Source organism: Aphelocoma coerulescens, chromosome 5 (genome assembly GCF_041296385.1).
Source record: "Aphelocoma coerulescens isolate FSJ_1873_10779 chromosome 5, UR_Acoe_1.0, whole genome shotgun sequence".
NCBI classification, from domain to species: domain Eukaryota; kingdom Metazoa; phylum Chordata; class Aves; order Passeriformes; family Corvidae; genus Aphelocoma; species Aphelocoma coerulescens.
This window is the reverse complement of record NC_091019.1, coordinates 63823164-63894258: the sequence shown is the minus strand read 5'-3', so window position 1 is coordinate 63894258 and position 71095 is coordinate 63823164. Positions and strand designations below refer to the sequence as shown.

Below are 71095 nucleotides of genomic sequence, written 5' to 3'. Positions count from 1 at the left end.
TTTTTTTGCACTTTAATAGTTTTTGCAGGTCCCAGATACTGGGTGATACTGGGTGCTCACTCCCAGGAAAAATCTGATGTTTTTCTAATTTGTGCAAATTATTTGCTACACTTCCTTGAAAAAATACAAAATGCTATTTGCATTTAAGCTGGAATCAGGATCATATCATGTTATATTTTATACAGTGCCAGAGAGGAACCTTAATTCATTGCAGTCCTTCAGTACTCAGAGAGGGCTTATAAAAGAAGAGGGAGAGTGACTTTAACATGGGCAGACAGAGACAGGACAATTGGGGACCGCTTTAAACTAAAAGAGGAGAGATTCAGATTACATGTGGGGAAGAAATTCTTTGTGGTAAAGGCAGGGAGGTCCTGGCACAAGCTGCCCACAGAAGCTGTGGCTGCCTCATCCCAGGCCAGGTTGGATGGGGCTTGGAACAACCTGGGATAGTGGAAGGCGTCTCTGCCCATGGCAGGGGTGGAACTGGATGATCTTTAAGGTCCCTTCCATCCCAAACCATTCTGGGATTCTATCTCAAAGTTACAACGTAAAGGATAAGCAGAAGATGGGAGAAACTATAGGATTATAAAAATAAGTTAGTTACAGAGCCAGCATTAGATTTCAGAGATTTATTTCATCTGCCCTGTGAGCATGGCTACATCTAAGCTGATCATTCTGGGTTCTCTCTCAAGCCACTGAACATCCAGCCAGGAAAACCAGTGGAGCATAGGGTGAAATTCACTTTTCCTTACAGTAGCTATCAAAACCTGGTCGACCAAGTGGTGCCTCAAAAGCATCTTTGCTCCCCACCACAACACAGGTGACTGGCCCAGGTGTAAGACTGACACACAGACAGCTGGGCTCACTTGCTACCTGTGTGCAGCTGGGGTCAATCTGCCCCACACCTCTCTGACACAGGGAGAACCACAGAGTCATTAAGGCTGGAAAAGCCCTCTGAGATCATCGAGTCCAGCCATTCCCCCAGCACTGCCAAGCCACCACTAAATCATTGCCCCCAAGTGCCCCATCCACACATTTTTTGAACACTCTGAGGGATGGTGACTCCAACACTGCCCTGGGCAGCAGGTGTCAGGGCTGGACATTCCTTTCAGTGAAGGAATCTCCAATCTAAACCTGTCCTGGTGCAACTTGAAGCAGTTCCCTCTCATCTTGTCCCTTGTCCCCTGGGAGCAGAGCCCAATACCCACCCGGCTGCCCCCTCCTGTCAGGGAGTTGTGCAGAGCCAGAAGGTCCCTCCTGAGCCTCCTTTTCTCCAGGCTGAGCCCCTTTCCCAGCTCCCTCAGCCACTCCTGGTGCTCCAGCCCCTTCCCCAGCTCCGTTCCTTTCTCTGGACACACTCCAGCCCCTCAATGTCCTTCTTGTTGTGAGAAGAATCTCATTCTTCCACTCCACATTTTCCCACTTTGGTGCAAAACAAAGACCTTTCCCTGCCCAATCACCTTCAAAGTGAGAACAGGGGATGTATGTGAAAACCCTGAGTACAAATCTGTAGGACCCTAAAGAGATGTGTTGTGCTTATTCTCAGGGTAAGAAATCTACATTTTGCTTTGGTTGGATTTTTACAGCTCATGTGTACACACACTCAGCACTGTGGGGGAAAAACCATGAAGAAAAGAACAGCTATCTTCAGTAGAGTGATAACTTATCTTTCCAGTGATATTTTTTACCCCCTATCTGCATTTAAAATGAGTCAGATTTGGATGGAGGAACAGCACTTGCTGCTTCATGTGCTTCAGAAGCACTGCATGTGCTTCTACACAGGTTTTGTATATGTGTGCACACCATGGATATGCTAAGGACTTTGTTGTTGTTTATGAGGTGTGAGTAGATGAAAAGGATAAATGTAGCGGGCTCATACACAAAAGTACATTAGGATTAAAAAATATATATATATGGCTGAGAACTTCTTTAATTAACTCATCTCAAGAAGAGCCATTCCTTCAAACACCACACAGAATTAAGACATATTCTGGTTTCTCAGAGACCAAACTTGCAGACAGATGCCAGGGGGAACCAACAAATATTTCTAGCAGGTTACCAACCTCACCTAATCTGTTTAATTGTGTTTGTAAATTCATGAGGCACCCAGCTGCTTACCCAAATACCTCACTTCTGTAGAGCAGATCCTAAATTACAACGTGTGGGGTACATTACCTCAAGTGCCAGACTTTGTTAAAGATCAGTCCCTTTCCTTATTAACATCCACTCCTGCAGAGATGGAACCTTCTGTTCAGAGGCATCTCATCCTCACAGATCCCAGTGGTAAACTCTGTGTTTGCTAAAATCACCCTTTGTAGTAATTATATTTTCTAAGCAAAAGAAACCAAACCATGGGTGTTTTCATTATCCTGTAGCAAGCAGCCTTGTTCTGTAAGATACAGCCAAAGGAAGAAATGGCTCTCCAGAATTACACAGAAATATTGGTTTAAAGAAAGGAGAGAGGCAAGGAAAAGGATGTTTACACTTGGGAGTCTTGTTCCATTTATTCTCTACCGAGGACCTAGTAGCACACACTCCTGGATGTGTCTTTGTAGCGTGGAAAAGGGTTTGTTTGAAATTCCAGACAAGGATGATTTATTTGATGGTACATATCCATCACAGGCTTCCTTGCAGGTAAGGCTCAGAGAGGAATATGATTCCTCAAACCTCATCTTGCTTCCAAGCTCTTCTGCTCTCACAAGACACAAACTCCAAAATAAGAGAGCCCCAAACAAAATCAACCTGTGAATTCGTGTTTCACCACAAAATACACTCTCACTTTGGAAAATAACATCGTCCTGTACAGAAGAGCCAAGAGAAATTGAACTGATATGGAAACAATTGGTTTTCCCTTGTTTTTTTTTTCCACTGAGCAAAACCACAATATGGCTGGCAGGCACAGAAATAGCTGTTACTCATACAGGGATGTTCTGGGTTTTTTTCTGCAATAAAATTTCATTCTATGCCACATCCAGCAAGTTTTCCCAGGCAGCTGGCAAATGCTAATGAAATATTCTCAGCAGTACTTTACAGCTAATTAATCATTCTCCTAAGACAGACCTAATGGAAGAACACAACCTGGAGTGTGATATCTCACACCATCAATATCACCCCGATGAAATTGCGCTATTTAATTCCTTTTTTGGGTTATAAACACAATTATTTGGGCACTATCAAAGCACCACACGGGAAAGGCAATCCCAACTGGGTATTTACAGTCCAGCATAATAAACCAGAAATATTCTTTGAGCACTTTGGTCACTTTGGAGGGACTTGAGAGAGATTATACACTTTACTGCTTGAGCCCCACAGGAAGTTCTTGATATGATGCAGGCTTTAGAACGGGGCTGGTGTCTTGGTGTGCAGGACTGGATATCTGTTTTTTCCATCTGATTGATGTAAGGAATCCACACCCATCCCATCCATCTACAGAGTCTCTCCCTCCAGTTCAGTCAGTGATAACCACAGAAATGCTAAACAGAACAAACAAGGATTTACCCTAAAGTAATCTGCAGGTGCCACATCAGCCAATCTTCCCTTCAGATACACATACAGAAAAGATAACACACAACATTTAGCAATCCATTTTTCTGTTCTGTTTCATTACCACCTCAATGGAATATAAATATATGTGTATATAAGTACACATACACACACACACACATATCTATATATATATGTATACATGGAATGGAGTGAGAGCAGGAATACTGAGGACACAGGAAAACATAACATTTAAGTCCCTATAGTCAAGCTTATTTCTGCATAATCAAAGAGACGAGTAAAGCCAAGAATGTGCAGAAATTCCAAGCTCAAGTCGAACGTGGATCTTGTTTTCCTTCCCCAAAACATCATTTGACTTCAGGGCATTGTAGTCTCCCACCTTCTGTGTGTCCTCAAAAAAATAAAATTGAACTGTGTAATGGGAACAGGTGCCAGCAATAAAGCCTGGAAACTCTTTTTGTCCTCCCAAGAAATTGTCTTCTCACTACATAAGTACAGCCTGGTGCTGTTGATAAATGCAAACGGCATTTTGATAAAGATAAATTATAAAGCAGCTCTTTGGTCTTCTAAAGAGATGGGGTGTTGTGGACAGCTGTTTGGCTGCTGGAGCTACATTTAATGAGATTTGTGCACAAAATTGTTTGCACGTTGGAGTGATGCATTTCACAATGGCACCGAAAACAATTGAGTGTTGTGGGATAAGTACCTTTTACAGTATATCAAGGTCAAACCTTTTACTTGATGTACTTAACTAACCATGTAAAATATTACATCAGCAAGCCTATGAGGCACTTAGAGATATATTCATATTTGCATAATGTCCTCTGTAAGTTAGTCTGCGGTCCTTAAGGGTGTTTAGAATAACTGCATGCAAGAATATACTTAATCCAATCTCATTTTAGCTTTTGCTCTTTTAAGATTTCAAAATTAATAAATCCTCCTGATACTCCAAATTACCATGAGCTTTTATAAGCATAACTTTGTAACTTTAACCCATTTATGAACATACCCTACAGGCATATGTACTAATGAATAAGAAATAACATTAGAAGTTTAAAGATGGTCTCTTTATGAAGTAATGTAAGAAAATCCTGTTAGCTGGATCAAGTACAAAAGTGTGATTTCTTAAAAATAGAAAATCCTTCACAAAATTACTTGTAATTACAATAACCAAAGGATAAAAAGTAAGAATAGTTGAAGCATTGTGCATTATTTAACTTGGTACATGAAATATGTTTTATGTATATGTATGAAGCATGCAAATAGAAATCTGATCTAAAGTGTGCTTCCATGGCTACGGGATTTCTGTTTATTTATTTATTTTCTATTATGCTTGATTGCTGTCAAGAACACTGACAGATAAAGGGTTTCAAATTACCTTTAACACTTGGTGCTTCCTTGAGTGAACCAAGCTCTTCTCTTGTTTGCCTCTCAGACATCTGGAGGAGGTGGGGAACACCTTCCTGGTCAAAGGTTCTCCCAGGATCCCCAAAGTTCTCCAGAATCCACAAGCTCAATACCTACTTTGGAGAATTAAAATGATGATGATGATGATAAAAACTCATCATAATTAATGGGTCAATAATTGAAATTTCTCCTTCTGCTTACCATGGGATTGAAGCAGCACCTGCTGCCTGCTCACCATAAGGAGTCATTTACATCCCACTGGATGAAGTGTCCTGGTGATCAAACCCTGCAAATAGGGCAAGAGAAAGGAGTGAATCCCAGGCATTGTTGCTGATGGCTCATGGGCAGAAAAGAAGGCCATGTGGGAACCCCATGGAAGTGGGAAAGAAAGGTTCATTTTGCCCACCACATATTTAATGTGACCAGGGAAAGTCCCAAAGCATCTCTTGCTTGCCCCCGCCCCTTCCCATTTGAAGTTAAACATTAAGTGGCCAAACTATAGGGGCCTCTCCTTTCCCAGTTACAACTTATTATAGTAATCCATTTTGTTCTGTTCCCAAATCATCCAGAATCACTGCTCTCTTTGCAGAGAATAACCAAAAAAAGAGGGTTTTAATGGTAAGAGGAGTCAGTGTGGATCATCAGAGCTGCTTTCAGTCAGTGGAGATGACACTTAGAACTGAACAGCTGGCCCTGAGACCCCAGTGTTCCCAACAGATCAACTCTTGATTCCCTGAGAGTGGCATTTCAGGATCTCAGGAATGTATTGCTTTCAGAAGGAGGGCAGGTGCAAGTCCCAGGCATCACAGGCGTCACCCTGTTATTGTAAGGAAGCTGAAGAGTATTGACAGGCCTCACAACAAAACCCATTTCACTCATCACATGTTGACCTTGGCAAGTTTTTGCCCTGCTCAGTGGAGCAAGGAGAAAAGGAATTTAAAGCAATGACAGTGAGATGTTGCCAGGTGGGTGTGTTATGGAGATGCTCCACTGCTCTTCCACTGGATGTCACTCTGACATTGAGCCCAGCTCCAGACTCTCCACAGACCCAAGTGGCTTTGTTCAGGGAAAAATGCATAAGCTGGTGGAGAGCAAAGCTAAGTGACTCCTTATTAAAGCAGCCTCAGATATCCAACAGCTCTTTGAGAAGTGGGATCGTGCTTTGTCACAGGGATGGATGGGGCAGGACGGCACATAAACAATAATTCTCCAGCCTTAACAAAATCAGGATGGGAGGGGACAGATCTGCAGTAAGTAAATCTGGAGATTTAATGCCTACAGGAAGAAATTACTGATGCCAAAGGACAGTAATGCACATGAGCATAAGAGAACCTTGATCTTATTTAGACTGGGAATTAGAGGAAGGTTTCAATGTGTAAGATCAGAGAGGGCATGGAGTTGCCTGGATAAGTGGACCAGCGGGACAGCTCTCCCTCTCCACCCAAGAAAACAAACCCCAGCCAGGATTAAAATGGACCTTGATCTGTTTAAGAATGGCACTTCATCACTGTGTGGGTCAGGAGGTGACCTAAAGCTCTGACCCAGGATGTCTCTTCAATTCTTCAGTTATCAGCAGCACCTTCGCTACTACCCAGCTCTGCTACACACTAAGAAAAAGGATTTTGTTGGGAGTACAATCCCCAGCTGAGAATGACTGGAGATATTTCTGCCTCCTGGTGTTCTCCTGCCTCCCTCATGCCTGCTGTGTCACAGTCACAACACAAGGGAACAGCCAAACAGGACTAAGAGCTGTGCTGGGCTGGGCAGATTTCACAGCACCATAAAAATCAATAATTAGGTTTAGTCACCTAGACCATCTCTCTGTTCTTGTAGTCTAAATTATCATCACCAGAAGTCTTCTCCTGCCCTTCACAACCAGCGTGCACCAGAACAAGATGATGCCAGAAGAAATGACATGAGACAGGTCAGAGTTTGGCTAAGCCTGTGTAGCTCACACTAACCAAAGGCAATAACTCAGGTAGCTCAGACCCCCATGCCAGTGACCCTTGTGCAAGGGAACAATTCAAAAAGAACACTTTTAGTCTCCTAACAACCAATAAATCAATGAATACTCTTCCTCCTGTATGTGACCATGGGTTCCTATGGATCATTAAATGAAGATCAGGCATCTTCAGACTGCCATCACTGACATTAGAAAAGCACCAAACTGGAACATGGCAGGGATCTTGTTCCTGTGTGGATGGTTGTATCTGGATGCATAGAGTTAAAAAAGCCCATCCTTTCAAAACTGACAGGAATCCCAATCCCAAGTTCAGACCATGATGGTCTAATAGGAAGGTATGGAAAATATAAGAACAGCCAGACAAAGTGAGAATAATGAAATCCAAATTGTAGCAATAGAATGCAAATGCTGAGTGGGACAAAAGGCCAGTAAGGCATTTCTGGGATGGCCACACTACAGGCTTTTGTCCTAATGAACAACCAGAAGATAAAGTAATAAAATCAAACATAAAAATTTAGAGTTCCATGAGAACTGAGAACTACCAACATGTCCTTGACAAAGAGAAGAAGGGGCAACTTTTAACAGCAAACAGAAGTTTCTAGGGGCTGAAAATCCAGGAATAAAACTATTTTGCAATAGAAAGATTATTTATTATTATTATGGGTTGTTAGGCACTGGAATGGGCTGCCCAGGGTGGTGGTGGAGTCACCACCCCAGAGGTGTCCAAGGAGGGACTGGATGTGGCACTCAGCGCTCTGGACTGGTTGACAAGGTGGTGACCAGGGCCAAAGGTTGGGCTTGATGACCTTGGAGGTCTTTCCCAACCCAAATGTTTCTGTGATCCTGCAATTATTCTCTCAATCCAACAATATGAAGTGCTAGCCACAGGATATAACTATTTGTGAGTGCATGATAATAATTTTATGTAAACAGTCCAATGTACAGAGAAAACCTGTCACTGAACCTCAGCCATGTCACACGGCTGAAGTTACTTTACCACCATATTACTGAAATTATCAAGGAAGGAAGAGTCTGACATTCCTAAATTTCTTAAAGGATGAATAATTTAATTTAATTCCCACGCTGAATAACAGATTTACTTGTAAATGCTCAGACTTTCAATTCTGCACTCAGGGTAAGCACCCTGGCTTTGGGGAAGAAACACTGTATTTGCTTTTATATGCCACAGTAAGTTTGAGACAACCCTTCAGCTGTAAATCTCAATTCCCCTCATTTATTGGGCCATCACTGATGCCTCCACAACAGCAGAAGTCAGAGATTTGAGAGTTTTGAAAGGGTTTAGAAACACAAGTCCCATTAGATTCATGGGAACCGTTCCTGTAAATCTTTCAGGCAGCTCTAAAAAATTTTACTCTAAATTCCTTCCCCCTCCTTTTGCACATTTTAAAGAAACAAGACACAGCCCTGGAGAACAGCAGCAAGTAGAGAGGAGACTCTGTTTTCATCAGTGTCAGCGAGGTAAAACAAGAGAATTGGCTTTGTATAGTGAAAAAGCTCAATAAAAGTTTAATAAAAGGCACTGAGAAGTGCCAATATGTTTGTCCTGAACTTGTGGATGTCACACAAAGTATCAAGTGAGTGAGGCTGCAATGCCATGTAGGACAAGGCCAGAGAGGAAAATGCTTCTGAAAGATTGCAAGTTCCTCCCGATCATAACGAGAAAAAGAAGTTTAAAAAACTGAAGAAAGAAAAAGAATTTTATCCCATTTCAATTAACGAAGGCCGAATGGAAATGTTTACTCCCAAAGAGCACTATCAGCTTCAAGTCTGATTCTCCTTTAGGGGACAGAAAGTTTGATAAAAATGCAGCACCCTGGTGCTGATTGTGATAAACGTCCACAGAAGATGTGTTTTGGTGGTGATAAGGAGCTGTGTGACCTTGTAGAGCCCCGGAGCTCCGAGGCAGAGTGGCCACACCTTGAACCAGAGCCGCCCCTTCTGCAGCGAAAGCAGAGAAAGAAACGAGCTCAGCTCTGACACAAAACATCTTTTAACTCAATTACTGTTTACAAACACAGCCCTGCTCCTGTCTGGGGAAGCAGAGCCCAGTTACTGTCAAAATGGATAACAAAATGGAAAAGGAAAAGGTGGAAAAAAACCAAACACACCAGAAACCGTTGCCCAGCATCCCTCCTTCTCCGAGCTCTGGTCATCCAACCCCACCCGGAGATACAGCGGGAATTGGCCTCCCAGGAGGAGCAGGCAACATGAAAGTCTGGAATGTGCTCTCTCCTACACCCATCACAGCAAGGCATTTGAATATTGGATTTAGTGCTGTGCTTCCACAGATACAAAATTAGGCCGACAGAAGTCTGGATTCCGGCCCTTGCTCCATCCTGGTGACTTGTGGAGAGCTGGTAGCCAAAAGCATTTGGAACGGTTGTCTCTCTCCAGATGCTGCCATTCATTTCTGTGGGAACAAGACCACTTACATCTAATTACAGTTTCTGCTCAAATTAACAGGACAGAAATGACAGAAAAAAAAAAAAAAACCCAACAAAAAAAACCCCAAATAAACCCACCCCAAAAAATTCTCTGGACTAACTGGGAAGCTTTTCATCATCATGGCTTGGGCAGCAGTTGACTTTCAAACACAACAGCTTTTAAGTGATTTTAAGTTCATGTGTTCTGACTGCTCAGTTTGTCCCATTGTTAAAGCAACAGCAAAAGGGAGAGAAAAGGGAGAGTTTTATTAAACAGACCCCTGCTCGTGAAAGGTTTGTTAAATGGCCGTGCAGTCAGCTGTGGAATTGGGACCATCATGGCATAAAACATTGTTTTCATTATCAAACCAAATGCCAATTGCACATTACACTTTATTCTGTGGACTAGAAGTTACACAAAGACACGTTTTCCCTGGTGATGCACGAGGACTGGAACATATGTGTGGAGTTTTACACATGAACACCTCTGTCGCTCCCTTCCTTGTGGAAATCAGGACTAATTCCACCCAAGGGTGAGAAAATCTGCAGTTTTCAGATGACAGTCAAACCACCCATGTACAGCCCCTTTCTTTGCATTCTATTTACTGTTAGGACCATATCAGTTGGCCACTGGATGCAGAATATTTCTGCCCTTCAAAGTCCACAGGAATTTTGTTATTGCCAGCAGCCGGACTATGTTGCCATCACAGAATCATAGAATATCCTGGGTTGGAAGGTACTCACAAGGATCATGGAGTCCATCTCCTGGCCCTGCAGAGGACACTCCAAGAAACCTCCCCAGAATGTGCTGACTCACATCACAGAGGTTGAGTAACTTTGCTCTGACTGGTCCAGTCACAAAAAGGCTGGAAATAGAGGGAAGGGTTGGGCTGTGAGATTCCTTCCCTCTGTTCCATCAGGCAGCACTAACACAGTGGCTCCAGTCCCATGAGGGGTCTCCATGTCCTGCTGGTGAATCAACATCCAGTTCAGGTTCCCTCCCTGCCAAACAGCTCATGAAAATCATTCTGTGCTATTAATCATTATTGATTTATTTCCCTGGTCCAACCTTGGATAGTTGCTGTTTCTCTTTGATCTCCATCAATGTGTGGCAGATGAAGCACTTCACTCCATTCCAAAAGAAGGGGTTAAATCAACATAGCTACAGATGATACAGTCAATGGAAAATTCTGTTCCTTTTTTAAAAACTTCCTCTTCCATAGCTGGCTTTCAACACAGCAGCTCCTAAATTTTCAAAGTTATTTCTCCCTCCAATTTCACGATTGGACACAATTTTAAAGGATTGATAGCCAGGCCCAGCTCCTGACTTGACCCAAGTGGCAAAGTAAAATCACAGAAACCATCAGACATTTGGTTTGTATGTGCCAGCTCTGAGGGCAGCTGACGATGGAGCAAGAATTTATAGATTGTAATGCACAAAAATGTGACTTTTCCTTCTGTTTCAGCAGCAGAGCCCTTAAGACACACCAGTCAAAGTAAAAATCCTTCTCTAGAAATATGGACTTCACCTCCCACTGGACAGACTTTAAAAAACATTTCAAGCCTGAGGTGAATAAAAGAACAGGAGGAAAGATTATACAGTGTGGATCTAGACCAATTTCATGGGAAAAAGAGGAATTACCCTTAACTGCAGCTTTTCTCTCCTGTCCTGCCTTTCCTTAGGAGAAAAGCTCTCCATTTGCTCCATCTTTAATTTTATGTGCTTTTAAAAACAACTTAGCATAGTTCTTGCTCCCTGGAATTAAACTCACACTGGTAGTTCTAGGAAGAAACCAATATCTATGAACCATGTTTAGGGGAAAAGAAATTTTTATCTTCAGGCTGCTAAAGATTCAAGGTTATTTTGTAAGGGACTAGCTAAATGTTGATTTTTTTTTTTTTTTCTGGTATTAAAATCACAGAGGATATGTATATGTATTTGTATAACATGGGAACAGGCAACAATCAATTTGAAATCAGCTTGCACCATCTTAGTCTTTTCCAGAAAAGATATTTTTCTGGCCAAATATTAGAGATTCTATCAGTTGGTTCCAAGGAGAAATTCCTGGAATAACAGCCACTAAGTTCACAGATTTAAAGCTTTATCTAGAGGGAACATGATAGAGAACATGCAGCAGCACTCGAGACTCATTCCAAGAGCTGCAAAGTGACAACAGTTTCCAAAATGTAGGACAGAATTCCTCAGGTTATTGCCTTACACACATGTCCACACAGCCAGTGATTAAAAATTCACAAGAACATCTTGTCAGATGCCTCAGCATTGGGTTTGCTTCCCAGTCTGAGCCTAATCTTACCTTGAGCATTCCTTATATCGGGAGGGAGTGAGACTTGCAGTTAAGATGGGACTGGGCAGCAAAGTCACAAGAGTTCAAGTCCTGATCCTGTTTCTGAGTTTTGAAGAACTTGTTTAACCCCTCCAAGGAGCAGCTTTCCCTGTGTAGAATGGGGATAATACCACTTGGTTTTGGTTGTCTGTTCAGTCTATCCAAATCCCAAGTTATTTAGGAAATAGTTTCTCAGCATATATTTACCTTTTGCCTTGTGGAGTGGGACTTCCAATGCCCTTGGAGCCCTTAAGCAGTAACACTGGAAGCTGGTGAAATAGTGCCAGAGGAGATCATGGTGTGTCCAGCTTTTCAAGCCAGGTAAGTCAAAAAACTCTCCAGAATGTTTCAAACAAAAATGTTCCTGTCTTGAAGAACACAGTTCAGCTACATCTTTTCTTCCCAACAAGATTCATCAGTTAAGAGCTGCTTCTTCTCTCACCCTGGCACAAGGCTCCCAGGTCTCAAGGGATTTAACCTCTGATATAAATCTTGAGCACCAGGAAGGCATCACTGAGGAGGGGAGACAGTTTTGTGACTCCTACCATGACAAAAGCTGAACTGTGTTGCAACCTAACATTGATGGGCCTGATGGAGAGACTTCAGGATCGCGTTCTCTGGCTAAAATCAGCCAGGTGTCAGGACAGGTGATCACAGTAGATCCTGTTGTCTTACAAAAATTTGGCCAATCCACTGTGGAAAACTCTCAGCTCAGACTCATGGGCAAGGAGTGATTTCTTATTGTAAAAACACGGAGAATTCCAGAATGGTTTGGCATGGAAGGAACCTTAAAGACCAGCCAGTTCCAAACCCCTGCCATGAGCAGGGACACCTTCCCCTATCCCAGGTTGCTCCAAGCCCCGTTCAGCCTGGCCTGGAACACTGCCAGGGATGGGGCAGCCACAGCTTCTCTGGGCAATGTGTGCAAGGGCCTCACCAGCCCCACAGGTCATGCCAAGAGTAGCCCTTAGGAATCCTTTGCAAAATTTTGAGGAGCAAATACCACCCCAAATATTGCAGGCCACTTGGGGAAATTTTTTTGCACATGAGAAAAAGGGATGTGTTTAGAAGAATACAGCCTGCAAATTGTTCACCCCGTTCCACTAAGCCTCCTAAATCATCTGGAGGTGTCCCAGTTAAGCAGAACGACAATCCCTATTAAGTGGCACTCATTGCCACTAAGCATCGTTGGACTTACATGATTTCCCTTGTAGATGTGTGGATTAAGGGGTTTTGCCAACTAAGCACCTCCTTTTTCTGATTCAGCAGAGCGTATGGCATCGTACCTCTTTTACCGCTTTACGTATCTCAAATGGCATGAAAATGGGCTGCTTTTGTGAAAATTAAAATACAGTTTATCTGTTGCACAAGTTTTCAATACACGTGAGCTCCCGGGGCATGTGGAATCCATTTCATCCCCTCCACCCATACAGCCCTGCATTGTGTATATAGAGCAGCCTCGCCGTGCCCTTAACCTGGTCTGATAACATTCATCTGAGCCAGGAATCGTGTGCTGAACCTCAGAATAATGTCAGGGCACAAAGGAAAAGGGGAAAGAAATAAATAAGTCAACCCCAAATCCAGGCACCTTGAAGCAGAGCTCTGAGAAAACCGTCTGTCTCAATGGAAAATCCTAAGGCTGCTACATTTTGGCGGCTTTCAGAGTGAGCAATGCCCCTTTCATTGGACACTCAAAGCTCTAGAGTCACATCTGTTTGTGCTGGCGTGAGATTGGCACGCTGCTCCCGTGGATGAAAGCCGGAGCAGTGGTGCCAACCTGCTGGGAAAAGCATGGCTTTCAGGATTTTTCCCTTTCTTTCCTTTTGCTGCAAGGATTCTCATGCAGTGCCAAGGCGGCGCAAGAGGCGAGCGCGCACAAGTTTTGTTTGGAGGATGAGGGGAATGGATGGAAAGGAGGAGGGGGGGGGTGAGGAGTGTGAGGGGGAAGAAAGGCATCTTGTCTGAAAGCTGAACCTGTCACAGAGTTCTTTCTTTTTTGGTGATGACAAAACAGGTCTGAAAATACCTGGACCACGGAAGGCCACAGAAGGTTTGCCATTAACTTCAGCAGAGGCAGCCCCTGTGCCTGTGTGCCCCCCAGGCTTGGGTGGGAATGGGCCTGATTTTCAAAATATGAGCTTTACAAATTGCTTCCTTTTCAGGTGAAGCAGATCAAGATTCTCTTCTCCAGGTTGCCTGGAGAAGAGAAGGCTCAGGGGTGACCTTATTGCAGCCTTGCCATACTTGAAGGGGGCCTACAAGAGAGGGGGAGAGGGACTTTGGACAAGGACATGGAGTGACTGGACAAGGGGGAATGGCTTCCCACTGACAGAGGGCAGGGTTAGATGGGATATTGGGACGAAATTCCTGACTGTGAAGGTGATGAGACTGGCACAGGTTGCCCAGAGGAGCTGGGGTTGCCCCATCCCTGGAAGTGTTCCAGGCCAGGGCTCTGAGCAACCTGGGATGGTGGAGGATGTCCCTGCCCTGGGCAGAGGGTGGAACAAGATGGTCTTTAGGTCCCTTCTAACACACCTGTTTGACCCAATTTAGGCACTGACGAATCAGGGGTTGCAAAGCCAAGCTTGCAGGCCCTTGGTCCCAGGAGACCCCTCAGTTCATGGTGAGTGCCTTGGTGCCTTTATCAGCAGGCAGGGAGAGCTGGAGGCCTCTCGGTGTGGCTGATGAGTCTTTTGCAGCTCACGCTTAAAACAGTGACACTGTTAGCAGTGGGAGGTAACAGAAGCATAAAATCATTTTGGTTGGAAAAGCCCCTTAAGATCATTGAACCCAACTGTTCCCCCAGCACTGCCAAGCCACCACTAACTTTTGTCCCCAGGTCCCACATCTACAAAGCTTTTGAGTCCCTCCAGGGATGGGGATCCACCACTGCCCTGGGCAGCCTGTGCCAGTGCTTGACAACCCTTTCTGTGAAGAAATTTTCCTACTATCCAATCTAAACCTCCTCTGGTGCAACTTGAAGCTATTTCCTCTCTTCCTGTCCCCATTCCCTGGGAGCAGAGCCCAATATCCACCCCTGGGTGCCCCCTCCTGTCAGGGAGTTGTGCAGAGCCAGAAGTTCCCCCTGAGCCTCCTTTTCTCCAGGCTGAGCCCCTTTCCCAGCTCCCTCAGCTGCTCCTGGTGCTCCAAACCCTTCCCCAGCTCTGCTGTCCTATTTGCACTTCATTTTCAGGTCACTTTGGATTAATGGGAATTCATGGTATGGCCCACAATTTGAATTCTACAAGAGGGTTCATCCAGGAATACGTGTGAGATACAGGTCTAAAATAAGATTACCTGAACATCAAGTGGAAAAGGGGCCAGGAAAACATTACTACACCTTGGAACAGCATCACCAGCAGGAAAACAGCACATGACTCATGAGGCCAGAACCCAGGGAGGCTTTCAGTGCCTTCATAAGGGAAGATTAGAAAAAAGCAGAAGAAAAAGAATTTGGAGTTGCAGCAGGACTGAGATTATAGCTAACCTCATCCTTGTGCCTTGTAAAATATCTGAGAATAATTAAATCTGTTCCTTTTCTTTAATTAGCCTTGTGTCTCATTAGAGCAGTTCACTGCCATGTCTTTATTTACTTGATTTATATCTCCTCCACACCTTTGCCTTCCCTCCTTCACCTATCTTAACATCTCTTTTCCTTCCCTTAAAGCTCTTTATTTTAGTGCTTTGATAGTATATTGGCTTTCCCTTGACATGTTTTGCTTAAAAGAAAAGCAAAGACAGAAAATCTATACACAAAACAGAAGTCAACTACATCTTGACAAATCAAGCTTTTAAAAAGTCAGAAAAAACAGATTTGGAGATGAAAGCTCATTCTTAACCCAGCTTCCTTCTTCAGAGACCTTAATATGATCTCTTTATGTAACTGTTTGCCAATTAATTCCAAATATAATGCAAGCTGCAATTTCGCTTAGAGACACGCATTCATTAGGGTTGGGGAAAGTATATATAGTTTTTAGGCTTTGATTGATTTTTTAAATCTCATTGAGACGTACAGAACAAGACATCTTTTAAAGACATCAATTGTCCAAACAGCCACGGTTTATATCTACAAATTTACAAGAAACAGATGGTTTGCACATGGGTGGAAAACAGAGTTGTCTTAGAAGAGTGGTAGCAGCATTTAATCTGAGAGTGACGACAAGCCCTGCTCAAGTTATGACCTACATATGGAGAAAACAGCAGTTCACCATCCCAGAGTTTGCCCTTCCCAACGCAGAGAGATCAGATTCCTGAATGTGGAAGATCATAACCTGTAAAAGTTGCTCTGGACACTTGTAGTTATCACTTCCACCCTCTGGAGATGCATTGCACCTATGGCATGAGGACATGTGGCTTTACAGGCAGAAAAATCCCTAAAACCAGCCCAAATTCAAATAGGAAAGTTTTTTTTTCCTTCCCACCAATTCAGCTCGAGAAACACACATCTTGAGGAGACAGTGATTGCAGGGACAGAGGTTTCACAGGCAGCTTTTCTGATTTCACACCTAAATAGTGCTGAGACCCCAACATTGTCCATCTGATCCTTGGTACAGCAGCTTGCTGGCATTCTCTGGGATACAAGGGAAGGTAATAAACCATTAGCTGTGGAATATGTTATTGAGGTTCACTGGCATGTCTTCCAGGTACCCAGAGTACTCATGAAACAGGAAAGGGTTTAACTGAGTTCAACAGATTCAATTTTCAAGGATTCCTGAGTGGAATCAGAAGTCCAAACCTAGATGCCGTTCAGATGTCTCCACTCCTGACTTATTGAGAGTGATTTGCAGTCCCTGCCCTGCTTTGCCTCCAGCTGCAGCACTGTTACAGAACAGTGATGCTGCAGCATTCAGCTGCAGATGCAGCCCAAGATCTCATCAAAAATGGAGTCCCTGCCTAGAAAAAAAATTGCAGACATCTAAGTCCTGTTATCAACCAAAGTATTCCCTGCATTTTTCACGTGTAAGTGGACTGAAACATCAAAACTCCTATGCAGACTTTTTGGGCACATCAATGAAGTACATTAGTGTACAGAATATGAAAGGTAAAATAAATGCCTCTTTGAGCTTTGTCACCCATAGAGTTTGTTTGGAGACCATACCAGCTCAGCAGGCATAAAAACAACCTTCTGACTCTGCCATGGTTTTCAAATACATGACAAATTATGTTAGAAAGGTTCAATGATACCTCTGCAGACAGAGCTCCTGGAGTGTGGCAGGATTCAAACTCCTTGTGCCACCAGATCTTATGGAGCCACGTGGAAAAAGAAAATCTGAGAAGGACAGGGTGAAGGAAGCGGGTTGACCATGAGAGAGGGGTACATTGGAAACAAAAAGAAGAAAAAGGAAAGCACGTGGCTGTTGTGTGAAGGGGTCAACAGCTGGCTCAGGAGGTAGGAGAGCAGCACAGGGCATCAGCACAGCACTGCCAGAGTATGAGACACCAGCTGATAATTTCAGGGTGCAGGAGCCTGGTCTGAACTTCCCACTCAATGCAGGAAAGTATCAGGGAGGTGATCGTAGCATGAGAATGAATGGATGCCAGAAAAAAACCTGTTTCAGAGAGTGCCCAGCGCTGTCCCAAAATCTGATGCCATTAGAAACTCTGTGAAAATAAAAGAAAAAATTTTTAAAAATCAGCAAACCCAGTAACAAAATGACAATGTAGATGGGTTCCTCAAGGGTCCCAGATAATCAGGATCCCAGCCCTGTCCTCTTTGCTCCGACAAAACTACTGAAGGGAGGAATTTCCTCTGTGACAGAGCATGCTGGAAGCATGCCCAGGCCCACCATGGCTCCATCCCAGTAGTTCAGCGTGGAGCCCCCGGTGCTATTCACGATCAAGAGAGTGAATTCTATAGCCCCCTGCTTCCCCCTGCCCTGCTGGCAGCCAAATTCCTACACTGGCCTTATGCAAATCCAGCCCAGCCCCCCATCTCCCCACTCCTTAGCTCTGTGCAATATTTTATTGAGCTATTGTTTCTCCAGGACAGTACAGAAAACATCACGTATTTTTCTCTGCTGACAGTCTCAGGCCACAAAGGAAAATACCCCTGCTCTCACAGAGGAGGTCTGCAAGCACACAGCACGTGCTTAGGCCCCATTCCTGGTGCCACACTCCCACGAGTTCTGGCACACCAGGTTACCATCCAGGCCAGCCTGTTTCCCCAGCTGGTGCCACCCCAGGCACTGTCCCAACAGTGGGATCTCATTCCCAGCTGGCAGTCGGCTTCTCCAGCATCCAAGGGGCAAAACTTGGCACCCAACCCCATCCAGCCGTGGGCCCGCCATGGTTTACAGGCAGCTGTGCTCCCTGCAGAGGGGACTCTGTAACTGGGGTTCAGACACTGTGCATGGGAAGGCTCTGCAGAGGGATCTGCACAGGCTGGATCCATGGGCTGGAGCCAGTGGTGTGAGACTCAACAAGGCCAAGGGCTGGGTCCTGCCCATGGGTCACAACAACCTCCTGCAGCTCCAATCTGGGGCAGAGTGGCTGGATACTGCCCAGAGGGAAAGACCCTGGGGGTGCTGGTGACAGCAGCTGAGCATGAGCCCAGGTGTGCCCAGGTGGCCAAGAGGCCAATGGCACCTGGCCTGGACCAGGAACAGTGTGGCCAGCAGGACCAGGGCAGTGACCATTCCCTGTGCTGGCACTGGCAAGGCCACACCTCCAATCCTGGGGTCAATTTTATCTTCTCACAACAAGAAAGATGCTGAGGGGCTGGAGCGTGTCCAGAGAAGGGAATGGAGCTGGGGAAGGGGCTGGAGCACCAGGAGTGGCTGAGGGAGCTGGGAAAGGGGCTCAGCCTGGAGCAAAGGAGGCTCAGGGGGGACTTTGTGGCTCTGCACAACTCCCTGACAGGAGGGAGAAGCCAGGGGTGGATACTGGGCTCTGCTCCCAGGGAACAGGGACAGGACAAGAGGAAACAGCCTCAAGTTGCACCAGAGGAGGTTTAGATTTGATGGTAGGAAAAATTTCTTCACCAGGAGAGTTGTCCAACCCTGGCACAGGCTGCCCAGGGCAGTGTTGGTGTCCCCATCCCTGGAGGGACTTAAAAGCTTTGTAGATGTGGGACCTGGGGACAAGGGTTAGTGGTGGCCTTGGCAGTGCTGGATTGACAGTTGTATTCAATGATCTTAAAGGTCTTTTCCAATCGAAATGAATAAATGATTCCCATGGCATCAAGCTCTTCTGGGATCCTCTGTCAACTCCAGGAGCTGGCAAGTGTGGCCAAAGCAATTGCAGAGCTGTGCCTGCCGAGGCAGTTCACTGGTCTAGCAACATTTTCTTTTCTCCCACATGACAAAATAAAAAGCAGGAGAGAATTATTTGTCAGCTCAATCCCTGTGTTAATCTAGTTGCAAGTATAATGTGATTTCCCTCCTGCCCCAGTAGTAGGTATTGCAACACCTTACATATGGATCATTTTAATCTAATATAATCTGGCTGGCTAGAAAGAAGGTTTCCCTCCACCACAGCTGCTTGTGATTAATGCTAAATATACATGCCAAGCTTCAATCAGGAAGAGTGTGCATCTTAGCTGCTCTGCATTTGGTAAATCAACAGTAAACCCTGGAAAATGCAGAAGATGCTGCAAAGCTTTACATGCTTAAGTTACATCCAGCTTTTTTTTCCCCCCAGATGCTTCCTCTCTTTGCCATTTCCAATGTATCATGATCTATTACTACTTTTCTTTAAGCAAAATTGATTTAAAAGCTGCTGATCGCAGGAGATAAGAAGTGTCAGCTCACCTTTACAAAAAACAAACCCTGGGCAAATACTCATTAACTGTTTTGTCCTCTTCATTTTACATTCTCTTGCTGCAAACTTCAGCAAGAGGAGAAGCGTTTCTGCTGGAGCTAAGATCAAGCACATATGTTATAATAAAAACACAAAGCCAATAAACGATAGCTTTTCTATCACTATTAAATACAAACATGTATTCTTATTTTACTATAGTTATCAAACTAGGATTAATATAATCTTGTATATTTCTTCCCTTCACAGTGAATTAAATGATGTAAAAAGTCTCCCACTAGTATTCTTACCCAGCAAGAAACATTTTAATTGTAAATTTGTCTTTTGGAGTCTTTAAATGACACACACACATGCATTCAAAAAGGCCACTACCATGGAAGCTGTGTATCCACTAATCTGTAAATAGACTCCCAGTCCAGGACTCATCTCTGAAATGTGGCATCAATTGCACAGGCTACCATTTAGTTTTAGTTGAATAAAGCCATACTAGATACGCAAATAACATCAAACTTGCCGGATTAGAAAGGGGCACCTCATACTCTAAATCATGATTGTCAATCATCACCCAGGATTAAGGGATATAGTTTAAAAACCTAAAAGCAAGCACTTCCTTTTAACTTCTGCCTACTGTGCATTTTGGATTATCGCCCAAAAGCAGCATTACTTGAAGCAAGGCTGCCTCCCTTCTACCGCATCCTGGAAGTGCATCTTTGCCATCTCCTCACCTCTGCTTGGGGAAAAAAACCTCTCAGCAAAGCATGCAATTTAGATTTGAGATCTACTGCTGACTGTGATTATATTTATAACTTGCTTTTCACAGAAAAATGGGGGGTTATTTTTGGCTTAATAAGTGCTTTCTGAACACAGTCCCCATTCTTACCACAAAGATGTAAGGCAGTTAAAAACCAGAGCAGCTACTCTGTTCTTCCACAGACCTGGCAGCCTCCCTGAACCACCGACGTCCTCGTGAAGGGTTTTGAGGGAATTTCCTGGAATGCATTTCATTGTGCTCCGAAAAGCAGAGCAGCATCCCTTGGATAACTCACCTGTTCTCCTGCACACTGGACAGTCAACATTCAGCCTTCTAGCTCTGTCCCCCACCTCTCCCTCTGTCACTTTTCCCACCTTCCCCTGGTTGAGCTACAAGTTGGGCAAAGTAAGAGTTGCCACTTGGAAAGTCTCTCCTCTGCTGTCAGAGGAGACCATGGGATAGGGAGATCTGGCCAACAAACATTAACATTGAATGTGTATGTCAGCTCAGTGAGCTGAGCTCAGGATTAGGACATAAGACAGGAATAATTTATGGGAATAGTTAAGAGAAGTGGCTGCTGTTTGGGCCCCAACTCATAATTAAGCACCTGATTTTCCATGTTTGTGGTTTTCCTTCTCTGATGTAAAATTCAGGTCATTCTTGGGCTTTTGGTTGTTTCTGTCCAGCTGTGGTGCCAGCTGATGTACCTGGACATGCAGGTTCTGTGGAGAGCTGGACATGGATGAGAGCTGTGGGACTGGGCCCAGATAGAAGAGAAAGCACACAAGGAATGGGGCAGAGAGGGGACCTGTCCACACAAACAAGGACCTGTTTGCTCCATTTGAAGGCATTTCCAGCTGGTGTTCTGTGTTTCCATTCCTTTGGCTGCTACCACAGACAACACACATCCCATCCTGTTCCATGAAGATGGGATTAAGTCATCTTCTACAGCTAATCAAAGCCTTTTCCAAAATCAGTATTTTTGGAACACTTTTATAACTGAGATGGTCACCAGAAGCTGGGGACAAGGGTCATACCCTCACTGATGTAAATTCACAGCTGCACTGACTCCAGCTTCACTTCCCAAATCTAAAGGAGACAAAGATCTTGCCCCTAAGGGACAGTTTATGGCTGCAAACTGATTAAAGAAAATATACACTGGTTCTTTAAGCAAGAAGGGGAAAAAACTCAGCTAAGGCTAATCTTATCAACATATAACCTTTTAATCAGATTATTGAAACAACATGTTAATTTATGAAAAGTTCAGCATTCCATTAAATTGCAAACAACGTAGTGAATTGCAACCCAACCGGCTGCCTCATTGAATTCATGCAGCCACTCCTGGCAAAGGCATTCCAAATTTGAACTTAATTAATATTCCTACTCCTGGTTTCCATAGTTTCTTTTTAAACATGAGTACCAGCAGAAACTGGCAGTAACTTTACCCATATTCTCAATAATAACCCCCCTCTGGCTGTCAATATGTATGAAAGGAAAAATTTTTTGCATACCCCAAACAGCCTGTCATTTTCCTGTCTTTTGTCAAAAATACGTTGGCAACTTTTTCCCCCTCTGTTTTTTTGCTTACACAGCTTAAGATGCTTAACTGTTTCTCTGCTTGGGTTGTAAATGAGGCACCTTCCCTCCTTTGAGTATTGACCTCAAATGACAGCCACATTGCAAAAAAAAAAATCCAAATTTCACAGAGGTATGGGGAGGAAAAGCGCTTTCCTTGGAGAATCAAGAACATAAGTGCTTAAAATGCTTGGGGAAGAATTTAATATTTTCCATCCTTGCTTAGAACTTCAAAAATTACTTGTGTCCATCTTGGACCAAGGACTCATTGTTCTAAATGTGATTTAAAGCTGTTTTTCTATTCCTATATGAACTGGATGTCAGAAACACAGAACAAGAAAGCCTCACTCGCCATGTGGACAGAAAGCAGGAGAGAAGCACAGCACTGAACCCCACTTGGGCATGGAAAAGGAGGAAAGAGACGTTCCCACCATTGCCCTTCTTCTACAGGAATCTTTCCAGAGGGCACAGCTTCTCTGCAGCTCCACAGCACCTCCCTTTCTGCATGATGTGGTCCTCCAAACCGTTTTTCACTGTTCACCAAATGAACCCCTCATTCATGGTATCCTCTGACTTTTAGGGAGTATTTGTCTTTTGTGCTGGTACAAGAGGAACATAAAGATCATTTGGGAGGGTACCCAGAGAGCAGAGGGCTCCCAGGAAGAATTTCAGGCAAAAATCTGCATAGCAAATCCACCCTGAGCCCTGTGCTGCTACAGGACACTGTAATAAAGATTAATCCCTCAAGCCTGGGGACCAGTGACTTCAGATTTATGCCTTTGGATTTCTGCACAGGAATAACCCTGGATTATTTTCCATGGGGAGCTCAGTGTCTCTGTCTCATCTGGCCAAAAAAATCCCAAATATCTCAGACAGTGTCTGAGTGAACCTCTCTTAGAAGCAGAGTTGACCAGCTGAGCCTTAAACCAGGTTAGATGTCAGTGATGACAGGTAGAAAGTGACTTCACAATTCCCTAAACTAGGGACTAAACAGCTTTTTCCTAAACTGAAACCAGCAGGTAAGCTCAGGGTCTTTCCATGGATATATCCAAAAAGATTTTTCTCTCTGAATTTACTGGGAGGGTGGTGTGACACTGGAATAGGTTGCTCAGGGAGGTTGTGGCTGCCCCAAACCTGGAAGAGTTCCAGGCCAGGTTGGATGGGGCTTGGAGCAACCTGGGATAGTGGAAGGTATCCCTGCCCATGGCAGGGGGTGGAATGAGATGGTCTTGAAGGTCCCTTCCAACCCAAACTGTTTTAGGTTTCTAGTAATTTCTCGGGACAGCACATAAGTTTAATTTCAATCAAAAGCAACCAAGGCATAGATTAAAAAAAAAAAAAAATCCTATCATTTTTATGCCAAAAGTTCAATGCTAAGATCAGAAATACAAATCAGTGCATCACCAAACTACAGAGTGAGTTCAGCAGCAGTTTGTTGTTTATCCCATCTGTTGACCAGTTGAAATGTGTGAACTGGTGTCCAGTTAGAACATATGTTAATATACAGGAGATGTGCCAGATGCCACGTGTCTCACAAGGATCCACAGCACACCCAGCCACTCATCCACCTGTGGGACAAGACACAGCACAAAGGGTGCTCCAGATGGATTTAAAGGAGTTCAGAATCACAGAATCATTTAGGGTGGCAAAGACCTCTCAGATCACTGAGCAGAGGGAGGAACCTGTTGGGCATCGTTCCCCAGGAAACCAGGCACGGTTTATTTCAGTGTTCAACACAAAAAAATTAACACCCTCCCTGACAAAACGGGGTTTACATACACACAGTCAGTAAATCAGCTTCTGCACCTCTTTTAGGGCTGTTAAGTGCAGTTCTTTATGACCTGAATTTACTGCTGAACCTGCTTTAAAAGTGGGGAGGGGTGGGAGGATCAGGTGCCTTCCTGAGGTGCCTTTGTATCTGAATTATCCCATGTCTATCCCACATCTGGGAACACAAGCACTAAAGTACAGCCACAGGTGAATTTTCCACCTGCAAAGGCTGTACTAAAGAAAAATCTAAGTGAGTAAAGATTAAACTCACAGATTATAAACTGGCACAGTGAGTCTACATCACACCCTCAACAGGTACAGGAGCAGACAGTGATGCCCAAACCCAACTAATCAAACACTAAACACAACAAGGCAACCTTGGGCTTGACATGACACCTATTTCATCCCATCAGGGCTGATGTCAACCACAATTTCCAGGATTTCGCAGGATGAGAAGCCTGCCTTCAGGGAACCACAGTGCAAAAAGGTGATGTCTCATCCTGTCATTCCAAATTCTGCTGTTACATTGAGTTCAATCATCGAGGCTCTGTTAGCTGTTGACTCCTGTGTTGCCAGACAGGGAAGCTCAAAGCCACCTGCGAATCAGGAGGGGACAAGATGACAAGCAACTGTTTGACTGGTGAAGATCCTATTCTTGGAATAGTTCCTGCCTATCCTGCCAAAAATGCCTTGGCTGAGGAGTGTGTGGTGGCTTGGGAAGAGGGATGAAGAGAGGGGAGGGAGTGTTGAGGATCAGAACTGCCTCCAGGTAAGGTAGACCCAAGGCAGAGTTGAAAGAGAATGGCAGGTCAGATGGAAGCATCCTGGGAGAGATGGGCATCCAGGAGGATGTCCAGCCAAACACAGGATTTTCTTCAGAAGGAGATAAATAATTTCTCCTTGATGTTGGTGCTGGCCTTCAGCTTTAGAGATTCTCAAACTCAGGGAACTGGTTTAAAAAAAATAAACTGATCGGGAAGCCCAAGTGACCCTTTGATGGGGCAAAAAGATGTTTTGTGGTTCACAGTTCATAACACAGAGAAGGGCAAATAGGATGGCTGGAAATAACCTTCATTGCTGCACAGGGGAAAAAAAAAATCTCTTAATTCTTCAGCTGCTCTGGGAAGGGCAACAGACATTATTTCTGTTATGGCCTGATAAGCCTTAGCTAGAAATGGATCCTGGAAAACAAGAGGGTGAAAGCAGGGAGGGCATATGAGGGCAGGTCATAACCAGAGCCCTGCAGGAAGCAGGCAGACATGAGGTGCACCCCAACACAGTGCCTGAGTAGCTCTGAAATACCAAAAAGCCTGAGAAGCCACTCAGACCAGGCCCAGCACCGCAAAACGAAGGGAAGTTCACTGTGGAAAAAGAATCAGGATAGAGACTTCCAAAGAGAAGAGAAGAAAGCCCATTCCTCCCAGAAGCTGGTGATGGAACAGATGGAGGGCATCTGTAGATTGTCTAACTTGCAGCACAGCTCTTTGTGCAGCGTGAGACGAGTGCCCAGGCACGGGCAGAGCGAACGGTCAGACAGCAGCTGCCACTCAGGCAGGCAGAGCTGGGATCCAGGGCGAGCAGAGGGAGAGGGGGCCTGTTCTGCTCTGCCAAGGACCAGCAGGTGTGCAAGGAGAGAGATGCCAAGCAGAAGGGAACCAAGCTAGAAGAAAACTCATTTCGTTTGAAGTTAGCCAGTGTCAGATTAAAGAAATCAAAGACTTGTTTAGAGTAAAGCAAAGAGAAATAAAGGAAGTGTTTTTCAGATTTCAGTCCAAGCCTTTTGTCCAGTTTAACCTCTTTTCTCTTGCTCCTCCATTTGCTTGTTTTCTTCATCAGTCACAACAGAATGGCTCCTCCAGAAGAGGCTCATCCCTAGGCTTTCTGATCACCAAAGAGACCAAGATCAAAGCAATTCAGGAAGCAGTTTCATGCCTGCATCACCCTAATGTGTTCCTTCACACAGCACTGCCACGGGAGATAAACCCCTGAGCAGTGCTGTGCCACGGCAGCCAGAGGGGCTGTGCAGCCGTCATAAAGACAATTCCTGCACACAGAAAGGAAGCATTTGCCTGCTATCAAATTCTCTGCTCTCCAGTCTACCACCAGACATAGCAGGGAAGCAAAATCATCTCCAGGTTCTTCCTATTGACGGGGAAGATGAAGCCCAATGAGCCATGCGAGCTGAATTCATTACAGTTTTCAGGGGTCAGAATAACAAGTAGCCATGGCTTTCTCGGCCTCTACAAGTAGATGAGGTTATCTAACTCATTAGGCATCTCATTTTAGCTGGTATAAACAAGTGTCTTCCATCACTTGAGAAGTGATGAAGCAACTGAGACTCTTCTAGGATGCAAATAATCTGTCCTACTTTAGTTCCACACCAGGATGAATCAGACTTTGGAATAGATCCCTTCTCTCTTATTCCATGATACAGAGAGCCTGCACAATGAGCACAGTGCCCATTTAAACTCACAGAATGGGAATTGGGTGATCAGTCCCCCACGATGTTACCATGCCTGGGGAACTGCTCCACTTTTGCTTCTTTTGGCTCCAATTCTGTCTTGTGTGGCAGTGCAGAGTAGCTGTGTTGTCTTCTGCAATCTTGTTCCACCACAGAGCTGGCTCCGTTCCATTTCCCCTTGGAATCCACATAGTTCGACATCCAAAAAATAACTACCCACTGAATTAAAACAAAAACTTTCAAAATGTTATGTCTCTCTCCCATAGCTTCCTCAGCACATCTAGTTCTTTCTGGATCTATTTTATACAGGGAATGCTCAAGAAGGAGAGCTGTTCCTTGTCTTTTTTGGCATGAAGCAATTTTCTGGCACTGACAATTAAAAGCAAGTACACTCCAACTCAAAGCTGGAGACAAGTGTAAGAGTGTGTCTGACAGCACAATTGACACTCATACCATTTTTTTTTTAAACCAAGTTGACAGACTCTTAAGAGTTTCTAAGAGCAGACATTTCCTGAGCCTGATTAGGACCTTACTGAGTCCTAGAAATAAAGCCCCAGGATGAAGTCTCTTTTTTAGCTGACACTGCTGTTGATTTCTGCCCTTGCCACCTGACTGAACAGTCGGGCACTCAGCGCTACCATTGAATCATAATTTCCTGCCTTCTCTTTTTCAGTTCAGCCTCTCACGTTGCTAAATGCACCATTTTTCCATGAAACAAAACAGCAAACTGCCCACCTTCCTGTTCCTTACCTCACACGGTGGGTCTGAATGGAAAACACCAACCCAGAGGGAATTACACGTTGCACAAAGAACGGCTCCGGCTTTCTCGACAGAAACAAACCACATTTTGGATCATATCAGTGCTGCACAAGGCATTGTCCCTCCAGTGGCCTGATCTGAGGGTACCTTCTGCAGTAATGTCCTAGAGGGAAGCTGACAGCTCTTTCTTACCCTCCCCCTCCTCCCTTCACACAACCAGCAGCATTATTCTTACAGGACTGTTGTTTGTAAAGACCAAATAAAGCCATTTCCTTTAAAGCAAAGCGCCTTCGTAGCGCAAAGGCTTCAAAGAAATCTTTGTCCATCTTTGCAGGGACGACTACAACCTTGAACCTATGTGGTTTTGTTTCCCTAAAGTCCCTTTAACCTATTTTTCAATTTGCAGAAAAGAGGAGTCTTTTCTTGCTAACAGAAGCACCACCTTAGCACCCCTCTCATCAACACATTAAGTGCTATCAGCTAAAGACGCTCCACTGTCTGCTCTGAGTTATACACCAGTCATGGTAGGTTTTAATTTGATTAGTGATTGGGCTAAAAGCAGCTAAATAAAAATTATAATGCCCAAGAGCCACTTAGACTTGTTCAGACACTTTAAATACCAAATCCCTTCAGCAATATAACATTATCTTTATAGACAAAACTGAGTTTAAAAGTACAAATCTAATTGATCTCAAGTGCATTGGAATTACTATATTTAGGCATTGGATTATGTACTACAGAAAGCCTCATGCTATGCAGGCAACAAAACTAATTGTGGGAAGACAAAGGTATGTGTCTAACGTGCTTATGGACTTTTAAAATTCATATTTCCATTGAAGCTGGCAAAGTTACAGCTGCTCACACCAGCAGTGAATTTGGCACTGTGCCCTATACGTTGAGCAAACATAAGCCAGCTATTTCTGGTCTCCTTCAGAAGACCTGGACTTCAAGCTCTGCCTCAAAATTACTATTTAAGGCTCTCACTGTTGCAGGAAGAAAAAAAGTAAATTAAAAAGCAGAAAGTTGACTGTCAATAGCTAAGCAAGACTTTCTTTTCTTTAGTCTCGACTGGGGGCTCAGTTCATGCAGACATTTATGGCAGATGCTCTGACACTGAAGAAAGACGTCTTTCCACAGTTAAAGAAGCTTTTCAAATGTAAGATGCTATTTCAGAATAAAGGAGTTGCCTAGACAAGAGGAAGGAGCACTCCATCCCCACAGCCACTTCTGAAATTAATATATATCAGCATATATACCAAAAAAACCCCCATATATACAAAAAAAAGGGTACACAAATTGAGAGATTCTCTAGCCCAGTTGAACTTGTGTCTGGCTGGTCAGGAACATTCTTTTAAAGTCTTCAGATGGATGCAGGGATTCTGGCTGCTTTGAACTGCTGCTGCTCGCAATTTAGTTGCCTCCCTGCAGACAGATTTCCCCAGGAGGAAAAAAGCAGCAAAATCCATTTTTTTTTCCCCCAAATACAACCCCAGATCTGCATGTCAGAACAAAACAATTGTCAAGAAATACTGGCAGACAACATGATCCAACATTGCAGAACGATTTTAGTTGGAAGGGACTTTAAAGCCTCCCAGTTCCAACGCCCTGCCATGGGCAGGGACACCTTCCACTGTCCCAGGTTGCTCCAAGCCCCATCCAACCTGGCCTGAACACTTCCAGGGATGGGGCAGCCACAGCTTCTCTGGGCACCCTGTGCCCTCACAGTGAAGAATTTCTTCCTAGTATTGAACCTAACTCTGCCCTCTGACAGTTTAAGATATTCCTCTAAAATTTAGTGGCTCATCCTGTGTAGCATTTCCTGCTTATCCCAGAATGTCTCCTCTTGATCCTTCTTTATAAAAGGAGATACATTCACTGGTTAAACAGACTGACTTTACCCACAGGGGCTTCAAAAATGCATTAAGAAGGGAAAACAACACAAACATAACAGAAGACAAAATAGGTCTTAAAAACAGAAAAAAAACCCCAAAACACCTGAACTCCATATAATTCAGGAAAATCCAGAGGAGGAATCTACCTATTACAAGGGACTGGGCTGGGTCTTGGAGATCTTATTTCAAGCTTTTCCCTAAGAGGCTGGAGGGAGAAAGAAAGGACTTGGATAAGAAATTCCATGGAAGAGAAAGGATCTTCCCAGGTTGAAAGGTGTAATTTTTTTTCTTAATGAGAAATTAAAAACACATGCTGGGGAACAAAGTTAAGTTAAATCTAGCCCAGCTTTACACATTTTAACAATTCACTCTGCTGTCTGTAGAACACAGCAATATAAATATTGCTATCTCTGTTAAAATGAATTATTGACAATTTTAATACATGTTGCACAGTACATATTAATATAGAAAAATACATGTTATCAGCAGCGCAATGTTGACCATGTACTAATCCATTCCACCTGCTCAAATATTAGTGCAAATAATTATATATTTGTAATGCATCATTGCTGTCTAGTTTGAATCTCTGCCTCCAGAATAAATGTCTCTTCTCTGAAGTTGTTTGCTATTATGAGTAAAATGTTATATATTCATACTCAAATTGACTTTGGGTGGATAAGTAAAATGAGCAACCTTCAAAAATCCACTTGCCTAAGACTTAGCAAGTCATTTTAATGAATTGTTTACAGTAAAATGGATGTTATAAAAATGTTTCAAATGCAAGCTGGTGTTCACTGGCTTCTCCACAATGCTCAAACATCAGTGAAAGCAGTGGAGGGTTCACAACGACCATCTGCAACCCAGGTGAAGCTGAACCGTGCCTCCCAGCAGGAGCTGTTTATCCTGACACCTGGAGCTTGGAATTGGTTCTGGACACATCTTCTCTCCACAGTCTCTTTCTTTTGAAGCAAAGAGAGGCCCTTGATGAGGCTGAACTCCTGACAGCACAACAGCCCCTGTTCCCAACAGATTGATGGCCAACATGGAAAAGCAGTTGTACATCCAAGACACTGCCAGGGCTCCTTTGTGCCAGGATATACCCTTGGGATGGGGCTGAGAAGGGCAAGGGCAGCCCTGAGAACAGATCAGGTGGGAAAAAGGTGAAAACATTTCAAGGGAAAAGTGTGGTGCAAACAGCCTCCTTTGGGGAGGAGAAACAGCCCCAAAACTTACAGAGCACCACTGTGCACACAAAGGGGACAAATGAAAAGGGACAACACCTCTTAATCTGGTCTCTCCTCTATCCTTGCTAAATCCAGGTCTGAGAACCACAAAACACAGCGTGAGGAGCTTTCACTGCTGCTGCAATGCTGGCATCCCAAACCAGCACTTCTTCCTTCACTCTCCGGGTTCTGCAGCCTTGCAGATGATTTTGGGTTTCAGAGAAAGGAGAGGAGGTTTAACAGCTCAAGAAGAAAAATTTTAAAGTATCAACTTTCAATGAATGTTGCACATTGGAAGATCAGCTGAGCAAGCCAGCACTGACAGCTGTGGTTCTCTTGAGATGGTCACACATGCTCCAAAATGATATTACTGGGGTGGAACAACTCTGATCCCACAAAGAGACTGGATATTAGGAATAGGTTTTCCACTGAAGGGGTGGTTGGTCAGGGCACACAGAGAGTTGGGTGCTGGTCCCTCACAGCAGGGATGAGTTGCTCAGCTGTGACCAGGACAGGCTTTAGCATGGCAAGGGTGGGAATTGCTGTAGCCTGTGGCTCAGCCATGTTCCAGCCTCAGCTCCAAGGCCTTCTCACTTCACAGAGGAAGAACAGCAGTGCAGATGAGCAGGATTTGGGACTGCTACAAGCAAGCCTGAGATTTTGCTTCATCCCATATCAGGATGAAGTGAAGTTACAAATAAATAAGTTACTAAGAAAACTTCAATCAGTATCAAAACAAGTTTGATTTAAGCTGATCTCAAAGATACCCTTTAAAAATGGCTCAACTTTGCATTTCATGTATTTTCCTGACACATTAACTAAAGGTTGAAGCTATCTGACACTTTTCCCCCCATGATTGGCCCCTTATATGAAGTTTCAATATCATGTACAGGTCAGGAGAGAGGAGATGGAAACAGAGACCTGCAGAGATGAGAGAATTTAGGGAAGGGAGAGAGATAAAGGGAAAGGGAGCTACACTTCTCCTGCCAGGCTTCACATGGATGAAGAACCACCAGATAATATGCAAAGGTCTCCCAGAAGCCACACTGCAAAGTTAAAGATTTTTCCCTCTCCGGCAGAGCAGTAACAGAGGGGAAGGGGATGGTGCAGTCCTGAGATCTGAAAGGAAAATGGCACATAAAGATAATAGAATGAAAGTAGAAACCAAGGTTTCTACATACACTGAGGGCTGTATTGACACAGAGCAAGCAGTGCCCCACACAAGAGAAAAGACGACAGGCAAACACAGCTGTTTCCCCACTCCAAGATAAGCAGAAGATGTGGTATGGAAATCTCCTACCACCAAAAGAAATTAGAATGGAGGGGGAAAAAGACAAGCAAAGCAGTGAATGTAACTGGGCAGGAGATCTGCCTCCCTCCCCTCCTTAAAACAGGTGTAGAAACATCAGGAAAGAAAAAAAAAGTCTACAACGTGCCAGCCTTGATGCAGAAGCAAACCAGAAATCTGTCTCCATTTACAGCTACCACAGAGGAGGTGGTGGGGAGGAAATAATGCCCAGAAGCCACTATCCAGCAGAACATGAGGACAGGAAGGGTGCTCCTGTCTTTCTGTTGTCCTCTAGTAGAGAGCTGGTGGCTGGCTTGTCCTCCCTGCTGCTCCTGGGACAAGAAGGGCAAAGGATAAGGGCTGCTACCTGCATTTAGACTAGCAATTGTTTGGATATCTGCAAAGCATTGCCTCAAACTGGTTTCCCTGCCCATGAGGGGTTCAACTCAAGTGCTAATCTGAATTAAGACAGTTATTGCCATGAAAACTAAATCCAAAGAGCCACCTCCTGCTCTGGAGTTTGTCATGACATCCAGAACTGAGAATGGTAGAGTTTACTGCCATTGGATTGAGAAACCTGGAAGTATGTGCTTTGAAGGACAGGACAAGGTGAACCCAACCCAGGAAGGGACTCAAGGGGCCTCACCCTCACCAAGACACTTTGCAAGACACAGAATCTCCTACAGAAATGGAGCACTGAATTCAGGCAATGCTCCATCACACCACCATGATTTAAAATGACTTTTTGAAGAGGAAAATAGAACCAAACCCCAAATCCAACGCAAGCCTTACCAATCCCAAGACAGCTTGACTTGCTCTGTGCCAACACCACACCACCCTCAAATCCAGCAGTCACTTACCATCCTCCAGATCACTGTGGTCTTCAAACAGAATCATAAGCTCAGCTCTGGCAAATTCTCCTTCCCTCCACTGAGGCTGCATCTTGCTGATGCATTTCCAGTCCTCGCAGACCCACACATCACTACCTGTCCTTCACAGCAGACACACGCTGGGGTTTGGAGTCTCCTCCTGTTGAACCCAAGGCTCGAGATGAATGAACAGCTCCACAGAGAAGTATTTCAGCCAGCCCCCCTCCTCTGGAGGCTGATTTCATTTCAGGGTGGGATGCAGCTGTGGAGATTTAATGCCAATCCTGCTTATTTCCCAAGTTGATGTGTATGTCGGATTTCAGTCACTCCTATTTTAACCTCCTCCTTCATGTGCTTCTTCATTTAAAACTGCTCCTTCTCCATATCCTTTTAGTTCATGTCTTCTTCACTTCTTACCCTCCATTTCTATAAATTTCCAAGCACTTGTTTCCCAATTTTTTTGCATTACTTGTGAAGCATTCTTACAGAACTCCTTCCTGCCCTCTGTGCACATGCAAACAGAACAAAATAGCAAATGACCTTAATAAATTACAGGACTTGGAAAAAACACAGCTTCTTTTCCAGCCTACAACAGGTTACTGCAAAGCCATTTTCACCAATTGTAGACAACATAATTACACACACACACACACACACTCTCCCCCTCTCAGGTTTGGCTGCCAGCCTGATAAATAAATGCCTGTGTTGTAGGAGGGAACATTAGACAGGCAATACTTTAACTCATTATATGAACATTAAAAGGCATATTTGTATTTTAGATACTATTTTATTGCATTCAGAAGCCACTGGAAATATTTTTCTAAATTACATGCTGTAAGAGCTCTAAACTTAAAAATGTGTGAAAATTATAGTTCCCCCACCCCATCCCAATCCAACTTGTATTATAAAATAAACTTACTGACAATGCAGCCTTCTCCAGAAATAGAAACTTTCAGTGTGTGCATGGGGAGATTTCTTAAAGGAAGGGGAAAGCTCACACCAGTGATAAATTTGGTCAGTAAAATCACTTTTATTCTTTTACTTTTTTTTTTTCTTTCTTTTTTTTTTTTTTATAGAAGGGCTTATACAATTGAGTATAAATATCTTTGAGGAACATGGAAATGAAATGAAAAAAGTATCTGGAAGGAATTATTTTTATTGAGGAAGAGTTTACATATTTAAGTATTCACCTACTTTTTGCTGCCTCCTGTTAACAGGCATAATGGAAATATTGCACTGAGCATATGCATGGAAAACACAGCTAATAAAGCAAGAAATATGGTAAATACATTTCATACAACCTTAAAAAAATTCAAACAGTCATACAACAAATTCTGAAGCACTTCTGTGATCTGCAATCCCAAGATGATGTTCACTGTTCTGAAGTGTTAGCAAATTGACACTTTTTTTTTTTGTAGAAAGATTTTGTATTGGTTCATAAAACCACAGCCTTAAAATTGTTGGCTTTCAGTTACAGAGGTAACAGAGAGGTATCATCTGAACTCACATCAGAGCTTTTGAAACAAAAATGGCAGCACTACAAGCAGGTGCCTCCTCCAGTGTCCAAACCCCTTTGTGGCTTTGCCATGGCCAAGGAATAGAGCAGAGCAGCCCAGCAGAGCAGCCAGACTCCCTGGATACTGTGAGCCAGGCTGGCATCCATTCCCTTGTTTACTGACAGAATGCTCCCCTAAATCCAAAATGAAGCAGGAGAACCCCAGCTAAGCAAGAGAAGTTCCAACAAGTCTTGTCAATATTGACTACACCTGGGAATTCATTAACAGAAGAGGAAAATAAAATTATTTGACCAACCCATAACGTGACTGGATAGAAATGCTGCTCTGGAGGTGGGAGACAAAGAAGTTTCCATAACGTGCGGAGCCCACAGTAAAAGGAACGTGTTAGAAAGGATTTGTTCCACTGCAGCTCCAATCTGGTTTCCACAAGAACCCACTCTGAAAAAAGGTCTATTTACAACAATTTCCAGCTGCTTGTGGAAAAGCCACCCCAGATGTTTCAAACACCACTGTTGCTTCAGTTTACTGTATGCACCCTATGGGTCCATGTCAGGAACACCTGCATAAACCCTGGAGCACAACAGACACAGTCCAATATTAAAGTTATGATCAGGGGAAGAGCAGCTTTCACACACTTCAACATTTTATATTGCTCAGGCACTGAGGATCAATTCTCTTCAGCACAAGAATTTGCCACTTTAGGTTTTTGCTGGAGCCATTCCTGCCACATAGGAAAAACTGGGCTACATTTTATCCTTTCACTTCATTAGAATTTGAATTTATTTACATACAAAATGAGACAGGAAAAAAAGTTCTTTTACAGTAACCCAACAATGGGCACCTTCACTTGTAATAAGGATGCCTTAGGCAAGGCAGCTGCATTTACTTCAGGAGCATATATAAAATTCAGTGTGCTGGTATCAAACAGAAACAATAATGTCAGATCATACAATGCCAGTACATTCCAGTGGGCCCTCGACTATTAGGTTACAAATAAACAAAGCCAAAGAACCAAAAATAAAATAAAATAATCCAAAACTTTCCACCACTTTAGTTCTGTTTAGAATGCTATACAATGAATAAATTATGTCTTTCTGGGATGGTGTTTTACTCCTACATCTCAAAGAAATTCCAAGCTAATTAATTAGAGCAAGAAATTACATTGAGCAGGATAATGTTTTAAATGAAAGAAATGACTTAGAAACACCAATCAAAGATAATTTGATTATGATTAGCTGTGCTGAAGTCTAAGTCATTAAAATTGATGAAGAATGTTTTTACACTGGTCTATTCTATGTAATCCATTACCTATGCTATGCTCTGCAGTTCAAGTCTAACAAATGGTATCTGATAATTCAATATTGAAGACTAAGATACTTTCAATGCACCATTTGCTCTCCTACACTGACATGTTTCCAATTAAAAAAAAAAAAAATCAGTAGCAAGTAGATTTGTGAAATTCTTCACTGGGAGAACTTGAGCTAACATGAAACATCATCCAGATTTTTACCTGCTCGCCTTCTACATGGTCAGGTTTAAATATGGCTGCTGCTTTATCCTGAACAGTCATTGTCCCACAAAAGTTACACCCATGGTTGGTAAGAAGTAATTCCCTGTGCTTTCTAACAACTGAGGCTGCCCAAAGGTGCGAGGTTTCCTGCCATGCTCTCAGCTGAAGTGGCGAGCGAGACGAGCAGACCTGTAGTCGACACGCAGCTGGACAAAGGAGTGAAGGATGTTCTTGTCCAGGTTAGCAAGTTGTTCTCCTGAGCAAACCTGCTTCAGATTATCTGGGGCTACAACCAGAAGGTTGCAAAGTGCATGCAGGGTATCAAAGAGCTGTAAGACCAGCGCAATCTGTGGGCAAGAGAAAACAGAAAAAAACCAGAAATAATTAGAGTTGCTTGAAGTCTTGTAACAGAATGTCCATCTACATCTTGAAAATGCTTCCTCCTGAGAGAGGATTTACATCCATAATTCTCTCCTCATGGACAGGCTCACCTTGAAGTCTTTGGCACACTTCCTGTACTCAGCCACGTCACAAATGGCCAGCATTCCTCCCATGCAGCTGTAGGAATATTGCTGTAGGTGCTCATAGATGAGGCGGTGGAAACGAACCCCAAGCTCCATCAAAACTGTGTCCACATTCTTACCATCCATGGAATTCCTGATCTTTTCCACTTGTTTTCTAACATAGCCACAGACTTTAACACAAGCCTAGATTCAAAAATACAAAGAAGTAAATAAGAATTTGGTAATCTACTTTCTAGAACTCTGCTCTTCTCAAAGTGGCTTCCACATCGTAAGCCGAACATCAGTCACCCACTTTAAACTTTCAAAACACATCACTGAAATTAGTCATTCTCCAATTAAGAACTTTCCAAATTTCTTTTCATTTGCCACACAAAGATGCAAAAATGTGAGTAGAAAGATGGCTGCAAGACAAGATTCTATTAAGTTATGGTCCGTATCAGTTCAGAATAGAACATTTTAACTTGGACTTTTAATTCAATGATCCAACGGGCGTGGGATTAAAAACCTCTTGTGAGTCACAATATAAATCCAAATTAACAGCCATACAGGGATTTTCACCCTTCCCACAGAGTACCAGACTCTACATCCTACTGCTGCACTTCTCCCATTCCCACCTGGCTGCAAGCATTCAGGGAATGCTCTCACTTCTTCCCATTGAGTTTGTTCCCTACTCATCCCTGCCTTGTTCCCAAAAAAGAGCCTTATGTGAGCCACCCCAGCACCCCTAGGCTGGAATTCAGACACACTCAATGGGAAGGACAACACTGTCCATCAAAATGTTCATGCTGTACCTGTGATGCTCTGCCATGTTCCTGCCATTCAGAGAGGAAAAAGAATCCAGCAACTAGAGAGTACCTGATAATTGATTTTCTGAAAGTGATAGCTTAAAGCTAATTATCAGCTGAAAGCATTGTTCCAAATCTGGGCCTCTTGGGAGGGGAAAGAATGTGCCAGTTCCTCCAGCACCCACTGATTTGTGTCTGACACTAGATAAAAACTACTCATGTTCCTTTTCAGCTTGGGAAAATAGTCCACAACAGGGTTTGGAGGTGCTTGGTGCTAAATGGAAACAAATTAAGCAAATGCACATGTTGTCTAATGGGAGTGTGGCAAGGAACATCTGGTACCTGACAACATGCATGAGCTGGGACTTTGTTACTTACATTTGTGTATTGAATCAAAACATTGTTTTCATCTTCTGGTTTGAAATCCGTCTTCTTTTGCTCTGCAGCCAAGATGTGCTTCATCTGTCCAATCATACAATTCAGTGTCCTTTAAAGTTACAAATACAGATTGGGTTTTCAAGGGAACTTTTTCATTTCCTTGATTTTCATATTTACATATACTGACATGATTCTGTATAAAACTAAGCAGCATAAGGCAATGAGGGAAAACCTCAGCACCCAACATTTTTCTATAGAGAAGATATACTTGATTTTATGTAAGCAGTTAGGAAAAGGAGCATCAGCCAAAAAAATCTCCCAAAAACTCTTTCCTCCAAGTTAGTGTCTTGCAGGCCTGCAGGCTGTGTGCTGTGCTCCTACTTTTAAAGGGGACACACTAATTGTGAGGTAATCCATTCAAATCCAGCTCTTCAAAGAGTCTGGATAGCATCCTTCAATGCAGAGAGAATCCAATAGAAGCATTCCAAGGAGGTCAGCAGAATCAGATGACATTGCATATTAGTCAGTAGCAAGCATCAGAAAATACTTGGAAAATGAAGGAAGGGTGAGGGGAAAGAAAAAAGCTCTTCCTTTGCCAGAGCTTGGTACTTCTCTTGTTCCCAGAAATCGAATGGAGTTTTACAGCACCAATTATTTCTCCTTTATAGGATTTATCTGTTCAGAACATTATAGAAGGTCAAGGCCCTGCTTTTTTTCGAGTCCAAAGCAAAGGTCAAACAGAAAAGCAGGCAACAGAGGCTGCAAACCTCTCCCAGTACCCACCTTGGCCAGGAACATCCCCCTGGCTCTCTTCTTTTCTACTCCCCTTTCCTTCACCCCCCTCACTCCTCCATCCTTCCCAAAGAAAACTGTCAAGGACATTACAGGCCTTGAAGGATTCAAGCTGGAGTGGGGTGGAAAAAATACAGGTATCCAGAGAGGGGAAAAACTCCTTTTTTCCTATGCCCAGAGCTCAGGCTTGCACTTCAGGTGTACTTCATTCCACAATACATATAATTTAAAGAAAGTATATTCTGCATTCTCCTCAATTTCCATTTGGAATAAATACTCCCAGAAGACTGTTTACACAAAATATATATTGAGAGACATCCAGGTGAACTAATTCTGTTTGGCTAATAAATCACTTTTACTGAGGTAGATAATTGCTGGGAATGGTTTACAAGAAGCTGCACTTGGACTTTTCCAGATTGGATAAAGCTGAATCCATCAACATTTCAAAAATTTACTTTATGTTTTAAACTCATTCCTTTAAGCAAGACAATCAATTCTCAACAGCATCAGCAGCACCACAAAGCAGCATAAAACAGCCCCACAAACACATTTTGCATGTAATGCTCATCTCAAAACAAATCTCTTTTTAATGTGCTGAAAACACAAATTTTTTTGAATTCTTCATCCACAAACCTCTGAATGTACTGTCTTCTGACAAGAACTTGTTCTCCTAAGTCTTTAAGAGATTAATTATTTAACACAAACAGATACAAACCATTGTAATATGGACGCCTGACCTGTATGCATCCAGATCTAAGTTTATGGCCTCGGTGCTTCAAGTATTTCCAACTTTGTGTTTAAACTTCTAAAGTCACTTAGCAGGAGCAGCTAAAATCTCAATTGCCACTTACATCCCCTCTTTCCACCTTTCTCTTTGCACTTGCATAAAAATAATACACCAAATCAAAAGTAGGGCATCACACAACAGCTCCATTTCCTAATATTAAGCTCGTTAGTTTATTTTTTTCCTCTGCTGCAAAACAGCTGTGATTTTAATTTGCAATTTTTATAGCTATCCCCTCATTTTTATTCTGAGAAATAGAAAAAAGATTAAATGAGTCACAACCTCAAAGCAAGTCAATGTCAGAATCAAAATTATTCCAGGTCTCCAGACTTCCACGACTCGGTCTAATCCGTAGCACTGCACAGATCCCAGCAAATCATTTAACCTATTTTTGTTAAACCTTGCTCCTAATGGAAATCCTGCAAGTGTTTAACCTATTTCAATCAATGATTTCTCCCTCTTTCAAAGTAGAAAAAAACCAGTCTGAGACAATAAGGTAATACTGAATTATTGCACTCTTTCGACATAACCAAAATCCTTTAACATCCTTCCAGAAGCATTTATGGGTCAGAAATCTGCCACGGAAAACATGACCCTCTACTCACACAAAATCTAAATTTCCTATGCACAGTAATGTATGTTTATCTGTTTAAAAAAAAATTAAAATATCCATTTTGAGTTCAGGAATAATTCATGTTTAAAAGGACAGTTAACATGTATCACAAAGGTGTGGTTTAAAAGATGAGAAAGTATAAATTTCTACTTGCCTATCAATGCCCATATCCAGCTTCACTTCCATTTGTTCTATGATGTCCTTTTTCTTCTGAAGGCATTCAGACAATTTAGGAGAAGAACTGTAACAGTATAGAAGATGTGTGACAGTGTTAAAATATCAAAACAAATTTGTCTGCTGGGTTTGCTGCTTCCAACAGGATCTAGTGAAGATTTCCCACCCCATCAGGAAAAGGGCACAGCCACAAATCCCCTTTAGTCCCACCTGGAGTACAGCAGCAAAGTCTCCAAGGAGCAACATGTCTCTCCTTCCTATCCATACTCCTGGAGCTCACCCTCTGCCATTTGTTTCCAAAGGAACCAATTTGTTTCAACTTCCCTTCTTCCCCCTCCCATGACAGTATTTTATCTTCCACAATATCAAGCTGAACAACTCCAAGCACAAACTCCTCTTAATAGAGACGAGAAATGAAAAAGAATTGCTTCCTTCACCAAAAAAAAAGGACTAGAGGAAATGTTAATCAAAACAAAGGTACCTGATCAATGGCATCAGATGATCATTGAACTGCTTGTCAAATAAATGGAAAATAGTATTGGCCTGGTGGACAACATCCAAGAAATAAAGATTTGCATTCTTTGAATCAGAACAGGGAATGCCTAAAGCAAAGAAAGTTTCATTAGAATTGTAACGATATGCAGTTCTTATAATTAGCATGAGGACTTTTTAAATATGCAGAATTTTTCCATGAATGCTTCAATCACAGGCTTAGAGTTTCAAAAATTTACCACGGTGCCATATATAGAATTCCTCTCGTAGCTATATTAATAACAAGCATAAGCACAGAAATACCTTACTGGTAACATTTCTGAAAGCAAAACAGAGCAGTCAATTTAAAAACTCCTTCAGAACATGAGTTTGATGCTGTCTTGTAAGAAAGACGGGTTCTCACTATGAGATTTTAACTTCTTTAAACAAGCAGTTTTCTTATTTACTGTCACTCCAAACACACGGATACAAACAAGCACAGAATTCCTACAAACACTACTAATATTTTTATATTAATATAAAATATATATAAATATAAAAATAAAAATATAAATAAAAATATTAATATAAAAATAAAAATAAAAATATAAATATTTTTATATTAATATAAAAATATTCTCCTATTATGATACAGAATACAGAGATAGGGAATGCTGATGTCCCAATTTCTGTGATAAAAAAAGTTTTTGAAGACAGAAGTACATTTCCATCCGTGCATCAATTCTCCAAATGAAAGTTACACTTTAGAAGCCATTAAATGTCGACCCCCAAACACACTAAACAAATTTCATTTAACCAACACATCCTGAATAAGGCCAATCAATAAGGCACAGCAAAGATCACCTGCACAGAAAGGCCAAGGAGATGAAATGCTCAGGAAATACTGTACTCACCAGCAAGGCCTGTTTCTAATGCATAATCGATGTGTTCAGTACATAAGAACTCTACAAGCATAGAAAAAATTCTGAAAGCATTCTTGGGTAAGTCAGAGGGATCAGAGAGCTTTAAAGAAAAAGAAAAAAAAAATCCTAAAGGTCAGTTCTACATAGATTTGAAAGTTTACTGGATCTTGCATAGGGGATAAGCTTAAAATGTAACAAGTATTCCAGATTAATTGGAATTTTATTCTAAATGAAAAATATCCATACAGAGAATTATTCAGGAACAGCCTATAATATCAATAAACCCTTCAGCATTTACAGGTAAACTGAAGCTGCTACAGGATGCTACAATAAGCAAAAGCATAAACAGTTTCTAATAATAAGAGTAATAATACAAGAGGATATAAATTAATAGTCCTTACAACAGTTTTCCAGATGCAGTCTCAGGAATTACCTAACCTGTATGCCACTGGATGCTGGGAAAATGCATACAGAAGAGATTACTCTATCCATACCTTGCATTTTTATTCTTTTAATACTCTCCTGGCACTGGCCACAGTGAGAAGCAGGACCCTGGGTTAGCTGGACCTCCAGTTTGTGTTCTTTTATCACTGGAGCAAAAATAATGCAGCTGAACCTCGGCTACGTTTAGCACAGTTCAGCTGGAGTCAATGGAGCATGAACACTTTTATTAAGTGCAGCAATGCCCACATTTACACTCAGCATCTGGACTTTGATGAGCTGTAAGCAACGTGGGATTTCGGACAGCAACCTGTCAGTAAATCCTTTTTCTAAAGAAAAACGTGACAGAGCTTTTGTACCTAGGAAATACAGCTTTGGTTCTTAAGGAATTAGGTGAAGACTTTTATGAAGCTTCAAGGAAGAAAGATTACTACTGCAACTCGAGGTAATTTACACAACACTCACAAATATTTCTGCTGTATTTCCCCTAAAAAAAACTCAAAAACCCAACACCAGAGACTCCCAAACGGTGAAACATTTAAATATATGGCTACAGCAGAATTACCAACTTATTCTTCCTAAAGCAATCCCAGCTGGCAGAGCCAGGGTTTGTGCACACATCTGCTATGTGACATAAATACCACAATTAGTTAGCCAGGGACTAACTCATCTTTTGCACAGTGAGTTGCCTTGACCACACACCCCTAAATTCTAAAACCTTAATTCTGGAAATCTCCTTGCACACCAAGATTCATTGGGGTTTTCACCCCATGACAATTATTTTAAAATAATTTATATTAAATCTGATCCCAACAGGAAGGCAGAAAAAAAAAAAAAAGGGGCTATGCATATTTGGAAAAGGTTAGCTTATATCATGAATTTAACAATTGCTTCTAGCAACTATGATATTGAGAAAAATAATGATGTACCTGCTTGCCTTACAGTCACTGATTCTCACCCTGAGGAAGGTGGTGATCCCAAGGGTGTGCAGGTAACAGCCCCCGTGCCTGTACCCTGTTCTATCTTTGGCCCCACTAAGTTTATAAAATATTAAAACATCTAAATATCTGATGTGAAGTTTTTCTGTGCTAAGCTCTTTGAGAGTGTTAAAGGAATGAAAATTTCCTATAAATCAGTGCGTTCAGCTAATAAACAAATCACTAACACTTAAGTCTGCAATTAAATTTCAAGGGTTTTCATTTACACCAAGTACCAGACAAATATGATTGACAGGCAGTAAAACCAGCAATTTAATCAGAAGTAAAATACCTTTTTCATGTTAGTCTAAAGCATTTAAAGAACTGCAGAGGGTTACCAATGTAAACAATGTTTAAGACTACTCCTCTCAGCATTTTATTGGTGATCATTCACTAGTGTAATAAGAAATTACACTTGAGACAGGAAAACAACTGTTGAACTATTCAGTGTATTTTTAAAGCAGGAAAAGAAAACCACATTAAAGGTTTCTCAGATGTGGGGTCTAATTTAGTAAGAAAAGCAATTTAGCCAGTAGGTTTAACCATCCCCACTTCTTCCAAAAATAGGCAGCATTAATACTCATAAAATACAACTAGATCCACATGGAAATGCAAACCCTCAGTCTCCACTGTGGCTCCATTTCCATAAAATACACAAAGGAGAATTTGACAGTGTCCTTTCTTCTTCCTATCACACCTCAACCAAAAACTAAAGCTCAAAGCTTGACTTCACACACAAAATTATACCACTAAGGGAGATCATAGGAAGCAAACTTACCCTGTGACATCTTTCAAAAGCTTGTTTGGTTTCTTGCAAAAGGTTAACCACCACTTCTTGTGACAGGAAAGTTTCCCCATGTGTGTCAATGCTTGGCCCCAGGGGTAAGTTTGTTCGTTGCCTTAGTCTCTCTTTGAGGTCTTGAATACTGGAACAAAGATTGACCCCAAGAAGATTTCACTGGGTAGAAATTTTGGTCCTCAAACTCAACAGCAATTTAGGATCTTTTAGTTGTTAACTCAAAAAACAGGACCCAAGACACAGTTTAGGATGTGCAAGCATTAAGACAAGTCTTGCAAGCTTTAAAAACAAAAATTGCCAGTAAATGCAAAACTACCACCTCTGATTCCATGGTCAACTGTGTTCTAGCATGGCACGTTCACACATGGGAGCAGCTATTCCCCTTTGTGGGATAAGAGTGATTTCACTGCAATCCTACAGCATTTATGCTCTGTGGACAAATTTAGCCTCCATCCACTCTGTCACACTGCACTTTCCAAACACTAATGAGAGCTTCCTATCTCATCCACACCCACAAATCCTCTCATCCTCATCCATTATCTCAGCAGTCCTTTATTTAGTCAAGCATGCTCCGACACATTTCCATGCATAAAACAACCCATACAGTTACACACTACAATAAATTTAATTTTCCCCAAGAAAATTAAATTTTCATCTTTGCTATTTTTTCATTACTTCACTGCTGCTTTTTCCATATCATTCCTCATTCCTGACACACTGAACCCAGCAGCTCCTTGAAAGGTGCAGTAGCCTTAGCACCTCTGCTTCATACAGGTTTTAATACGTCCTATCCCACTTCTCACTACTCCTTCATTAGTTTTTCTACCCTGAGGATAATGAAGTCTTGTTTTACCTTTCTCTAAGTCCATTGCATCTTCTGGGCTCACTAAGAGCTTTCTCACTGACATTGCTATGGTCTTTTCCCCTTCCTAGGTCTTGGGAGGGGACCACAAGACCTGGGCAGGTGAAAAAAAATGTATGCTTTTAGATAAACACATATACATGCTTTAGGTACCTTAGTTTTGCTTCAGTCCTTTTGTGGATCTGGATCCTAAGTTGAAACATAGGTTTAACTGGTATTTTTCATTTCCAGCATGTACAAATACCATACACTGAGTACATTTCACATGTACTGAGAGCAACACACTTTTGAGCAGAATATAAAGTAAAAGCAAATTATAAAAAGCTGTAGGTCTTTGGCAGTTCATCACTGTGCATCTGACATGGCAAATACAGCTTTTCTCCCCTCACCACCTCCCTTCCACTTTAAAATTATGAAACTTCCCAGAAGGAACTTACCCTCCAGTGCCAATGGACCTCTTCTGGTGGTTTTTGGAATCATAATAGCGTTGCAGAATCATAGCACTCCTACTTTTCAAATAGCCAATTTCCACCTCAATGTAATTCTCCAAGTAGGAAATGAAAATGGCCTTGATAAGCTTAGACAAGAAAGTCTGCTTATCAGTACCCAAGTTAAATTCCATCAATTTGCTTGACAGATTAGTGGTTCTTTATGCAAAAGAAACAAAGAAGGGAAGGGGAGGAAAAGGTTGATTGTGGATGAATTACAGCATTACATGCTTGTAAAGTACACAGCACAACAGAACCCTGATGGTGATTAAGACTTGGAGCAGTTTTACATTTAAGTAAAGGATTTCACATAATTCATGTTTAATTACACACAGCACCACTGCAATCAAGTTGCCAGTGAGATGGGGAGGACTGGCTTTTGCACAGTTTTAAAATTACTCTTGAAGAATCACAATAATTCCCATGGAAAATAAGAATGGCCATTTTAAACTTTCCTTAGGAAACCCTTCACTGTAAAGGTTAATAGACATAACAATTTTTCAGCTTTTATGAGTAGTTTTTTGCTTCTTTTTCTTGACAATAAATCCACTTATTTTCCAGTAACTTCAATCCAATAATTTCATCATTGATGTATAAATACCTTGTATATAGATCATAGAGATTCTTAAGATACTGTTCTGCATCTGATTTCCTGTGTTCCTCCAGCTGGTCCTTCACATAACTCTGTAAAATTTGGTACACCTGTTAGAAGATCAACTGGAAACCACAGGTCATGCTCACTACTTCCTAGATTACATGGAATTTCCTGCAAAGTGTAGATCTTACTAAATGTAATTCACCTCTCCTTTGTTTTTTAAATCTCTAATTCACACTTCCTGCATTATCCACAGAGAGAGTTAAACACACTTGTAGAAGAAAATGATTTAATAATACAAAACAGTAATGTGTCAAGCAAAGACAAAAGAAAGATGGCTTTGAAAATATGTCTGACCAACTAACACAAAATCCCCTCATTTTAAGAATCAAAAGCACCAGAGGCCTCAGGGCATTTCTGCAGTTGAGAGTGGGCAAAGGAGATGGTTACATATCTGCTTATCAGAATACATACACAAAGATGCAAGCTTAGAGCCCTCTTATCGTGGAATATTTGGACAAAAATATTATTTATCATAAAATACTAGTTCAAAACTGATACACAAAATTGGGGTTGTAACACAAGCTCAATCTATACTATAAGAACAGCATCTCCAGGGAAATTGCTTTTTGCAAGGAAAGTCATGCTGCTGACTTTAAGCACTTAAGTGAGTGTATTTGCAGGATGAAAAACTTAGTATTTTCAATTATTCTACATTTTCATATAAATATTACATTAGCTGCAAGACAGTATTCACAACATAAACTATTTTCATTTATTCAATGCTAACCTCACACATGACACCCTAATCCAAGAAGGAGCAAATTAAAGATGTGAAATGTGGAAGTTCTTTTCCTGACATATTCTTGGTAGGGGGCACAGAGAAGAAATCAAACTCGTGTATGACATCTCATGAATTACCCAATGAACACAGTAATTCCCTAATAATTTTACATATTGAGTTTGAGTATTTGCAGTCACCCTGTATGCAGAGCACAAGCAGATTTATTTGATATGGGCTTGATTATCTGTCTGAATTGTTATAGAGCAATGAGTTATGATTCTACACCCTTATACAAAGATTACAAATACTGTAAATTCTCATTAATTGCTATTACTGGATAATTTTTTGTTAGTAAGAGGTTCCTCAATGAACTTCAACATGTTAAAATTTGCAATACCTGAAGTTTAACTTCAAAGATATTTTGAATGAGTTTGGCTAGCACAGTCTCTGGATTGCTAAAGATTTCTCCAACTTGCTTGTTCACTCTCTGGCAGAGAACAGCTGCATCTTCAAAGACATCATTCCTCAGGAATGCACCCTAGGGTTTGAGAAGCACATCTTAGAATATATTTACAACAACCTATAGGACTAAATAAATCAACAATGTAATGTAAATATTAAAGAAATGATGTAAAACAAACTGCATTACCTCTTGACACTGTTTTATGTACACATCAACACAGTGGGAATATCCCTGTGGAAAGAGCAAAACAACTCAGTGTTAGAGCAGGTTGTTCATGCTTTCAGTAGAAAATGAAATCAAGGAAATACAACACTTGTGAAAAAGTTCCTGTAAAAAAATACAGACTCATTCAATGTGTAGACTTTTCCAAATCCATTTTTGTTACAGATCTAACATAACTCCACTTGCCAGCACTCTACATGGATCTACACCTCAAGTTTCAACATTCTTGCTCAAGCATAAAAGTCAGTTCACACCCATGTAAAAAGAGATTATCTTAGAAAGTTCTCCACTGATGCTGCCCCCAATCCTCTTCATCTGCCTCCTTTCTTCCCCTGCATTTGATTTCAGATTGAACAGCCTACTCCTTCTGAAGTTACACATTATCTGACATGGAGGTTGTGCCCACACAAATACATTCACTCAAAACAGGCACTCATTGTATCATGGGCTGGTTTTATCCACATATTTAAATTAAACCCCTCAGTTTTTACCTTAAAGTGAAGTAAAACTGCTGCTACTTCTCTCATTCTGGAGATTTCTCCTCTCCGCTGAGCACTGGTAAACTCTTGAATTAACTGGCACTCTAAATCGTGGTACTTACCTGGAGAGGAAAGGGGATAACAACAAAAACCCATCAGGCTACGTAATACAGGCAAAAACTGTAATACTGACAGTATTGCTTACTTCTTTAATCATCTTTAACAATTCAAATACAGCATTATGGATTGAACTGGATAGATAACTTACTTGCTATCTTTGATTTTACTTCAGAAAACCTGTTAACAACAACAAAAAAACAGCATGATTAAATTCAAATCCACATCACATGAGAAATCACAGGCATCCCAGATCACGAATAGCAGGCACTCTGCTTAAAAATGAAAACATGTAGCACAAAGACGACAGAAAAGTTACCCGCTTTATATCCCTAAAAACCTACAAGCATCTAATTCAAATCTAGCATTAAGTCAGCAAAGCAAAATTATCCCATTAAAACTCTGTTAAGCAGTTTAGGATGTGTATGTAAAGATGATCCTACAACATGAGTGCGTGAACACAAATTTGAGAATAGAGGAGAGAGAAATAAGCACACAATCCAGCTCAAAAGCTCCATGAATCACTAAGCACAGCCCCAAAAAGGGAGACAAGAGAAGCATCAGAAAATCACAGCTATGTGAAGATTTACTTTCTTAAAAAGATGTTCAGATAGGTTTTTACCTGTCAAAAGGCAGTTCCTGTGCAATCAAATGCAGTTTCTGAATAATATCAGCTGCCTCTTTAATCTGGTGAGAGAAAAACATGACAGAATCATTAAAAAAGGCCTGATTTTGGGCTGTTCCTTTCCTCCCCCTGCGCTGTCCAATTTTCATACACAAAGTTCCTATTTCTAAAGCTGCTTGACATACCCATGGAAGAGATCAACCCCTTCAAGTTCCCATATGTACTTTTAAGATGCTTAAGGTATTTTTATTTTACATAAAGTTATATAGGTCAAAATATGATGAAAAGTCTTGTTACATGTTCCCATTGGGGATATGTCAGTGGAGGTGTGTGAGCTGCCTGGACAAACAGCTCAAAAAAAAACCATGACCATGCTTGACATGGAGAGGGGAGAAAGGGGCAAAAGGGAATCAAAGCAAAGAATTCTCCCAAAGAAGTAGAAATGGAAGATGTATTAGAAATTATAAACTCTGAGGTCCAAAGCAAAAATCAAGATGGAAGTCAGGTAATTACAAAGCTACAAAATAAGAATAGATGTATGAATACAAAAGTTAATAACTAGATAACACAGCGTGCAAATCTCTGCTGTGTTCCGGGCAGCAAAACCTTTTATCAATTATTCTTTTTCCATCAATCAGCACAGGAAGGGGATCTAAGTGGTGCTTAGTGACTGCTTCGAAGGAAAACACAAATTTCAAAGTGTGGGGAAGGCAGCTGGTTGCAACTGAACTTCAGTGGATTTAAGCAGTGCTGACTGGGCCAAACCTGACACAGCTGGAGCACACAAATCTGATGAGGAGCGGCTGAGGGAGCTGGGAAAGGGGCTCAGCCTGGAGAAAAGGAGGCTCAGGGGGAACTTTCCCACTCTCCACAACTCCCTGACAGGAGTGTGCAGCCAGGTGGGGGTCAGGCTCTGCTCCCAGGGAACAGAGGACAGGACAAGAGGAAACAGCCTCAAATTGTCCCACCACGGAAGGTTTAGATTCATGCTAGGAAAAAATTCTTCATGGAAAGGGTTGTCACTGGCACAGCTGCCCAGGGCAGTGGTGGATCCCCATCCCTGGAGGGATTTAAAAGCCATGTGGGTGTGGCACTTGGGGACATGGGTTAGTGGTGGCCTTGGCAGTGCTGAGGGAATGGTTGGACTTGAAGGTCTCAGAAACCTCTTGCAACCGAATTATTTGATGATTAAAAGCTTTATAAGCTGACACAATGGAGGACATGGAGAATATGCAGTTTATCTTGTTCTTCCAATTAGTGATGATCCAGGGAACTGAAGTGAGAGGGAAGGAAGTAATGAAATCCTATTCTCCCACCACTTAGAGCAGGCTGGATTAAAACTTCTCAAAAATAGAAGCAGACACACAGGTAAGAATAGAGAGCACAGGCATCACACCAGGCTGGTTGTTCAGCAAAAATAGGAGCACTCAAAGTGCATCCATTCTGACTATTAAGAGCAGCTTATGTTTTGAACTGTCAAGTTACAATAGCCTCTTAAGGCAGAAGCTGCTACACTCCTCAAATAAATCCAATGAAAGAGCAGTTATTTCTATTAGCTTGTAGCATCCTTAATACCTAACAACTGTGATCAACAGAATTGTCTATATATTAGCAGTTATTCACCAATGCTACAAAATCAAACCAACCAAACAAAAAAAAACCCAACAAAAAATACCACAAACACAACATTTTCTTTGTTTCCTCTTCACACAATAGCTGTTAACTAACCTAGATTTTATTGAATTCAGGACCTTTTCTTATGCACAAGAGAAGCCATGACAAATCAATTCTCCACGGTTTCTGCTTAAACCCAGACATATTTAATTTTTAATTAAATGAGGCTTCTGTAAACCACTAAAATCAAAATAAATATTGATTTTGTAAAATACAACTTAAAGGCTATGATGTATCTGGGAAAAAACAACTGAAAAATCATGGAGGAATAATGGCAAGAGAGAATTTTAACACACAACACGTACAAGTGAAAAGGCATAATGAAATGATATTAAGTACAGAACATAAACAGAGAAATGGACATAAGAATAATAGTAAACATATTAAGCAGGACAATGTTATTGCATGATAAACAAGTGAGCTGCTGGTCATTTTGATAGTTTAATTGTGTTAACTGGAGTGATTTGCTCACATCAAGAATCTTCAGTACAGGAGAAAGATTGGTTAGCTGGCAGCACAAGGGAAATTATAAGGATTCAGAGGATGAAGACACAATACACAGAAAGGGACAAGACAGCAAGAAAAACCTTCAGAGATAAGACAGAAATTGCTCAGTATGGCTGGGAGAAAGTAAAGTGAGAAGCAACAAATGGAGTGTAGGGAAAGAAAGGAATCCAACAGATTTTAAGAACAGACACTATTGAGAAAGTATCAATTGGAACATAACTGTATTATATTCTTTTTTGTGCCTCTCCTTTCACAGTATCCCCTCAATGTCTCAAAGAAAAGTCCACACTTGTGAGGGCTGGCAGAGCACAAAAAAAAAATCATAACATCGTCCATAACATTATCTAAAACCCCCATCAGTTTGAAGATCAGAAGACACTGACAAAGCACTAAGGTTTCACATTTAAGAACATTTGTTACCATCTCATACTTCAGAGGTATTTTTAGTTCAAAGATGCATTAAGATGTAACAGCTCCTGTCTGGGCAGGCTCTTTTACAAATACTTCTTCAAGTTAATGTTTAAACTAGGAGGAAAAACTTAAAGAATTCACCTGGCTGAAATTGGCCTCCATAAGATAACTTGTATCCAGAAATTCTTGTTTGTGTTCCCACACCCTTCCCCTGGCACAAGACTTAAGGCCTTTACATTTGCCTTCCTCCAGATTTGATGAGGATCTTATTATTCTTTGGGGTGTACAGAAATTCATTTGTTTACTGATTTCCAGGTTTACCTTATTTATCTACCAAATTTTTCTGGTCCTCCAACAGGATGCACCATGAAAGTTTAATTTACAAATAAAGTGAAAGTTGAATTCTATGAGCCTCTTGAGCAGACAACACATCATTCTCTAACTTATGTTTTGCTATTCACCATGCTGCCATTAAATATTTGTAAAATGCATGTTTTATTACTCCTTAGGAAAAAAGAAAAGAAAAAAATTATGCAGCTCTGGAAAAGGCTCTCCATAGAAGAACTTTCAGTAAGTATGCTGAAACCTTTGTTTCCCTTGGAAATCAGGGAATTTTTTCTCTGCTCCCTTTTGAATTAGGACAAACTATCAACTGCTAATTACCATATATGCACAGACCATGAGTCAAAAGTCACTGTGCACTGAGTTCTTGGGAATACAACTATATAAAATGGTTAGCTTTTCATTTCCCTGAGAGATACCTCCAGCTCAGAGGGGAGGGGGTGACTATTAACCTGCTCTCAGGTCTTCTGTGAGCTGCATTTCAAGAACATCTTTTTTTGCCGAATGTGCAAACCAAGGTTTTGCTGTTTCCACATATTATAATTTTTTTCCTGACTACAACCATACCACTGCAGAGAATTTAAGGAGAGGGGGAAGATTCTTCAAGATATACCACACAAAAAAAACCACCAACAAACCCAAACCAACAACTTTACTTAAACTGCAGTAGGAAATCCAATGTGCCCTTTTGCTTAGAGCTGGACTCTTTTCCTTCAGTTTATTTCTGTTTGTCACACCACTCAGACTGTATTTGCTTCATGAACATACTATTGAAGCACAAGAAAAACAAAATGCTTGAACATTTCTTTGAAGTTTTCCTGCCTGGTTCCTCTAAATTCCAAGGGTGGAGACATAACCACAGGACTATACAAAGCCCAAAGGCATGCTGTGACAAAAAGGTATCCAAGGCCAGTGGACTGACCCAACAGAGCAAAGTTTCACAAAGAAGTTGCATTCAGAAACAGTCTGCTTTACAGGATGGATCTGAGGCAAGGGGTTCAAAGGAAAGAGGCAGATATTGTATTGCACTCCAAAGTTGCCCTCCCAGCGCTTCCCAAATCTCTGATAATTTCATAAAATGAAAAATGCCAACATTGCCACATTAAGCATCACTGAATACAAATGCTTTATCAGCAATCTGCAGCCCAGTGTTGTTAATTTACATTTCAGAACAATGAAACTTTAACAAGTCAGTCACTCAGTGGTTTGAAGTCTGACCATGGTAAGTCATGGTAGCAGCTTGTAATTAGGGCAGTCCCGCTTATTGCTTTGAACTGCTTTCATCCCGCTGACAGCTCTTACCTTTTCAGAGTTTGTAAAAACATCAGACTTCAGCTCTCCATCCAGAAACTCATTAAAGTATTTCATCAGCTTCTGAGCCTCCACAGCCCGTTGCCGTGGCGTGTTTACCCCCTCCAGCTGGTCACCAAGGTGACAGACCTTCGTTGCTACATAGCTGATGTGCTCATCCAGTTCTTGGAAATGTTGGAAGGCAACCTGGGAGAACACAGAGAGGGACACTAAAGTCATGATTTCCATTTTATGTACTTCAGGAAACACAAGATTTCCTTCAGGAAGAAGCACAGTGAATGCAGATGCTGCATCTCAGAACCACAGAGCTACTCAGAACTGCTAATTAATTACAAACAACCCATTAAAGTTTAGTGTCTTCCTTTAAATTATTGTGAAGACTCCCCACTTCCAGCATTGCTAACACTCATTAATGGAACATGCAGATAATCCCCCTTTGACAGGAGAAAGTGTCACCAAACCCTCTTTATTCTTATCTGAAACAGCAACACCCTGTATCAAGAAATGTTAAAGGAGCACAGGATGCTTTGAAAACTTGCACAGCTTCCCACTGACTCTACCCTTTGGATTTACCTGGTTGCTTTTCTGCAGCTCTTGTACTTTCTTGGCAAATTCCTTTGCTTCCTTCTGGCACTGTTGTTCAAGTTTCTCCACCTTCCTCTGAATCCTTTCATCCATTACCTGTAATTCTTGGATATGATTTACAAATTCTTCCAATAATCTGATTTAGAATAAAATATGGGAAAACAGGATTTAGTTTGAAAGACACTGTCTTCTGCAGAGCTTAAAACCCCTCAAAAAAAGCAATGTGCCTACAAGGCTGATCTAACCATGTCCAACTTAGAAATGTTTCTAAATTGTAAATTTAAATAAATAAATTTTTTTTAAAAAAAATTTTAATTTATTTAAAGTTTAGAAAATTTCTGTTTCTAAAATCTTGTTTTAAACTACATCTCCCTGGTTGTGTAGCTCCCTATGCCAACATAAAAACTCTGTGTATGGTGGGCCAAAGGAGAGAGGAACACCAAAATATCAATCACTCAACAATGCAGCTCTGCCACAGATAAAAACCCTTACATCCCCATCTTCCCTAAGTAAGTCTCATATGGAAAAAGAAAGCTTAGACCACTACATGCCTTCAGTGTAAGGGATACAACAGAAAAATATTTTCTACTGTACACGTTACTGTAAAGTTGTGAATCAGCATTACAATAAGTAATTATTAATAAGTAACTAATAGTCATAATTTCACGTTGTTCTGACTGCTTCACTTCTTCCTACATCCATTTTAGAGGGCTTTTCTGCCCTTTCCCATCATTGACTTTTCTTTCAGACTCACATTTTACTCCTCCCAATCAAAGTACATCTGAATGCATTCTTGAATTTCCTCTGTTGTCTTCATTCTAGTCTCAACATCTCTCTCTTTCTTGTTCCTGTTTTTGTCCATTCTGTCCCATTTCAGTCATATTTTCAGCTCTTACTTTTCTAAATATCCCAGTCACTGGACAAGAAATGGATTATTCCCAGATCCTCCACAGCCATAAAACTCATGCTAATAACTGAAAACATCTGAAACATTTCAGAACTCCGCTGTCCGGGTTTAATGTCAGAAGAGGCTTTTAGCCCAGTCAGTTGCATGAAGACACAACTTCTTAGAGAAAACTGGATTGAGGCAGATGTTGGTGACTCCTCTCCTTCACTCCCTGCTTGCCAGAAGCCCAAGAGCAAGCACATTGCAGTAGATTCCACAGAAAACCACAAGGAACACATCTAAGTTTACAGAAGTATATTGAAAATCAAATTTAATCAACAGTGACACAAAGCATTCTTTCAAACAAAAGCCTAGAGAAATGCAGGCAGTCTCTATTAATTTTAACAAACTGATTCAGGCTGGGGTTTGTTTTTTAAACAGGTCTTGTGTCAACTCAGCACTTATTCAACAACAGTGCTCAATATGTTGAGAAAGGAAAAAAAGGCAGAAGAGGCAGCTGCTGGTCAGGTTTTCAGAAAAGAAATAAAAGACTCCAATACTCTTTCTAGCAAACAAAAGCAGCATCTTCTAAAAATGAAAAAATAGACACCAAAAGATCTGGGGGTTTTTTAATATTAATTTTGGCTCCCAGCTCAATACTAGAAGATGCCACAAGAAAAATATTTACTGTTGCAGGTTTCTCCTGATTGTCCTGAAAAATATGAAAGTGCCTCACAGAAGTTCACACAAGCAAACCAGCAGAAATGCAGAAGATCTGTTAAACTGAATTGGTACTGGTGCAAATCATGAACTACCCTAAAGTATATACTGGGCACAAGCACAGAGAAAGAGCTCCAGGGAACAATGTTGTGTATTTCCAGGCTTCTTCCCACTTAAACCACATGCAAAGCTCTGCATAGGATACAGGCCCCAGACTGAATGTCAAGGGTCCAGCATCTTGCTAGAAATTCAACAATATCCTTTCTCTTCTCACACGCCTCCAAAGAGCCAGAGTGCTTCAAAAGAAATGTCCTTTGACTGTGTCAGGTTAATTTTCTGATATTTTAGTAAATCAGATTAGTTTATCATGAGATCTCATCCCCAGAGCTGCCTCTCTTGCCATTCTACTTTTCTGTGCCTTTTATTTGCAAACTATTGTGTCTTAAAACAAGGCAGCTCAGGAAACTAAAGTAAGAAACTCATTAAATTGGCTTAACTCTCATAGCAGTGAAGCCTCGTATTATGCTTGAATCCAGCAACTCCAGTACTTAGGAACATTCATGTCTGACAAGCATAAACAACATCAATTCTCCTTCATTCAAAAGGTCTCAATCAGAAAGTGACTTTCCCTACTCTTGTTACTGAGTAATTAGTTCTGAATAATTGGCTCATGGTCACAAATTTTAGCAATTCTCCCAAATGAAAACCTCCTTGGACACACAGCACCACTGCACACAGGCTTGGTGTTATATGTGGAATAAAACAGTACAATTAGAGATACATCCCCTGTGACCATTGTGCAATTTGATTTTTACCTTTTCGGATCGAAAGCTTCTCCACCTCTGGAACCTCCCCCAGGTGTTCTCCATGCCAGGCGTTCAATGTATTCATCTGCCACAAAAGGCTCCTGGCCACAGAAGAAAAACTCTTTACAATGTGTCACAGCAGGTTGTTGCTTCAGCAGGTGCTCACACATCATTCTGGAAGTGTTTAGAAGCTTTACTATAATCAAAAGTACAGTGTTGACAATTATTCCATCACCTCTCGGGTTTACGTATTTATTGTTGAGAACAATGCTTTTAATATGGTGAGTTGGAACATCAAGTCTGGATATTATCAGACTACTTGCAAAGAATTTGCTGCAGGTCTGTGAAGAGTTGGCTCTAAATGACCTTATTTGCAGCTGAGCTTGTGGCTTGTCATTACAAAGTGCCTGAACCCTGCAGATGATTTGAGAGGTGACATCACCAGAGCCAGCCATCAGCTGCACAGCAAAACACATCAGAGAATTCATCTGCCTACAAAAATTACATGGCAAAATAAGGGGTTTTTACAGTTGTTCAACTCTCTGTCACACCATGGCATCACAGACAGAACTGATCAAGGCACTGCCCAAAAAACCCAGCACAAGATGATGCTGGACGCAACCCAACATCAAACTGCAGCTGCAGAAACAGAGCAGATAAAAAGGAGGAAAAAAGGCATAAAAATAGGGGATGAATTCGATTTCCACAAGTAGAAAAAACAAGGCATGAGTGATACTAAAACTCAAGGTTACACAAGTTTCTTCCATAATATTTGCTTGTTCTTCCATAAAAACACCGCTCAAGGGTAAAGAGGTACAATTACTTTTCCACCCAACAAGATTTTCTGAAGGCAGAGGCCTCACTTACAAACCTAAGACCTTCTAATACTTAAACCAGCTCAAATGCTTTATCATGTAGTTAATACAAAATTACTCTAAACACAGTCCAAGCTCTATCATTAAAAATAATGGTATTTATCACTTCAGCAGCATTGATTAGGTGCCAACATCAGCACATCTAAGGCCAGTAAGAAAAGTGTTCTCATAACCAGCAGGACTTTATAGAAAGCTTTTAAATTACAAGCAGCAACAGTACTAATAAAGTGTGAAACAACCCAAAATAGAGCTGGGAGTGGCTCTGGCTAACAAGGGTATTTAATGAAACAAGTGAACATGCCACCACGGCTTTTGATAAAATTTAGTTGAAAAAATTGAAAGTAGTAAAAAAAAAAGCAAACTAGACCTACACAGGTGTTACATTCATTACTGTATCAGTGTGTCTGAAACTTTGTCACGAGTAATAAGGAGTGGAAAAACAGCATTACAGAGTTAGTTTCATAACTAAAACCAAGGGCTGAAAAGCAAATATTGCCTGTTCAAGGTCTCTTTCCTCAGAAAAAAATTATGCCCTATCCAGTCAGGCCCAGCCACTAACCAGGAAGATAAAAGGTTTTTAAACATACTGTGTTACATTCTGAATCCTGACAGACAGGGCAGAAATTTTATCACTCAGTAACTCCTCATCCACAGACTGACTCAAGTAACTGTGTTGTGCTCAGCCTCCTTGGCTAAACTTCAAAAATAACTGGTTGATACCATATAAAAACAATTTCCCTACAAGTCACTCATCTCTTTAACCAAATCCTTCCTGATACACAATGTGAAGTTTCCTTTACATGAATCCTTTTCATCAAAAGTCACAATGCCACGTTTTCATGCCAAGTGTAAATTCTCTCCTTATGCCATCTTGATATCTAAAAGTTTGGGAACATTTTTTCAATTTTAATTACAGATTAAATGAGTCACTCAGTGCAGTAACATTCCCTTCAGGGGAGGCCTCCAGCTTCCCAATTACCTTAGGGCTCTTTGCAGGACTCCTCCTTTGTATGAAAATCCAGAATCTTTCCTCTGAAGATCCTGTAATTCAGCTGGAGCACTGCTGTGGTTACAAGGATACTAATGCCAAGTATGGAAGAACCCTGTATAAAGGGTTTACTGATACTCTGTGTGTGCAGATAATATCTTCTACATTTCTCCCATCCCTAGACGTTCACACTAAAAGATAATTCACCTAAACACACATAATGACTTTGAATATTTTTTCCTTTTTGTAAAACAACATTTACAGAGTTTTTCTGCAAGCCTCTTCTCCTAAGGAAATCTGATGTAGATGCCCCAGAACCCCCAAAAAAATATTACAATGCGAACCTTTCTCCACCCATCATGCCTCTATACATCTCTAAATATTCCTTGAGTGCATGTGTACACAGACCACCTGCAGCTCTCTTCCTGGAAAACACCTGTTTTTTCAAGAATACTTACACAGGAGACCTGTCCTTCAGTTTTTTTCAACCACATAAATCCTGTTCTGTATTATTTAAGAAATATTAACTGCAGTGGATATTATGTGCAGAATATTGATCAACAGAGAGATAAAATGAGCTTTTTCTTCCAAATTTCCACAGAGGATACCTAAAAATAATCTACCTGATTTATAAGGAATAAATGAAGTTCAACAGTGTCTTTTTAAGACATGATTTCCCAGGTTCCACTGCAGATCCAAAAGTTTTTACTTTAGCCTGTATCTTCCATACACATTTGCTTTTTTAAATGCTATCTTGATAACAGGGTTACTCATAGCTGACAGCCTAATTCCTATTTTAAGTCTCCTATCCTGTTCTGCAGAAATTGCTGAAAATCAGCTATTACAAATGTCATTTGCAAGTCCTTTGCCTGTTATCAGATGAGCCCCAACAGTCAATTTCTTGAGCTTTGAACTTCCCTCTGGCTCCAGATGAATTAACGTGATCCCATCCATTCAGCCAATACTCCTGATTTAATAAGAGATATGCCTGAAGTGCATGATAACCTGGTTTGATCTGGTGTTTACAAATGAAACTAGGCTGGACCCAGCCAAATTAAAAACCAGTTTAGAAGTATCCATTGTTAAATTATGTTTTAAGTTATGTGAGGGAGAACTGAGTTCAGCACAGATCCTACTATACAGTTTCACATATCTGTACTGAAATTTACTTTAGAACACATACTCATGAAAACATGGTAATCAAATTCCACCCTCAGAAGACATCTAAGGGTTACTCCCATAACAAACTCATCTTTATGTTCTTATGTAAGGCAGCAATTTCAAACTAACTGAGTAGGCAACATTAAATCAGTGGACATCAACAAAAACTCTCTTGCCTTCAGAGTGAAAGAGAAGTGAAAGCAGGAGAAACATGCTGGATTCCACGGTGGAAAACACAAATTCTAGCCCCAATCTCCAGGCAAAAATCTCACCTAATTTGCAATTTCATCTTTATTGCTATTGCAAAATGGAAAAAAGTTGTTGCGTGACCCAAAGCAGCCAAAACATACAGTTTTCTTTCCATATTCAAGTTACCTCACACTCAGCATCCCACAAAGAACAGAACTGCACTGTCATCGTGTTGAGAAATCAAGGGGGTCCTAGAGGGTGGAGGGAGGGTACAATACCTGGCATCCAGCTATGGGAACACAGTATTTTAGTCCTGCTATTTTTTAAAGCTGTGCAAACCAAAAGATGTGAGTCATAACACTCGTGTGCCATCACAGTGATTCATAATTTCAAGTGCACACAATGCATTTACACAAACCCCAGATACAGGATCTTCCAGAGAAACAGGAAGACCCTTTCCTGAAGGCTGAGCAAAGTGAGTCCCAGTGATAACCCACGAGATGAACAACCGGCTTTTGAGAGACTTGGAGAGCAAATACAGGACACCTGGTGATGACACCATGTCCCTGTGAAGAGGAAGTAGAGACAAACTGTCCATTTATCACAGGTTTACCATGAGAGCTCATGGTCCAGGCCAGGAACTGGAGCCACAGAATGGTCTGGGTTGGAAAGGACCTCAAAGTTCAAATCTCGTTCCAACCCCCTGCCATGGGCAGGGACACCTTCCACTATCTCACATTGCTCCAAGCCCTGTCCAACCTGGCCTGGGACACTTCCAGGGATGGGGCAGCCACAGCTTCTCTGGGCAACCTGTGCCAGGGCCTCACCACCCTCACAGTCCAGCGGGTGATATTATTCTTCCTAATATATAACCTAAACCTACTCTCTTTCAGTTTGAAGCCATTCTTCCTGTCCTGTCACTACACGCTCTTGTAAAAAGTCTCCCCTCCATCTTTCCTGCAGGCTCCCTTCAGAAGGGAGATGATCCTCATGCATCTCTTCCAACTACGGGCATTCTGTGATTCCACGGGAAGAATTTGACAGATTCCTGCTATTCCTGCCCTGCTCCTGCGTGGCCTTGCCTGAGCTATTCTCCTTCCTTGCCTCGCTTCCACCGCGGGTAAAGGGAGGGCAAAGTCATTTATTTCCTTATTTCACGCCAACCCCACTGACACCACAGCGCCGGGGTCAGGCGAAGGGGTGCCTTGGGCAGAAGGAGCGCGGGGCCGGGCCTGGCGTGGCCTGTCACCCGCCCGCTGCCGGCACCCAGGAGCCGGCCGGGAGGGAGGCCCTGCGGCGGGGCAAGGTGGGCACCGCACCCCCCGGGGCGGCACCGGGGCTCCCCCGCTTCCCCGGCCCCACGCACCGCCCGCCCTTCCCCAGGGAGAGGCCGCCGCATCCCCTCAGCGAGCCGGCCCGGCCAGCGCCGCCCGGCCCCCGGCCCGCGGGGCCCGCACCCACCTCGAAGAGCTCGGCCGTGGTGGCCATGGCCGCAGGGAGGGAGGGAAGGAGGGCGGCGGCTCCTCAGCGCCCCTTCGCCGCCGCCGCCGCCGCCCCGCCGCGGCCGCCCATTGTGTCCCCCGCCCCGGCAGCAGCAGCGGCGGCCGCGGCGCCGCCTCCGCCCGCCGGAAATGGGGCTGCGCCGGGCGGTCACGGCGCGGCCGCGGCTCCTCCCCGGCCGCCATCGGCACCGGCGGCATCCGCGCCACCACCGCCGGCATCGGGCGCATCGACATGGCCCTGCGGGCGCTGTGGCTCCTCAGGCACGACCCCGCGGCCGGCGGCGCCGTGCTCTTCTCCAGGTAGGGGCAGCACCGGAGAGGGGGCGCAGGCACGGCGGGCTGGGCAGGTGCGAGGGTCGGGCTGGGTGCACTGGGGGGTCCGGGTGATCTAGAAGGGATCCGGGTGCTCTGTGGGATCCGGGTGCTCTGTGGGATCCGGGTGTTCCTGTGGGGAGCGGATGCTCTTCGGGGTCTGGGTGCTCTGGAAGGAACCGGGCGCCCTGGGGAGAGCGGATGCCCTCAGGAAGCGCGGGTGTTCCTGAGGGGGCCTGGATGCCCTGGAGGGAATCCTGGTGCCCTGGAAGGATCGGGTGCTCTGGGGGGCCCTGGTGCTCTGTGGGGCCGGGGTTCGGCCCCCAAAACAGATGCAAAAACATCAAAACCATCTGATAGTGAATAAATCCCTCGGCTCGTCCCAGCGCCGCTGGATGCTGTGTGTTTCTGACCCCGATTTCAAAAAGTTCAGTCAGGTTCACATAGTGTTCTTTTAACTAAATATGGGTTTTTTTCACAACTTCTGCATCTTGCACATGAGTTTCCTTGCTCTGTTCCTCTTTCTTGTTTGTCACTGTAAAGATTTTGCCCAGCTCTTCTCCATCCTAACATGGAAAAGGATGAGGCAGTGATTTTGAAATACTGTCAGAATAACAAAATGGACAAAGGAGGAAGTATATATTTTTGTTAATACTTTATTTATATTATCTTTGTGTTGTTCTGTAGCTGTACAAAAATTAAACTATTTTCAGGCAGAAAATCAGCTTTCCATCTGATGTTAATTTTTGCTTTCAAATACATTTTTTTGAAGTTATTGGTGGAGTTTTAACTTATTGGACACTAAAGAGTCCTCCAAAGGAAGAGTTTTTATTCAGAATTCTTGCAGAGTTTTAAGTAAGACTTTGGGCTAGGCAGGCTACTTTTGTTGGGCTGGCAAGATTTGTTACCATTCTTTTTTCCTGTGTGACTTCGGAGAAATCCAAACAATGAGAGGAAAAATAACTGGAGCTGGGGAAAGTTTGTGGAAAAAAAAAAAAAGACCTGGGTAAAGTGACCTACAGTCATAGTCTGAATTCAGTAAAACCAGAGAGAACCTAGGAGTAAAAAAAACAACCAAAAAAAAGAGTAAGTAGACTATCTTCCATCTTCAGGTGCAGACAGATCTCTCCATTGGACACTCCTCTGATTGTTTTAGGATTAGTATTATGGTCCTTGTATTACCTACAGGACTAGAGATGAGGCCTCCCCTCTACAAACACAGATAAAGAGAAAGCCTTGTCCCCAAAACCTCGGAGAGTGTAATCACCACGGGGCAAGGGGGGCTGGTGACAGGGATGTCTGAAGTGACTTGTCACACAGTGAGTGGCAGAGACAAGGAGTAGCACTCCTTTGAAAAGGGCAAACTATCCTTGATGCTTCGAGTGATTTCCAGACTTAGATCTTTCAAGTTCCCAGAGGAAATAATAGGGCTGTGGAAGCCCCAAGTTTATCCCCCTAACTGACCTTAAATTCAACAAAGCGTGCAGACAATATAAAGAATGCCTGGATCACATGGAAGCTGTTGGTTTCAGGACTTAGGCACTCAGCTGGAGATACGTGAGCCCTGATCTTTAACCTCAGGGAAGACATTGGGGACATCAAAGCATTCCCAATTTTTTTTTTTTTTAGCTGATCATAACTTAATTCAGGCAATAAGGATGGTCTCTCTCTTGAGTCACCAAAGTTCATTCATCCCTGGAAACTTTCATCTTTTTTTTTTTAAGTTTGCATCACTTTCTAGAAGGGAATACTGAAAAACTGGGATCTGAAGGGCTAGCTAATGATCTAATAACTTGGCTGGTAAAATTCAGTGGGAGGAGGAGGAGAAGGATGCTGTGGTGTGGGGACAGCTTCTGCTTCTGGGGAGCAGAGACTGGGACTTGACTAAGACAAAACTAGACTGAAATATCTCCTCTTCCCTTGTTTTGGAAATGTTGGCCAAAAATAAGAGCTGCTCACCAAGGTTACACATAGCCTCTTATCAACACCCTGGCTCTGCAAAGCCTCATAAATTTTAGAGCTGTAAACCCACTTTGTTTCTTTGCCCTTCAGAATAGATGTGAGACCACGGGGAGGTGTTTTGCTGTCATCTGTATCCTGTTTATGGATTTTGTAGCTCTTGCTTTGCTCTGTCTATGTTTGCTTTTCCCTTACGGGGCGGGGGGGGGGGGGGGAACCAAAACAAAAGCCCTGGATGCCTGATTTAAGAATCAAAGAGAAAAAAGCACAGTCACTGAAAATAAGCCTGAGGAAGTGTAGCTGCCTCCAGCTACTCAGTTAAGAAAAGATGGTGTAGGTGGGACTTAGAGGCAACAGGATAAGATCCATGGAAGTGTTCAGAAGCAGAAGGGAAGTCCTACAGATGGAGGTCATAGACATAACAAAGTCCCCCATTGCTGGGATTGCAAGTTCCATGGCACTTTAAGTAGCAGAGTGTCAATGTGTCCTTAAAAAGATGGTGCAAACAGAACAGATGAAGGCATTTATATATCTGGGCAGTTTTTCTCTCCCACGTTGGTGTGCAAGCATGGCCTTGAGTGCAAACAAACATCTGAGAACATCCACCACAAGATGATCCATAAAGTGATTTAACTGTGTGTGTGTGACCTGTGATGGGCACTTTGAGAATCTGTGGATCCTCAAAACTAACAGAATGTAGGAAATCCAGGCTGTCAGCAAACTTCATGTAAGAGACCCTCAGGGGAGTCTGCAGTTCCAAAACAGGACAAAACCAGTACATTAGGAAGTAATAATTTTTCTTTTCTCAGCTATTTATTAAAAGACAACTCTTCAGTTCCTCTTGATGGATTTAGGTTAGCCTGAGAAGAAATTCATCTCACTCCCCTTTAAAAAACAATACTCCTGCAGGACAAAAAAATTCCAGATATAGTTTTAAACAGTTCATATGATATTTCTCAAATATTATATCTAGAAAATTTGAAATGAAATATATGTATTGGTACAACATAGCACTTCTCAATTGTACAAACCCTCTGTCCACGACATTATCATTGCATCTTAAATACTTGATAAAATGAAATTATGAAAATTCATAAAAGCTTTAAGTCATATATTGCATGTGCAGTGTGGAATTGTTATTATTATTATTGTTATTATAGCAGCAAAGCTGTAGCACTAGTATACTCTATCTAGGTAAAAAGCTGTTGTAGTTACATTTTATTGCATGGAACATCTGTTTTCCTAAATATCTGAGAAATTGTCTTCAGTGGGATCTCACCTCTTAGAAATATTTTCAAGTTCTGCACTGGTGGCAGTCATTCCTCAGTGTCGTGCAAGCATCCTGTACCTTTGTGTGACAGCCAGCATAGATGGAGAGATTCACATTCTGTTTAAAAAAATAGGTATTTACTCTTGAGAATGTATTTACTCAAAGTTTAGACTTTCTAGGAAGAATCCTAACTGCTCATGGAATGGTTTTTCTTGACAGTGATTTAGGTTCTGATCCCACCACTCTTTTTATCATTTTGCTGCTGGCTTCCACGTACACAAGGTTATTTTTAGGACCTGTGCTAGTTTGAAAACAAACCAGCAGGAGGCACCAAGTCAGAATAACAATTTAATGGAAATTAAAGAAAAGGAAAAGAAAGTAAAAGAAAACACTGACAGAGTCAAGATACAACTTGAGTCCCTGTTAGGCAGGGTGGTGGTAGCAGTCTGGTGGAATGGTGGCTGCAGTCCTCTGAAGTGGTGATCCTGTAGTAGAAGGGGTCTGCTCTTCCTCAGAAAATCCAGCGGTGGCTGTGTAGCTCCTGTCCTCTGGAAATCCAGTGGAGCCCCCATCTCTTTGGTGCTCAGAGTCCCAGTTATATCCACGATGGGATGCTTGGTTCCTCCCTCTGGGTGGAGCATCTCACAATAGGGTAATGAGTCATGAGGCCAAGTGTTGATTAGGCTCATTAACAGAATGAGTCCGGAGGGAGTTATCTCTGAGTCATGCAGCAGGACAATGATGGGCCATGAACAGCAAGATAGTCTGGGGGGAGGAGGCAAGGAAACACTGCCCCACCTGATTTCCACAGCTCATGAGGATGGCAATAGAATATACTGCAACCCAGGACAGACCAGTGGGTTTGGGGGATTTATTTGAATAATGAAGAGAAACCCCATATCAATAATCCAAAGATTTTCATAATGCTTTTGCAGCCGGAAGAGGGCTGGGATGGCTCTGCCCCGGAAGCTCTGTTAGGATGATATTTTTGGTGGCACTGAGCTGCTCTGATTCCCTACCCACAGACGTTACCCCACGGTTGAGCTGCGCGCCGAGACCTTCAACGGCTCCACGCACGTCCCTGTGCCCTCGGACAGCGCCTTCCTCAAAGCCCTGCTCTTTGAGCTGAGGCTGGTGGATGACCACGTTTTCGTGGAGCAGCGGGACACCTGCACCCGGATCAGTCACTCCTCCGTGTATTCCGTGCCCACCGCCGCGGGGGAGCTCTGGCCCGTGCTGGCCTTCCACAAGAGCGGCCTCATCTACGCCTGTGTCCCGCTGGTGGAGGGCACCTTGGAGCCAAGGCCACCGCTCCTCAGCATCAGTGGGCTCTCCCAGGGACTGGCTCTGTTGTTAGGAATTATGGACTACATCTCTCCCAGCCGGAAAAACGAGGCTGAGATGAACGCAAAGATAGGGCAGCTCCGAAATCTGCTGATCCAGGCCTGTCCCCTGGGCACCCCCCTGAACACCAACATCCGCAGCCTGAACAGCTCCTTCGAGGACATCCAGGAGATGCCTGTGGATAAGGATCAGCCAGCTTGGAGATCCAGTACCTACAAGGGCAAACCTCAGGTTAATGTCTGCATCACTGAGAAGGTCAAGTGTATGCAGTATGACCAGAGGGATGTGGTGGACACATGGCAAGTTTATGGAGCTGTGAACTGCAAGGTGAGAGCCTTTGATGTGCAAAGTAGTTTTTGTGCAAAATAAATACTCATTTGATGTAAAATGACATATTGAGTGGGAAATTTTCCCCATTTTGTTGTCTGAGTCACATTTGGGAGTTACTGGCACATTTGACTGCTTGGCCATACTGCTCTTGTTTGAAATGAACCACTGAAATGCCTGAATTAGACAAAATATATCCAGGCTGAGATGTCTAAATGTCTTCTACAAATGTCTTTACATGAGCATTTTAAATTCTTTTTCCTGCCAAATTAAAGTTTAATCTTCTATCCTTGTTCTACTACAACAACATTTTGATCCCACAAATGTTGGTGTTTCATGACATAAGAACAGTTGATAAAGAATCTGGTGAAAGAAACCAGTTGTTTAATTATTTTGGATGGTTTCTATGTGACAATGGTTTTCATTGTAGAATCACAGAATGGTTTGGGTTGGAAGGGACCTTAAAGACCGTCTCATTCCAGCCCCCTGCCCTGGGCAGGGATACTTTCTGCTAGACCAGGTTGCTCCCAGTCCTGTCCAACAAAGCCTTGAACACTTCCAGGGATGAGGCATCCACAGCTTCCCTGAGCATTGTTTAATATTAAAATCTCATTGTTTAATCTTAAAAATTGGGGACTATTGATTAAATACATCCATAAAAATTACGACATACATTAAAATTTGTAACTCTAATTTATACTATAATTCATTCTTTTTTCTGAATTATGCTTAGGAAGCACACAATATTTTCTTGGTACACTGTATTTGTAACTGCCGGTGTTTTAAGAGAGGCCTGCTAATATAGTGGTAATTTAATTATTTGCATGAGGTGGGATACTCATCTCTGAAGGAGGCCGACCTAAATGCTGTGCTTCCAAAGCCTGGGTTATTTCCCACCTGCCATGCTGGTAGGGATTGTGTGGGTGAGCAGCTTCCTGCTCACAGAGGGACAATTCCCAGGTCATCTTGCAGGGTGGCTGGACAGCCTTATGCAAGAAGAAACCCCTCGAGTGATTGTGGCCTGCTAAGCTGGCACAGGGAGGGACGAGACAAGGGACACACTGCCCAAGGCTGCTGTGACAGAGCTGGCATGGGACCACAGAGGCCATCCAGAGCATGCTGGAATCCATTAAGTGGATGTTGTAAAAGCAACCTAGTTAATTAAACTGTCAGCAAGTGTGTGAGACTGATGTCTTAGTACTGGTGGTTAGTACTAAGGATTGAAGCCAGCTGAAAATTTTTATTTTTAATGCTAAAAATGTGTTTTATTTTTGAATATCTCATTCTGCCTTGATTCAGATATTTTAGAATAATGTCTTGACTTCCTTTTCCCAAGTGTGACATAGAGGGGTCTGCACCAAATGTCACCCTCAGCCTGAACCTCCCAACAAACGCACCCCCGCTCCAAGACATCGTGGTCCATCACTGTGTGACTTCTGTGGACCCTGCCATGCTGATGTCCACCAGTGCCGAGCCTCTGCATGATGCTGTGTACAATGGACCTTACAAATTCCCTTTCATTCCTCCTTCAGATTCCTTCAACCTGTGTTACTACACTTCCCAGGTAACAACACCCCTGACCCTCGCTGGTTTTGAGTGTTCAAATGGGAATAAAAACACCTGTGTTGTTGGGCATGCTGGGATGAGTTTGAGTCCAATTTAAATAATAAAACATTATATAAAGTGGTTTTTATGTAATAAACTGCTTGGAAGGCACTTAAGGACTTGAGTTGTCTGAGTCATGTTCAGGAGTTACTGGTACCTTTGCTTGGCAATGCTGCTCTTACTTTAAGTGAACCACTTCAATGCCTGAATTAGACAAAATATATCCAGGCTGAGATGTACCCCCAAATCTCTGTATCACAAGCAGCCTGAAGAGTTTGGCACAGTCAGTGATTAATATGTGTTTGGGGTTTTTTTAAAGTACTTCAGCAATGAAAACAGTATATAACTGATCTTGTGATGATGGTGTTAATATATCTTGAGAATGAATATAGTTTTTTCCAGGTTCCTGTTCCACCAATTTTGGGATGTTACCAACTTGTTGAAGAGGGATCACAGATAAAAATAACAGTTAATTTAAAGCTCCATGAAAGCATAAAGAATTCTTTTGAGTACTGTGAAGCTCGTATACCTTTCTTCAACAGGTAAGAATAAAGAAAGCCTAAATGAATTTCTTCCATTTCTCTGTTATCTTCCCAAAATGAACCTGTCAGGAGTCAATATAACAGATTATGCTCCATCAGGGTGCTACCAGTGGACACCAACTTTGCCAGTGTTAGGATGCTCCCTTGGAATTCCTTTAATTTCAAGAATACAGAATTATACCAGAATATTTGGTAATATTCCAAACACTTCTGTTGCTCATCCTGTTTCCCTGTGGTATTTTCTCACGTGAAACACTGCCACAATCCCCCAGGTGGATTAAGCTGGAGATCACTTCCAGCACAGGGTTACCTGTTCCTTAAGACTGCTAATCCTAGCTACAGATCAGCTTATCAAAAATATAGTGATTTCAAATTAAAACGATAGTTTTCATCTAAGCCTCTCTGACAGCTGCCACGACCGCGCTGCCACGCAATTATCATGAAAATTCAAAGTGCAGTGATACAAAGTTGCTGATCATAGTGTTAGTAAAACACTATCAGTGAACTAAAACATCAACAGCTCCTTTGTGATTACTGGGTTGAGAGCACGGTGATTTCCTCCTGCTCTGTAATTTCTTCTCATAAATTAGCAGTGTGCTCAGATGGGCGTGATTTATCTGTATGTGCATGAATAACGTCTGTCAGCATTTCCTCACTCTCTGTAACAAAGCAGGCATTAACAAATGCTGAATGATAGTAATTCCAGTGGTTGTATTTCTCCTCTCTCACATGCAGGGGCCCAATTGCTCAGTTAGAGTACAAAGTTAGTTATGGCCAACTGGATTTGTCCCGGGAGAAGAGCCTCCTGGTTTGGGTCATTGGTAAGGAACTCCCCCCTGTGACTGCCCTTCCTCCCCAGCCCCTTCTCTGCAGCATGGGCACAGCTGTGTGACTTCTAATAGATGCTGTCTCTCCCTTTAGGACAGAAGTTCCCCAAATCTTTGGAAGTTTCCCTGACTGGAACTGTGTCTTTCGGCACCGCAGGCAAAGAGCACCCGACTGATTATGTGTGCACTGGGAGCACTGCTTATGTAAAAGTAAGTCAGCTTCTGGGAAAAGAGGCCTTAGTAGTTAATTTTTTATTGTCTTCATTTGAAGATACATTGATTTAAAATCTCTTATTGTCAGCATGGATTTTTTGTTTTCCTACCTAGATGATTTGACATCCAGTCACTTTGGAGTGCCCTTGCACACCCAGAGTATGTGACACAAATTGCCAGGATTTGCACAGCAAGGGTGACAATGTGCATCTAATCATGTTTTCCCTCTCTTTCTGTAGCTGTATTTTAGGGTCCCAGACTTTACACTTACTGGATGTTATGTAGACCAGCATTCTGTTCAGATCTTTGTCCCGGGGAAGCCCAAAATTACTGCATGTGAGTTGCTAAAAATGTCATTTATTTTATGAAAACTGCATCTTGAAGTTACAACTGGGTGTCCATGACTAAAATTACATAACTAAAGTTGGACTTTTGTTCTCTGCTTTTTAGCTGGGGTTTTTTTGTGATGCTTAAAGCATCCCTGGAGTAGGGTCTGGCCTCTCCCTTTGAGACAAGAGCTCTTACACTCAGTTGCAAAGTCAGTCTCTCTCTGGGGCTCTCTGCCCTGTGTTGGTTCCTATGCTCTCCATAATGGCAGAACCTTTTTGGGGGGCACAGGGAATGATCCTCCATAACCTGATCCCTTGTTTAGGACACCTTTGTCAGAGACATTTCAGGTGGGTTGGCAGTACCCAGGTACAGAACTCAGCTCCTGCATGCAGGGTGACACTGCTGCTCTCAGTGTCACCACACCAGCACCCCTTGGTGGATGTGGCTCTACGCTGAATGTGTGAAGCAGAACCCAAATCTGCTTTTTGTTAACACATGAGCACTGCCAAGGCTGCACCAAAAATACCCTAAATGGCACACAGAGAGCACTCATTAAACCTGAGCAGCTCTGCCTAATGGAAGCATTTTTATTTGTAGCTGTCTCTCTGTTGCATCTTCTGCCAGTCATGGTAGCAGAACTCTGTAAATGCCTTTTGAAAAGCATGGTCTACACTGTTAATTTTGTGACAGGTCACACTCAGCCCTAAATTGTAACACAGAAAAAGCAGCATTTTCATGTCTTATATCGAGCATGCAATTTATATTCATTGAACAAAATCCAAGCCATCCACCTGCTTTTGACTTAACCTCTGTTTGAATTTTAAGCTCATGACTGATACATTAGTAAAGGTAATTGAAGCTGAGACTTTAAATGTCTCATTATCAGAAACGATTTTCAAATAATAGTAAGAGTCTTACAGTTTAAAGAGGCCGTTATACCTTTTCTGTAAACTGGTAAGGATGGATTAGTAGTCACTTAACTTGGATGAAGGAATGTCTGATTGTAAGGCCCCCTGTAATGCTTATTTTTCTTGCCTGTTTTTTTCCTTTAGCCCGGGAGCTGATTTCTTCTGATTACTACATCTGGAATTCCAAAGCACCAGCACCTATGGTGTACAAACCCTTACTTGACTAACATACTTGGGAATAGTTTCTATATTTAAACAAAGCACAGCGTTAATGAGATTTATGTCATGATACAGTGAAATAAATATTCTTCAGCACTTTTGCTTTCTATGTGTTCTTAAAAATTTCTGTTGGTGGAAAACAAGAGGTCACTTGTCTTAAAAACATGAGTTGGTTTTAAACTGTTGAGTCCTGGCTGACAGCCTAGAGAAGACAATTTGCAATGTACTTGCTGTGGCTGGTTTTACTTTCCCTTCTCACATTAACTGGTACAAAATATGTCCCTGGTGTTACAGGTACAGACATTGAGATTCCCAGTTGCTCCCAGTTCCTTCACTGGTTTCCCATTGCAGGATGGGAAAGGTTTCAGCGTTTTTTCCTGTCCTGAAGTCACAAGAATCAAACTCCAGATTCAGAGAACAGTTCAAAGCAGGAGTTCTGTTATTTTCACAAGATGTGTACAGAATATGCACCAGTCAATAATTTACACGAATTTTCAAGAGGAGAAGTATGGCATGAGCAGCACTTCTGAGAAGTTGAAGCAATTTTTATTATGGAATCTTTATTGCCTCTGCCAGCAGAAGTGGTGAGTTCCCTTTCACACATGCCTGTGAACTGCTTGTTCTTAAAGCAGAGGTGTGAACTGGGTTTTTCAGCTCACAAGACTGGTTCTGAGGAGGCAAAGTCAGCTAAGTTTGCTGGAGGTTCCAAAAACCAGCACTGAGCTGTTTTTCCTGGAAAAGTAGGTGGAAAAAGACTCCGTTTACAGAGGCAAACCTCTGATTTTGAGATCTGCAGGAACACAGGAAATGGACTTTAAGAGAGTTACCAGGAAATGTGCAGATTCTGAAGGGCTGGTGAGGAGCTGCCAGAACCTGGAGAGCAGCACAAAAGGAGAGAATGCTGAGTCCTAGTGGAGCTGCTCCTGCCCTGCCTCGTGTTTTACTGTGCTCTGTGGGGCAATTGAAATCAGGGATTGTGCAAGGAGGGAAATTTCAGTATATAATTTGAAAAACAGACTGAGAGAGTAATCTGTTGGGTTGCTTAAATGTTCTAGAGGGTGGATTCATTCTTGTGAAACGCTGTTGAGCTGAAACTGCTGTGCAAACTTAGAAAACAGAGCTATGCTCTGTGATCTGTTTCACACAGGTGATGTGTCTGTTTTGTTTAGCAGCAAAAGGTGAATTAGTGATTTTGCCCAGGACCCAGCCCCTCCCTGATGGAGTTGTCCCTGTGCCTGGACACCATGGTGGGAGTGGGGAGAGGACCTCTCTCTGCTGGAAGGGTTTAGAGCCTGTTCTGGACAGCAGGTCACGGTGTTTGGCTTCCACCTACCCATGAGAAAGGTGGGAGCTCGGCTCTGCACAGCAGCACTGTGCAGGAATGGTTTTTCTCACTCAAATACTGTCCAGTAAATGCTGGGAAGCAGTGGCACTGCCCAAATTCATGGTATGTTAGAAAAGGAGACCCTTTGCTCTTACTAGAAGGGGATTCTTCTAAATCCTATTCCTTTATGTTTCCCTCTTGCCCGTGTCTTTGACTTTCTCGTGGTTAAAGGAGTTGTGGTGCTCAGAAATGGAGGGCTCTGGCTTTGGGTTGCTTTGCACACACCCAGTAGGGCAGGTTTGGAGAGAGGGATGCAGGGAGGGGGGCAGGTAATGTTTCCCTTGTAGCCCTGAGCAGTTTTTCACAACCTCACGTCAGCCATCACCTGTTTTGATTTGTTATCAGGGTTTGCTCCATAAACCTCTGGATTGTAACTCTGGCACAATTGCTGCAGTGCTCTGCCTCTGCTCAGGAACAGCTCTGTAGTGAGAGAAGTGGGGAAAGGAGCCCTGTCTGCCTTTTTTAAAGAGTGGCTGAGGTCTCTCTGCAGATGTGAGGGTGCAGCACACCCTGTTCTTTGGAAAGCACCAGGAACGGGGCAGGCAGCAGAACGCACTGGGTTAAAGGCA

General features: G+C 42.4%; 2 protein-coding genes and 2 long non-coding RNA genes across 6 annotated transcripts; 1 reads left to right on the top strand and 3 right to left on the bottom strand.

Moving 5' to 3' along the window:
- Positions 1-3707: 3707 nt before the first annotated feature.
- Positions 3708-5196, bottom strand: LOC138110925 (uncharacterized). Its single transcript, XR_011151157.1, has 3 exons — positions 5113-5196; positions 4883-5027; positions 3708-3886 (listed from the first exon to the last, which is right to left on the bottom strand). It is a non-coding gene; the product is annotated as an uncharacterized lncRNA (long non-coding RNA).
- Positions 5197-32808: 27612 nt separating this feature from the next.
- Positions 32809-59401, bottom strand: EXOC5 (exocyst complex component 5). 2 transcript variants are annotated; one of them, XM_069018566.1, is made up of 19 exons: positions 59246-59401; positions 54581-54672; positions 52148-52295; positions 51566-51760; positions 47327-47391; positions 46856-46884; positions 46600-46709; positions 46073-46117; positions 45821-45961; positions 44646-44728; positions 43994-44203; positions 43710-43745; positions 42674-42821; positions 40469-40577; positions 39565-39685; positions 39064-39150; positions 36721-36829; positions 35525-35740; positions 32809-35380 (listed from the first exon to the last, which is right to left on the bottom strand). In XM_069018566.1, exons 1-19 carry the CDS (start codon positions 59270-59272, stop codon positions 35192-35194), a joined length of 2160 nt encoding a protein of 719 aa, XP_068874667.1. In that variant the 5' UTR covers positions 59273-59401; the 3' UTR covers positions 32809-35191. The 2 variants fall into 2 exon arrangements, with proteins under 2 accessions (XP_068874667.1, XP_068874668.1); XM_069018567.1 differs by lacking the exon at positions 43710-43745 and having other exon boundaries at positions 32810-35380.
- A 58-nt stretch (positions 59402-59459) lies between these two features.
- AP5M1 (adaptor related protein complex 5 subunit mu 1) lies at positions 59460-69257 on the top strand. 2 transcript variants are annotated; one of them, XM_069016077.1, is made up of 8 exons: positions 59460-59586; positions 63853-64498; positions 65835-66062; positions 66506-66645; positions 67381-67466; positions 67567-67682; positions 67925-68021; positions 69068-69257. In XM_069016077.1, the coding sequence occupies exons 1-8, from the start codon at positions 59519-59521 to the stop codon at positions 69148-69150; spliced, it is 1464 nt and encodes a 487-aa protein (XP_068872178.1). In that variant the 5' UTR covers positions 59460-59518; the 3' UTR covers positions 69151-69257. The 2 variants fall into 2 exon arrangements, with proteins under 2 accessions (XP_068872178.1, XP_068872179.1); XM_069016078.1 differs by lacking the exon at positions 69068-69257 and having other exon boundaries at positions 67548-67682; positions 67925-68013.
- Positions 61911-63379, bottom strand: LOC138110923 (uncharacterized). Its single transcript, XR_011151156.1, has 3 exons — positions 63224-63379; positions 62837-62944; positions 61911-62460 (listed from the first exon to the last, which is right to left on the bottom strand). It is a non-coding gene; the product is annotated as an uncharacterized lncRNA (long non-coding RNA).
- Positions 69258-71095: the final 1838 nt, after the last annotated feature.

Excerpts from the sequence above, each read along its gene's own strand:
- EXOC5 (XM_069018566.1), bottom strand. The coding sequence starts at position 59,272 with ATGGCCACCACGGCCGAGCTCTTCGAG. Across the intron at positions 46,118-46,599 it reads CAGTTTTACTTCACTTTAAG|GGATATTCCCACTGTGTTGA; the intron begins GTAAAAACTGAG and ends CTCTTTCCACAG. Across the intron at positions 44,729-45,820 it reads TCTTTGAAGTTAAACTTCAG|AGTTATGTGAAGGACCAGCT; the intron begins GTATTGCAAATT and ends CAAATTTTACAG.
- AP5M1 (XM_069016077.1), top strand. The coding sequence starts at position 59,519 with ATGGCCCTGCGGGCGCTGTGGCTCCTCAGGCACGACCCCGCGGCCGGC. Across the intron at positions 66,063-66,505 it reads TGTGTTACTACACTTCCCAG|GTTCCTGTTCCACCAATTTT; the intron begins GTAACAACACCC and ends AGTTTTTTCCAG. Across the intron at positions 68,022-69,067 it reads GAAGCCCAAAATTACTGCAT|CCCGGGAGCTGATTTCTTCT; the intron begins GTGAGTTGCTAA and ends TTTTTCCTTTAG.